Here is a 72,089-nt window from a genome sequence, read left to right as displayed (position 1 = left end):
CAATGAAGCATTTTGGGAAATCATGTACACATCGACGTCATGTTTTTTTAAACGATGAGACACCCTGTATATCTCGATAGCAACCATGTTTTTGCTTTGACGCTGGTACCCATGTTTTTTCTTTAATACGATTTTTCATTAATTATTTTTATAATTCAACATCGCCGACGTATTTTGAGACACCCTGTATACATTTACTTTACTAACACAAAAACGAAAAAAACAAACGTATTTTGAAATGTCATTGCTGAATACCCTCAGTGCCCCATTTTCAAACGTTTCCCATTGGGATCGCACGCTAAAACGTTAACCCCCCTTGACTTGTTTTTTCTTAAATGAGATACCCTGTACACATTGAAGAATCACACGTTGAAACGATAGAGCCCCGTTAAAATGTCATGTTTTTTTTAATGACGCATTTTGAGACACCCTGTACACATTGACGTCATCTTTTTTTCTTCAATGCGATTTTTCGTTCATTATTGATATTATACCGTTATTCTCCATGCTGACGTATTTGAGACACCCTGTACATGTTTTTTTTCCTAAACGATGAGTCACCCTGTCTGGCAGCCATGTTTTTTTCTTTAATCCTATTTTTCGTTCATTATCAATATTATACCATTATTTTCCACGCTGACGTATTTGAGGCACCTCGGACATGTTTTTTCTCAAACGATGAGACACCCTGTATGACAGACGTGCATTGCCCCATTTTCAAACTTTTTTCATTGGGATCGCACATTGAAACGCCCCCTGGCATGTTTCTTTCTTGAACGAGACACCCTGTATACATTGAGGAATTATACGTTTAAACGATAGAGCCCCGTTAATCTACCATGTTTTTCAAATGATGTATTTTGGCGCACCCTGTATATTCCGCTCAATGTCCGCCACCACGGTTTTTTTTTTAAATGATGTATTTTGAGACACCCTGTACACACATCGAGGGATCGCGCGTTGAAATATAACAGTCCCGTTAATCTGTCATGTTCCTTAAATTATATATTTTGCCGAGAGTTGAACAGCAAGTTGACATAAAACTGTTTATATATTTTGTGATGAAGAAATCGTTTTAACAAAATAACTAGCGAGTAGAGAAGTTTCAAATACTCAAACTTAATCATTTAGATTTCGAAAGTGTAAAGCATTGCATTACCATCAATTTATATACGTAGGTATACTGAATCGGCATCTCGACATATAAAACTAAGGTTCTTGCAGTGACACTGTTTATTCAACAAATTTCATCGTACTCAAACTGGTTTTCACTGAAGATCAGAAACACGACATAAAACTAATTATTAGTGAGTGTTTCAAAGATGAGAAGTTTATGGACATCCTTTCTGATAAGTTTTCAGAATTAGTTTCAACCAAACTGTCCGAAAAAATTGGTACCTATGTTGGAAACCAATCTTGATAACATTGACATTATGCATTCAATTCCAGATCATTCCCAAGAAGTGCTCTCTTCCAGAAAAACATGAATTTCTAGGGACCACGTTGTTTCCTCAAAAGGGGTTGATTTTTCAGAGTGAATCAAGTCAGTGCAAGAATGGCTAACACCGAAGAGAAATCACGACGTAAGAAGTTTCTCTGGACTCTAGTTATTAGCGGCGTTTTGCATAGTTCGACTGAGAGAAGTAGTTTAGTCGCGAGACTACCAACAAGCATGTATTGCCCTGAAGTGACATTTGACCAGTGCCTCAGTCCCGGCATCCTCAATTTCAAAACCCGAGGGCAAGTAACCAGATGGCTTGAAAAGTTACGATTTTGAAATTCGACTTCGGAAAGAGTCACCGAAATGCAGATAGCCTTTGAAGAAGACCATATGCCTGACATCCGGATCCAAATTTTGTCCACGTCAGGAGGACAAGGATATTCAGTTGAAAGAACTTTCCACCAGACGTGACAAGGTAGTAGGCAGATACTTCTTCATGGACAGCTCTGATAAGGAAATATGTTCCCCTCCTCCTGTTACTTCAGGTTCCTTCTAACCCGGAGGGTAGCAATCTGTAAGAGCTTCTTGTCCAGGGATACGGATAGAAACTGTGAGGAATCATCAAATAATCCTCTCAAAAAGATGTGTCCCGAAAATACTCAAACAGCTCCGCGACGGTCTCACTGTAGGACATTTCGGAGTAAATAGAACTCTAGCGAGAATACGTGTGGAAGGCACTATTGAATCAATTGCCGGCGAGACGTGAATGAGTGGTGCAAATGCTGTGACCTGTGCACCTTGAGGAAGGGTCCACAGTCAAGGCTAACAGTACCTCAGTGGGTGCCCTTTCGAGAGAAACAGTGGCAGAAGAGCTGATGCAGAACGGTAATGCTAGACACAGAGTACTCCAGGAGTTACACTCGGATCAGCCCAGCAATTTCGAATACGATTTATGGAAAGAAATGATGACTTTGTTGGGAATAAAGAAGACAAGCACAACTGCTCTTCACACACAGAACTGTTATTTATAAATTATTAACTATATTATAGGTTTTGATAATTGTCGTGTTATAGATCACAGGTTTCCAAAATACCAACAATTCATAATATTGTGAAGACTTAACGGAAGGCGTGCCAGTTATAGTAGCTATTTCGAAATTGTCATGGAAGTAACTTCTGGAGAGGATGGAAAACAACTCGTAAACTATTAATGAAAGAGGACATAGATACAGAAACTTCCAGAAATGTTGATCTGTTTATTTAAACACGACCAGTTCGAGAAGTATCAATGTGAAATACAATACAAAAGAGAAATGAAACTTTCTATATATGATGGAATCGGCCGATACTTGATGAAAATCTATAACTAACGTATTCTAAAAACACTTTATTGTGTGATTTTCACTAGATAGTTTTACAAAAACGCAACACGTGTTTCGCCATACAATGGCTTCCTCGGGCGTGTCTTAATAATTATTATTAAGACATATTTCTCTCGAGAGAATATATCTGGTTGAAACTGGGATGATTCTGCAACCGTATTAGGAATCACACGTTAAAAGGTAAGACCTCGTTTTCTTAGCTAGCTATTTTAAACCTCTGTGGGTAAGAGCGCAAGAGCATTATCCACAGGCATGAGACTGAGTACATGAGACATGTATTAGGATATATTAACTTTTCTCTCTCTCTCTTTCAGTTTGATCATATCAATTAGTTAATAATATTTTTTTAAATCAGGTAAAAATTAAAAAATCAGGTAAATAATTGAAAATTTCCTTGTAAAAAAATGCTCATTTGAATACAATAATTTAATCCTGCAAGCTGTTTTGATAATTTGTTTCAAGAAATGTCAAGAACTCGATAGTGTTAACAAATTTATTGAATAACAGCATTTTTTTTATTAATTATTTATTGGGAATTAATGATAAAAAAAATACAGAATAGAAAAATATTAATCTCTCAACATTTCTGAGTAGTGCCTCTAATCTTCATTATCATCGTCATTGAAATTAGACAATTCATCATCCAGCCAATCTTGATATTGAATATCTAAATCAGCATTATCCTGATTTCCTTCCACTTCCACTGTAGAATAGATGGGCTTGGTATTGTTATAGGGTCAGGTATAAGAGTGGTTGTTGAATTAAAATCTTGAGAAGTTGATGCTTCTGGCTCAATAATTCGAATGTCTGATTCAACTGTCGTTGAAGATTCAACAGATGAATTTTTAGCAATATTTAATGATTTTTCTGTTGAGGTAGATTTCTCGATTGATTTGTTTTTTGGTAAATAGTATTTTTATTTAACCCTGTAAATGATTTATAACATTGTCTGTGATAACCACTTTCAAATAAATCACCCGACAAAACAAGGTCTTTGAATTTAAGTTTATGTTCTATTCTATGTTTTAAAATGTTTCTTTCCTGAAAAGTATTAAATTTACATTAGAATATTTACAAAACACATATAATTTGATGGAGAAGCCAATATATTTTTTAAACACTACAAATATTTTTATTTTTGTCACACCTTGTTTCTGAAATCACAGCTGCACTCAATGGCCTAATGGACACTGTTGGTTGTAGGTAGATCACTGAATGAATACCTAATTTTCTTGTGAGCAGTGTTGTCAGATAAGGAAATTAAAAATGGGGATTTCCACCAAAAAAAGCGGAACTTTATATAAAACATTTGTTTACATTGATTTTACATTCTTACTTCATATTTATGTTAACTGATGTTTTTAATTGTTTATCTATAAACGACAAGGGAACTCAAAAGAATACAAACAGTAACATAATTTCCGTTACGTTTATTATACCAGTGAGGTATTTATTATACAAGAATTTTTTTTAATATTCCTATAGAACCAACCAGTACATTTGTTAGTACCTAATTTAGTTAGTTACTAATTTGTTGGTTCGATAGATTATAATCACTCCTCCTACCCACAGACGCATTGAAATTGAATTCAGGGAATGATTTTCTACTTTGTATTTTTTTATCATCAATTCCCAATGAATCATTAATTAAAAAATTGCTGTTATTCAATAAATTTATCAACACTATCGAGTTGACATTTCTTAAAATAAAATTAAAGTTTTTTGAATTTATCAAAACAGCTTGCAAGATAAAATTCTAAAATTATTGTAGTCAAATGAGCATTTTTTACAATATATCCTAATACATGTCTCACTCACTCAGTCCCATGCTCGTGGATAATGTCCTTGCGCTCTTACCCAAAGAGGTTTAAAATTGAATTTAGGGGATGATTGGCCCCTTGGATAGGCCTGTCTTCTTGTAAAAGATTTCAAAATAGTTGTCTGGTGAACATATATGAAAATGGGGCATCAGCATTTACGTAAAGTTAAGTAATAATTTTGGGAGCTTTAATGTGTCTGTAAAGCAATACGGACTACGGAAAGTGTCTGTAAAGCAATACGGACTACGGAAAGTGTCTGTAAAGCAATACGGACTACGGAAAGTGTTTGGGAGTATTGGCGACTTATTTTCAAGGATATCGCCTATAATATACGTAAAAATCAGCTTGGAAAATTTACGTGAGGCCGTCTAAGCAAGTTAGCAGATAGGCATGCGTTCTTAGTACATACTAACACTACTCAATAGTCCACATTTCCTTCGTCAGAAAATACGTGACGTCTGGTGGCCCGGGTATCTTGGACTATTGGACCTGTTATAGACGAGTACAATTGAACATTTCGAAAATTATACGTTTTGAATAAATATGGCTGATTACTTTAGGATTATTTTTATAAGTGTACCTGTTGAAAACACTCATCCCACACCAGAACAAAAATACTACCTCGAAATACTAACCATCAGTTCTAATGAATGTAACATATTTGCTGGGCTCATTGTTAAAACATGTCGAAGATTTGACAGATACATAGTCTCCACAGGTCAAATTTGACTCGCTTTGCGTTACATAAATACAAAACTATAATTTCACCAAGAAATGCATATTTTGGTTTTTATCTATATCTATCTATACTTATAAACTCGAAAGTCACTCACTTATTCATCTCTGTACTGGTAAATCCTAAGAAGCTAAAATTTTATGTACAGGTGCTTCTTAGGTCTTAGATGTGCACTAAGAAAGGATTTACAAATATTCCAACTGGGCTGTCCCCCATGGGAGTAGAAGCGGCGCGATTACATATGAAAATTACCTTTTCATATTTTCCGCTATATTTTCGGAGGCTGAAATTTTGAATGTAGGTTTTTTTATGTTGTAAATGTGCAATAAGAAATGATTTTAAAACATTCCAACTGGGGAGCCGGCCGCGGGGGAAAAAGGCGCGTCCATAAAACAAAATCATCTTTTCATAACTGTTTCTCCATGCCCTTAAATTTCCGCACCCGTGCGGAGCCGGGGCGAGTCGCTATTTTTACTATATACAGGCTGATTCACGGTGGATGGCACATTAGACGTTTCTGGTGAACCAGACAACGGATCACTTTGAAAATTTAATGGAGGGCATATTCGGACATTCTCTAGCCAACTAAAATATTTTCGACAATGCGGTGTTGCCGCTTCTATTGGAAAGCAGTAGCAACTTTGATTTTTCAAATGGAACACTCTGTATATAATATTATTTTTGGAATCTCCAACGATTGCCCGACAACTTTTCTTGATATTTCCCTATACCTATCTGTTACCGTTTTCGAAACAAAAATTAATTTCAATTTTTTTCTTCGAAAATCATGACTTCTAAAAATGCCGATATCTTTTAGTTAAGAAGTACTATGATATCGAAATTTGGTTTGGAGTTAGGTGATACTTGGACACTTCCCACACGTCAGCCTAATCTCCGTTACTTCAATACAAGGTGGTAAAAAAATACAGTTTTTTTCGTTTGCTTGAAAAAGTTGCTGAAATTTGATTATTTTAAATGGAACACCCTGTATATTATTGAAAATTCGGAAAGCTGCTGAAATTTGCTTTCTTTCTATGTATATCATTCCTATACCTAACTAGTCAAGTTTCGGACTTATGAACATTTATTTGTGAAAATGTCCCTTCAGAATGGTATTTCCATTCGGTATTTGGTAAGCAGGCCATGATTACTATTTGACAGTAGCGTTGTGACATTCTCCTAATAATATCGACATTTTCGTCACTTCAGAAGTTGTAAATACCTTCAAAACGATGGAACAAAACTATTCAAACGAAGTTCTTATGAATTTGCTTATTATTTTTGGACAGTGTGACAAAATTATCAGCAGAACATGTAGAAAGTTCAATGAAATGTATCCAAATCTACCGCCAATGAACCTCAAGAAATTTATACGAATTCAGAACAATTTCAATATGTTTGGATAAACTTTAAAAAAGCACCAAGAAACTTGAAATTGGAAATATTGATATGAATAATTATAAAAAAGTAAAACAATCATGTGGAATATTTCAAAATATGTTCGAATCGCTGGCCGTTCACTTCCAAGCACTTTAAAATGCGGGTGTTGACTGCTTTCGTGGTGGCAGATCTGATTTCATTGGGATCCAAATCTTCAAATGTTTGGGCAATGCTTTCTAACAATTCATCTCTCGAACGCACGGGTATTTTGTAAACTTTTTCTTTAAACATTCCCCACAAATAAAAATCTAATGGATTAAGATCGGGTGATCTCGCTGGCCAATTCCATGGTCCCAAGCGCCTCATCCACCGATCGTCAAATAGTCTATCCAGTTCTGCGCTCACTTCTCTTGTGCAATGTGCAGGAGCTCCGTCTAGTTGGTACCAACAGTTTCGATAATCTTCGAGTGGCAGATTATCCACGAAACTGTCTACAGTATTCTCCAAAATATTCAGGTAGCTTCTGGATGTTAATGACTCCTCGTATATCACGTACCTCAATTTGTTGTCCATCAACATGCAGAAGACATTAAAACTAAATTTTTCTTGAAATCCGGCTTCTTTTGTGACGTGAGGATTTTCACTGGACCAATAATGACGATTTTTTCTATTGAAAATCCCTTCTCTCGAAAATTTCGATTCATCAGTCCAAATAATTTTACTTTAAAAAAGTGGATCTTCTTGAATGCGTGTCAACAACATTTCACAAAATTCTACTCTCTGTTGAGGATCTTGAGGCTTCATTGCTTGAATTTTGGTGAATTTATAATCATGCATTTTATGTCTTCGCAAGATTCTTTGAACCGATGAATATTTTATACCCAAATCTTCTTCAGCACTTCTTATCGATGACTCGGGAAATGCGTGAAAATATGCTAAGACATTAATCTGGTTGTCTTCGAAAGTTACGGGTCGAGGCAAGTTTCTTGGTGCTTTTAAAGTTGATCCAAATGCATTGAAATTGTTCTGAATTCGTATAAATTTCTTGAGGTTCATTGGCGGTAGGTTTGGATACATTTCATTGAACTTTCTACATGTTCTGCTGATAATTTTGTCACACTGTCCAAAAATAATAAACAAATTCATAAGAACTTCGTTTGAATAGTTTTGTTCCATCGTTTTGAAGGTATTTGCAACTTCTGAAGTGACGAAAATGTCGATATTATTAGGAGAATGTCACAACGCTACTGTCAAATAGTAATCATGGCCTGCTTACCAAATACCGAATGGAAATACCATTCTGAAGGGACATTTTCACAAATAAATGTTCATAAGTCCGAAACTTGACTAGTTAGGTATAGGTATGATATACATAGAAAGAAAGCAAATTTCAGCAGCTTTCCGAATTTTCAATAATATACAGGGTGTTCCATTTGAAATAATCAAATTTCAGCAACTTTTTCAAGCAAACGAAAAAACTGTATTTTTTTACCACCCTGTATTGAAGTAACGAAGATTAGGCTGACGTGTGGGAAGTGTCCAAGTATCACCTAACTCCAAACCAAATTTCGATATCATAGTACTTCTTAACTAAAAGATATCGGCATTTTTAGAAGTCATGATTTTCGAAGAAAAAAATTGAAATTAATTTTTGTTTCGAAAACGGTAACAGATAGGTATAGAGAAATATCAAGAAAAGTTGTCGGGCAATTGTTGGCAATTGTTCCAAAAATAATATTATATACAGAGTGTTCCATTTGAAAAATCAAAGTTGCTACTGCTTTCTAATAGAAGCGGCAACACCGCATTGTCGAAAATATTTTAGTTGGCTAGAGAATGTCCGAATATGCCCTCCATTAAATTTTCAAAGTGATCCGTTGTCTGGTTCACGAGAAACGTCTAATGTGCCATCCACCGTGAATCAGCCTGTAGAGTGGCGAATTTTATTGCTTAAACAGAATAACGTAAATTATGTTTTTCAAGTTAATTCAAAAACAAGATACAGTTAACGGTTCATTTTACTCAAATCAAGTATATTTTACCTTTAGTCAAGTCCTTCAAACGACCACTTTATTCTTTGATTTATTCATTTCGTCTGGGTAATTCGCTATCATTAAAAATGGCTTGGTTTCATTATCTGGAAAAGATGATTTTTTTTGTTGAAAGTCTACAAAAGGGTCCTGTGTCAGTGACCTCACTAGTAGACGTGTACGACTTCAGATTCTGTTGCATTGCTGTCCAATACCAAAAAGGTTCTGTAACCCCTGACACCCCTTTCAACCCCTTCCTAAACATACTTATCTCTATCACGTTTTTGCAATGGCGTGAAAATTGTTTCATTTCTAGAAAACATATCATTTACCAAGTTTTGATGATTGCATGATGAATGGTTTGCAACCTCACATCTTTCCAAATTACTGTGCCTTTAGTTACGAAAACGTATACCGCCAGATGGCAGTGCGATTTCGCCATTCTAACTTGACCAGGCCGGGGCATTCCAGGGCCGAACTTTATTCGCCTGTTCGTTCTTCCAAATTACATTTTAGATTGAAACATGTTCGTTTTCGTGTTGATCTCAAAGTTTGCACGAAAATTGCAGATTATTTGAAAATTATGAATCTTTTATCAAAATTGATAAATTCAAGATGCGGACGAGATTTGTGATCAGGGCCCGATTTGACTTGCTATAAGGAAATTTTCGGGGTCAGAGATTATGAATCTTTTGTCAAACTTAACGAATTCAAGATGACGGTTCCAAGATATCGAACGAGATATGTGATTATGGTCCGAATCGATTTGAAATTAGTATGTGGATTTTTTTGGGCTCGTAGAGTATAAATGTATTGTCAAAATTAATGAATTCAAGGTGACGGACAAGTTGTGTTATCCGATTCATATTTGGTACAATGGGGTTTTCTGGGTCGCACATTATGAATCTTTAGTTAAAATTAATGAATTCAAAATGGCGGCTTCAAGATGTCTGACGAGTATTGTGATTATGGACCGATTCGATTTAAAATTGGTATTTTGTAGTCTGTAGGCGTGATTTTTTTCTATTGAATTTCGGAAATTCAAGAGGGCGCACTAGTTTCGTGATATCTGGTCGGGCTCTATGGAAGACTGGCTTTAAGGTTCAAAGATAGTTGATAGTTATTTTTCTGTTGGAATTCGGAAATTCGAGATGGCAATCGAGTTTTGTTATTAATTGTCAAATTATATATAACACTGGTATTTTGAGGTTGAAAATAATGAGTTTTTCATCAAATTTATGATTTATAGTCGTGTTCTGTTCAAAATTTATTTTTTCGAAAACATGAGCAGGGTGTTCAGAAAATCAGATGATACTTATGAATAAAAAATTGAGAAATCAAGTTTCAGAAAAGATTTTATGATTCATAGTCGGATCCTCAAAAATAATTCATCTAGGGCTCTCCGGGGTAAATTACTCATATTTTTCCTCAAAATTAATTCATACTGCCAGATATATTTTTAAAATTGAATGATTTTAATATAATATTTTGCAGGAAAGGTCCACAGTTCAAATAATATGTCTGATTCCATATAAAGGGTTAGACAATATAAGTCAATACCAATCGTGAATAATTCAATTCCGCTGATGTGTATGCAACTGTTGAAAATAAATGAAATCCAACAATGTTTTTGCTACCAATTTTGATTGTAATCAAATCAAAAATAACGAAATTCGTCCAACATTCTAGAGCCTCCATCTTAGTATTTCTTAATATGAAAATATGATGAAGTTTTATCCCTAGTAATGAATACCTGTAAAATTTCAAGCCAATCGGAAGATATTAGACTTGCAAGATTTGATACAAACGTGTACACACGCAAACATACAGATAGGTAAGTTGAAAACTATCTGGTTATTGTAGAAATTTTAATATTTCAATCTTTCGTTCGGTCAGAATAACTTATATCTTTTCCTATTCCCAATCCGACTCTGTGCTATATTTTACAATGGCTCTATGATACTCTCTCTCTCCCTCACCAGACGTGTGGGAGGAGCTACCTGACGGGCGTGTCATTCAAAAGAAATTCATCTACTATTCTGACTCCACATTCAAAAGTAATAATTAGTTTTCACTAGTCGACGGCTGAAGCAAAACTTTATTAGTTGACTTTGATAAAATTTGATATTTCCCATTTCGAAAGGCATAATGCAAGGAAATCAAATTCGTATAAATAACACATTCTTATTAAATTAATAACAAAATAAAGGAAACATTAAAAAGAAAAATGAGAAAGTCGTTTAACTGAGAAAATGATAGGCTTCAATACCGAAATGGAATAACACCAAAATATTCGTTAGTTTTGATGGTGGAATTGAAGAAAAATGCCCAAAAATGAGAGAGAAGATACTTTTTATTCATCTAATATTCGAAAAATATTTTTTTAATTATTTTTCCTTTATACACTCATACAATCTTTCCTCAATCAGAATAAGAAAAATCGTTTCTAACTCCTTTTTTTTCAGGGATGAAGACCCTTAATATCTCATACACCTGAGGAATATGTTTACGAATGTTAAGCAGGTATAGGAATAATCAGATCTTACGTCTAGTACACTCTGGGTTGAGTACAAGAAGTTAATAAAATGCTTATCAATTTTTTCAAATCTCTTTAGATCTGCTGAAAAGTGCATATTATTTTTTTTAATACGGTGAAATTAATATATTGAATTCAAAAATTAAATTACGAGATAAACGGTATATTCAGAAAAAAAAAAGTTTGCTACCAATAATTGTCAATTTGATGATGTGTATCACATGGAACGTTCAAGTATAGAATATTAAAAAATTGTGCCCAAAAGTGTACAATTTCAGTCGTGTTAACTATTTTTGGAAACATTTTACTTTCCAACAAGACAGAAATGTTTTTCATCAATCCCTAAAATCGTGTGAGTGACTGGCAGGGATTCAAAACAACATCACTATCATAAAAAATACATTACTTAGATTATGTATATGTAATCAAATTTTTGGGTAGTTGTGCAAAGTTTCTAAACTCATATATCAATAGCATTTGCAATTGAAGCAATGTAAATAAACAAAGTAAACCATATAAATTCCATTTATTTCAAGACATACTATGATCAAATCCACAAGTATCATCTGAATTAAAACAGCCATCAGGATGATTCTTATAAAACCAACATATCTTTTTTTTATACTTCAGTCCATCAGTTTCCAATGTTGCAGGCATCCTCAATTGCACATTTCCTTTTTCAACAACAAATATATATCTATGATTCCTGAACAGTGTTTGGAGTCCACCACACTGGTTTTTTAATTTCTGCAAGTCATCAGCAGATATTTTTTTCGATAGACATGATATTGACAGTGCTGATCCTTTGTTCCAATCATCTCCATTTGGTTTTAATAGGTAAGTTCCTTCAACTAATAAAATATTTACACAAGTTTTCACAAATTCTGCTATGAACTGTCTATCCAACTGAGTGCAATTTCGCACGGGCTCAACACTACTTCTAAGTTTGAAGACTGTAGACATTCGAGAATCGATAAACTTATCGACTTCACAGTGTATTTTACTTAAAGTTTCAAAGTTCAAGTCTTTAGCTAATCCGATCAGACAATTTTTTCTAGTTGAAGGAATTCTCAGATTATCCAAACGCGTTTCAAAAGAACATTTTTGACAGATTTGCTCAATGTATAGAAGATATTCGGAGTAAGTACTGAGGGAAGTGTTGGTTCGGGTATATTTTTGACCACTGAAATCAAATGGGCAGCATGGCAGAAGAAAAAAGTTGGTTATTGGAGAACTTCTAAGAGCTATCACAGGTATCCAGGGAGTGAGTTCATCTGAGTGATTTCCTATAAGCCAGGTACAGTCGGGAAATAATGAAGAGGGTAATACTGTACCAACCTAAAAAATAATGAAATGTGTACAAGTTGCTTATTATTGATTATAAATAAGAATCAAATATAATGCAATTAGGCGAAAATGGAGGTTTACAATTGTGTTGACTACGGATTGTAACTGGGTTGGATGATATTCTGAGGTGTGAAGTATCTGTTGTTATGTATGGGTTTCCGGTGAAGAATCTTGCCCAGACTTCCGGTTAGTTTTCCTGTTATCAACAGGTCTAGGAACGCAAGCTGCCTGTTCTCTATTTTAGTAGTGAATTGAATGAGAGAGTGGGTGTTTTTAGGTGAGTCACAAATGGGTCTAGTCTTTGTTGTCCAAGAGGTCAGGTGATGAAAATATAGTTTACATATCTTCTCCTCAGCATCGGTTTGACAGAAGCTTTGTTTGCCTCTTTCTCGTAATTTATCAAACAATTTGTCAAAAAAAAAAATCTGATGACACAGAGGAACCCTTTGAAACTCTCTCAACCTTTTTGTAGATTTGTTTGTTGGAAGTAAGTGCTCTGCTAGATCTGTGACATGTTGCAGAAACCTATAATGCTTCTCATTAATAGCCATTGCTTCATCAGTGGGTATTCTAGAGTAGGGAGCTTTTATATCTGGACTAGCAAAAATGTTAGTTTCATTCGTTTCTGTTTTTAATTATGTCCACTAGGTGTTCGGAGTTTCCTAAATACAACTCTGTTGGCCCCATTTCTGATTGAATGATTTTAGACTAGTATTTCTCTTGATTTCTTTTTTTATGGATGAAATAGGTGTACCTGAGACACTTATTATCATAATATCTCTCAAGTCAACAAAAATGGAACTAAACTAGTATTTTAACCAGAATTTGGGCATACCATACTGTATGCCCTGGAATATATTTAGTATTCAGTCTCCCACCCTAGAGAAATGTTTGGTGAAGTTGCTTGCGGACTTTGTCTGCAGGTGGCTCGATGGCCACTCTACCTTACCGAACCAACCGGAGGGGAATTTGATGACTAGTTGGAAGGAATTTTGTTTGTCTAAGACGATTCATTCCATCTGAACTAGTCCCCCCGGCACTGACAAGGAGTTATTACTCTGAAACCAGTCTGTCGCTGATCATACTGATCAAATGCTATTATATTAATTTCAGCTTTTTATGTATAGAAAGTTACTTGCAATGGAAGACAGTGCACAGGTGGCCGTCAGTTTTACTTCAACTCTCTGTGCGGCATAACCTGGGTTAAGTTGTTATTTTTCCGTTGGGGTTTGCTACACATACCTACCAAATTGTAGGTCTTGGGCATATTGTATGCAACTCTCAGAAATATATTTACTATTCAGACTCCCAGCTCACAGGTATGTATTTTTGGAGTTGGCACTTGTTTGCAGTTGGTGCGGTGGCCAGCCTTCAGAATGAACTGAAGGTGAAGCTTATGACTGACTGTAAGGAATTTTATTTGGTCTGAACTGACCCACCCAGCATTGACAAGAAGCTAATGCTCCAAAATCCGTCTGTCTATGGTCACTGTGTCCAAATGAAGTTTGGAACAAATGTATATTTTGATAAAGAAATGAGAATTAAAACTTTCTATGTTTTTTATCACTTTTATGTGTAACTAACGTTACTGCAGTTTCATCTTATATGGACATTTTCAAATTTATACATTAAACTAAAAATGATTGATTACATTAGCCCTTATATAACACCACTGTAGGTAATAATAGAGGTACTTAACTTAATTGAGTACCTGAATTTTGTTTACTTGTGACAATGTGGATATGACAATTTGAAAAACGGTGAGTAAACTAGATATATTTTATAATTTAACAGGTTGCACCTGCAATGTTTATGCTTGTGAATTTCCAATAATTGAGTTTGCAACCCTTCCTTGCGTAGTGAAAAATTTCCGTATCGTTTAGATTCCGGATATTGTGGTTGCATGCCAAGGAATGGTTTGAAAACGTCGAACCATTTTTACGTAGTCTGAAGGACTTTTCATGTTCAGCATACCATTTTGTGAAATTTCGACCAGATTGTCCCACATAAACACTATTACACTTTGGACACTTAAGCTTATAAACTCCAGATTTCTTCAACTTGTCCACTTTATCTTTGGCATTGAAAGGAAAAGGAATAAAAAGTTGAATAAACCAAGAGTTACCACTAGTAAAATATTAATAGTTCAATAAAAATAAAATACTTTACAGGCAATTTTTTAAATTACTTAAAACATAACTCACTTGTAGTTTCGTGTCAGGTGGATATATATCCCAAAGTGCTCTCCTTCTTATATCAATACCGTATCCTTCGTAGCCCTCTTGGTTCAGAACATGGACCAAAAGACCATTTCCACAGCCTAAATCAATAAACTTCACTGATTTTTCAGGATACAGTTTCCATAAACATATAAGATAACTAGCTATAGCTAAATCTTCGAAAATATACTTTTGGGGGTTAGTTTTTGTCTTCGTCAGCCAATCCTTAAAACATAATATCGTTTGATACACTTTTCAACGCTAATAATAGAGTATACAAAACAGTGACAGATTTAATGTAAAGTATTCAAAAATGTTGTCAAGTCTATCATATATTTTTCAATGTATACTTTCATAGTTGATTTTCGATTATGTTTCAGAGTTAAATTAGCAAATCGAACGATGTTCTAGTGCATTAAAATGCTGACATAATGTATAGAATTCCATGGATGATTATATTATACTAGAAACGTCAAAAATAACATTGAAATTTAATTTCTTGTTTTCCCAGTACTTCATTAAAAATATTCCGTTGATTGGGACGGAATGAAAAGTAGCAAATGGAAGAAGAACCAATGAGTATAAAAAATTACAGGAATGGACATTCATTGGAATCGAAGCAAAGAAACGCAGCTAGTAAGTCAATTCAGAGCAACCGAGACAAATGATACTGTACAATGCTAGCAGAGCTTATTATTAAATTTTAAAAGTAAATATAGTAAGTAAAAGTAGAGAGAAACTGTTGGGTTTGGTTGCAATTGGAGGAACTTCCCTAAGTGGCAAAAAATGTCTTTCAACTTGACTTACAATTCAATGAAGAAAAAAAGTTTATTATCCAATGAACAATACAATCTTGTTGGCAAAGTTGGTTTGAAATTACAATAGCCAAGTTTGTCAGTATAGAAGAAAGTCTGGAAAAGAAAGTTTTTGGCTTTCTACTACTCCATCTCGATACAAAAAAATGTGGGAACCTTCCAAAGAAAGGAAGGAAGTAATCAATTTTAAAATAAGTAACTTTATACATGGATGTGTAGATCATGCAAAGAAGTAACTTTTAGACACCAACTAGAAGAAAAAGCCCTTCTGAAACAGCTACTTTCATATAAACATTAAAGTACTTTAACATAGTGTACTTTATTTATATTTTCGAGGCAGGACCGGCTTTAAAAACTCACCATGAATTGTTGCAAATGCAAATTGGTTATTGGTGACGAGGATTATTTGGAATGTGACTTGTGCAAGAGAGTAATACATAGTCAGTTTGCCTGCTCCGAACTAACAGCATCAGAAATGAAATGTATGTCACTCAAAAAGCGTACACTTCGGTTTTTATGCAAGGACTGCTGTAGCGGATTACTTCAAATTCCATCTATTGTTCAATCAATTGAAGCACTGAAATCTGAAATTGAAACGTTGAAGCATCACAAGTCCGAACCCCCAAGTCTACCCTCGCATGAGACAGCTATCAACTTCAACGACATAATTGCAGAAATGACGCAACGTGAAATTCGGAAAAAGAATGTAATGATTTTTGGCCTCAGAAATATTAAATGCTGCTGATCGTGATATAGACCAAAAAGGAAATTTTAATATGAAAGTATTTAGGGTAGGACACCTGAACGTAAACGCAAATACACCAAGGCCTCTTTAATTAATTTTGCAATCGCCTGAAGATGCAATGTCAATTATTCGTAAAGCCAAAGTCGTTAAGGGAATAGCCGAGTTCAGTAACCTTATTATCACATCGGACAAAACCCCGCTTCAAGTCAAGCAATACAAATCTGTGAAACAAAAGTTACCTAACCGATCGGCAAAGGGCGAGCTAAACATAAGCATCAAATACGTGAATGGGAAACCAAAAATAACAAAAAACCGTTAACTGTGTCTAACCAGGAGCAACACTAACTTCTTCATAGCTATTATCAGAATACCCGAGGCTTAAATACCAAAACCCAAAAATTTTATGAAGCTGCATCAGCTGCTGAGTATCATCTCATGGGAATCTCTGAAACCTGGATACAATCCAACTTAAATAACTCCGAACTATTTGGTGAGCAATATCAAGTTTTTAGATCAGATAGAAACCTCAATGCGAACTCGGTGTCAAGAAGCGGTGTTTTACTGGCGGTTAGAAACGTCTGTGGTGTTACGGAAATAGACATATCGGATCACAGAAAACAGTTCATTATTGATATTGTCGGTTGTAAAATATCATATCATTATATTCTATTGGTATTTGTTATATACATATCACCAACTGCTAATAATGTACACGTGCAAAATTTATTTGAAACACTAGAATCACTTGAATTACTATATGATCAAAATCTACTAATACTTGGTGATTTCAACCAACCATTTTTTATAAATAAGGTATCAGCGGAAAAAATCTCAACTTGCAAAATCTTCAACAATTTATCAGTTTTTATGACCTGAAACAACACAACAATGTACTCAATAAATCATATCGACTCCTAGGTCTCGTACTTTCTAACAATTATAGCTGTAATGTCATTCATGATGACCTACCATTCATCCCTGAAGATGACTATCATCTGGCTTTGAATATTTCTCTAGTATTTAAGAAACAGGAAAGTGGAATTCCGTATGATGACAAAGCGTTTTTTTTTAATTTTCGTAAAGCGAATTTTCCTCTACTCTATTCTTTGTTTATGAATACAGATTGGTCTATTATTGAAAACTGTACCGAAGTAAACTTGGCAATAGACACATTCTATGCAATAATTTATTCAATAATGGACCAATATGTTCCTCTTAGACCGAATTTTACCAGTAAATATCCACCCTGGTTCAACAGGGATATCATAAACGAGATCAAACTTAAAGATAAATTATTCAAAAGACTAAAATTAAACTATTCAGAAACTTTACGTGATCAATTTAGTATCTGTATCTGTAGAGTAGGGAGGGTGAGTGTAAGCCCACGCACTTAGGCCACATGTGACCCATTGTACATCCTCCCGAGGAGTTGTCCTCCTAGGTCGTCGTCCATCCTGTCCTTTCCAGGAAGGTGGACAGGTCGCTGGGAGACATCTCCTTTATATCGGCAGGTGTAGGCCAAGACTCGCCGAACACACACTCTCTTATTGACGATAACTCCGGGCACTCGCACAGGACATGCCTGACAGTCTCATCTTCCTGTTCACACATCCTGCATAGAGGTGTGTCCACTAGCCCCATATTATGTAGGTGTTTCCTTAGCTGACAGTGGCCAGTCAGAAATCCTACTGTAAGGCGTAGATTTTTCCTGGTCATCGCCAGATATTTCTTCGGCGCCAGCTTCCCAGGGTCGCCCAAGGTGATCCTGGCAAGATTACATCCTTTGATTTCATCCCATCTCTTTAGAGATTGAGCATGGGTGTAACTTTTGACTAGTTCCGCAATTGTCGAAGTCATCAGGCCGTGGGTGCCACTTGGTCCTAAAATTCTTAGTCCAGCCGCTTCCTTGGCTAAAGAGTCGGCAATGCGATTACCTTTACTCCTGTTGTGCCCTTTAACCCACCTCAGGATAATGTTATTATCTATCGAGGCTTTGGCTAAATCTTCGTGGCACTCTAGTGCTAGCCCTGAAGTAACACGGTGTCTGTTCAAGGCTAATAGTGCTTGTCTGCTATCAGTGCAGATTGTAATGTTTTTGCCAGAAATTCTTTTCTTGGTTATTTCTTTTGTGGCGATTGAGATACCAGCCAGTTCTGTTTGGACCACGCTGGTATTTCTTCCCATTCCCCACTTAATCCTTAGGCTTAGTGATCTGGAGTACACTCCACATCCTGAGCCTTCTTTGGTTTTTGAGCCATCTGTATAAATCCGTATTGCATTTGTAACATCTGACTCTGTGTTCTGCTTGATTTGTATTTTGTAGGATTTATTAAACACAAACCTGGGTTCAATTGCATCACTTGTTGCCTGCAGCAGAGGTTGCGCAGTAAGCGCTTTCTGCCATAGGCCCAACCTCAATCGACCCATTCCTACTTCTAGGTTTACACCAGCCGTGTGCAATCGTACCATGGCCATTAACGCAATTTAGTAATCTTCGTAGGTTAATAAAAACCCAGATATTACAAGCCTACAAGGAGTACAAACAGAAAGCAGAAAATTTGATCAGAACTGATCCCTCCTCATTTTGGACCTATATGCATAGTAAAATAGGCACTTCAAGAATTCCAAATGTTTTATTCTTAAATGATAGAGAACTGAAAAACCCTACTTCAATAGTGAATGTATTTGCTGAATTCTTTAAAAGTGTGTATATTCCTTCTGATAGTATTAATAATAATAACCCCTCAAGAAAAACAACAAATTTTCCCATAATATCAATAAATGCATTCTCCGAAGAAGAGATTTTGCAAACTCTCAGAAAATTGAAACCAAAATTCGCAGCGGGAGATGACAAAATTCCGAGCTTTCTTGTAAAAGACTGTGCATACATTTTTGCAAAGCCACTTCAATTAATTTTTAACATGGCCTTAAAAACTGCGAGTTTTCCCGATAGATGGAAAGTATCTAAAATATGTCCAATACTGAAATCAGGGGCTCCAAATAACATTCTGAACTATCGACCCATAACAATTCTGTCCAACTATGCAAAGGTCTTTGAGATGTGTCTGTATAACAACATTTTTCCGAAAGTGAGAAATAGTATAACTTTATATCAGCATGGTTTCATCAATAAACATTCAACAATAACTAATCTTATGTGTTTTACACAAACTGTCAGCACCGCGTTAGATAAACAGCTACAGGTGGATACAATCTATACATACTTCTCAAAGGCCTTTGTTAAATTGTACCATCAAATTCTACTGAATAAACTTTTTTCTGTTGGTTTCGATAGTCAACTGTTGAATTTACTACAGTCTTATCTTCAGAATCATACGCTATTTGTAGAATACAAAGGACACAAATCTAAAGTATTCACTTCAATTAGTGGTGCTCCTCAAGGAAGTAATCTAGTGCCTCTTCCTATTTTCTTTGTTTATAAATGATATTGTTTCAAATATATCTAGTAACATATTACTCTTTGCTGATGGCTTGAAAATTTTCAGACCCATTGAATCAACCGAGGACTGTCTTATTCTGCAAAAGGAAGTTAATTCGATACATGAATGGTGCATACTAAACAAGCGATAAGAAACTTAGCTTCACGTCACAAATTAATCAAATCACATCTTCTGCAAAAAAATGCTTGGCCTTATCTTCAGGACGTGTAGAGACTTTCGAAACGAAGAATGTTTTATAACACTTTTTAATGCATATGTCCGATCTCGTCTGGAATATGGCTCCCTAATCTGGTCACCTATATACAATGTGCATATACAGCAACTCGAATCTTGTCAAAGAATCTTTATGAAATACATGGCTTACAAAATGGATGGAGCTTACCCATCCCAAGGAATTGATAATAGAGTGTTACTGAATAGATTTGCCCTCTTATCCTTAGAAAACAGAAGAACATATTATGCCTGTATCTTCATATATAAATTTATTCATAATCTAATTGACTGCCCTGATTTGTTATCTCAACTAGATTTTCACGTACCGAGACGAACTAGTTGAAACGAATTTTTTTTCTATTTGCCTTTGCCTAGGATCAACGTGTTAATAAAATCTCTAGTTTATAACATCTGTAAAATTTATAATAATTTTTATTCAGAATGTGATATTTTTGTTGTTCCATTGGGACGCTTCAAGTATATAATTCATAACAAGCTATTTTCTATGCAAGTCGAACTAGAATCTGATTTCAACCCATAAGTGAAATACTGTGTTTCAACTCTCTGCACACTGCCAATTCTATTAGAATTCTACAGTATATGTTTTTTTTAATATTATTATTATATGAATGTATCACTGTTTGTATAATATCTTTACTACTCTATTACTCTGCTGATTTTATATGCTATTCGTTATATTCCATTGTACTCATACTTAGTCATAGCTGTGAATAAACCTTTTTTTTTTAATTACACAAAAGAACAATTCTTTCGAAACAAATACTTTCATATGAACACTGAATTATACAGAAGACACTTTTCTCTACTCCTTTCTTTGGAAGGTTCCCACATTGTTTTGTATCAAGATGGAGTAGTAAAAAGCCAAAAACTTTCTTTTCCAAAAATTAGTCACTCCTAAAAATATAACACTTTCAATTTAAACAAGATTCCTCCTGGCTGGGATTTAATCAAATAGGTGAATAAATGTCATTACGATGTCATTGATGACATTAGATCAAACTTATTCCGTGACATAAAAATAGTAATTCATGAATGGATTGTGTATTTTTTCTTAGAACGTTATCCAGAATGGTACTGAAGAGCCCCAACGCAAGTGTCTTACGGGCGAAACATCGATGTATAAAGTTATTTATTTTAAAATTGATTACTTTCTTTCTTTGGAAGGTTCCCACATTTTTTTGTATCAATCAATCAATAAAAAATGTACTTTATTGTCAAAGAAAAAATTCTTATTAACAAAGCTGAAATAAAAACAATCAAATTCACAGTAACAATGGAACAATTTAGATTCTTCAAATTCACAGTAACAATGGAACAATTTAGATTCAAACACTACATGTAGACAGGACATAAGATTCTACAAAGCAGTTAAGAATTGATTTTCATGTATAGATAAAATAAATAAATAAGTCAGTTCGACCTCAAGGATTCAGGTACTCAAAATCTGTCTTCAAGATATTCTTCCAAGTTATAATATGCTTTCGTGAGTAAAAGTTCCTTCACACGTTTTCGTAATGTTTTTGACTCTATTATACTTTTCATTTCAAATGGTAGATGATTGAATATCTATGCCATCTGTCCCAGAAAGAAGTCCGTTATCCTGGCCACGTTGTCTCTGGCGAAGGAGTGGCGGTAGACGAATAAAAGATCAAAGCAGTTAAGGATTGGCCCATTCCAAAAGACATACATCAGCTTCGGAGCTTCCATGGTTTATGCACCTACTACCGCCGATATGTGCTGGGGTTTGCCAACATCGCCAAATCATTGACCCGACCAGTTCCAGTGGTCTGAGGAATGCCAAGATTCATTCAAGAAGTTGAAAAGAGCTTCATTCAACGCTCCTGTTTTGAGCTATCCCCTACCCGACGGAAAGTTCATTTTAGATACGGACGCTAGCAACGTGGGACTTGGAGCAGTCCTTTCTCAGATCCAGGATGGACAGGAGAAAGTTATTAGCTACTTCAGCAAAACGCTCAGTAAACCAGAGCGCAATTATTGTGTCACCAGGCGAGAGCTGTTGGCCGCTGTCAAAGGTGTAGAACATTTCTACAAATACATGTATGGAAGAAGATTTCTGTTGAGAACGGACCATGCAGCTCTCAAATGGCTTCTGTAGTTCAAAAATCCAGAGGGCCAAGTAGCACGCTGGATTGAGAGACTTCAAGAATTTGACTTCGAAATAGAACATCGAGCTGGGACTAGCCATAAAAACTCAGATGCCCTGTCACGGAGACCATGCCCCGATGACTGCTAACATTGCCGACGAGCAGAAGAGAAGGAAACAGCTATTTATAGAACTACAGCTGTAGACGACAACTGGGAGGATAATAGGATCAAGGAAGACCAAGAGAAAGACCCAGATCTTGGTTTAGTCATCGGATGGAAGAAAAGTAATCAAAGACCATCGTGGCAGGAGGCTACAGGTTATTCGCCAGCGGGTTAAGTTCTACTGGGCCCAATGGAACTCCCTCACCTTGGAAAACGGGGTTCTGAAGCGGGTGTTGGAGTCTGAAGACTGTGGAGAAGAAAGGCGCCAGACAGTGGTACCCAGGAGCAGACGACGGGAGGTGCTCAAAGAAATCCATGATGGAGTCACTGGAGGACATCTAGGAGTAACGAAGACCCTCCAGAAAGTAAGACAACGGTACGCCGCCAGAACAAGACACTGCGGGGGAAGACTATGTCAGCAAGCTTGGCTGTACAATCCTAAGCGACGCCGTGGTTTATCACCGAAGTTGAGGAACTCGTGGGAATTATGAAAAAGATTAATGACCACGTCTATCGAATCCATAAGCCACCTCGAGGAAAGCCTAGGGTAGTCCATTTTAATAGATTGGCTCCTTATGCTGGAAATCACGACCAAGTTCGCGTCCTCAGACCACCAGAGGATGAAATGACGTTCCAGCAATGCATGTCCTTATACTTGAACGGACAGAAGGTCGTACATGGGGTAACTCAAGAAGAGCCACGAGACGTTTAAGATTCCAGTTGATTACGCACTAGCTCACTGCGTGGCAGAAGATCTCCAAATGTCCAAGGGTATCGCTGTGGTATTCAACAAGAAATTCGGTCAGCTCCAAACATTACGAGAACAGAATCCTGAAGTCGGAGGAGGGCTACAGTTGAAGAAGGGTCAGAGAAACATTTTTTATTTGGTGACCAAAAAGCAACCTCGAGACAAACCGTCATATGAAGATGTCTGGAGGAGTCTTACTAGACTGCTCGACCAGAATAATCTCGTGGACTTGGCAATCCCAAAATTATCCTCTGGGCTCGACAGGCTGGACTGGAGAATTGTGAGAAGCATGTTGGAAACGATCTTCAGATCGGCATCAAGATTTTAGTGTGCGGTAACCATCTTCCACGACCGAGCATGAATACTGTGGAGTGTTACTTCCATCAAACTTCACAGTGCAGATATGGGGAGTCCTGCAGGTATCGACACACGCCAAGGATGACATTTCGGGACGAAATGTCTCTAAGAAGGGGGCAATGTAATGAATCTGAAGCCTGCCCTGACCGATATCTCAGCCAGCAAATAAACACATGACTCACCGCGAAAGGAATGAATTCGACAAGTCGTCGCGAAAAGTCTAGGCCACTACCGAAACATATAGAGAAATCTAGCACGGTCGTTACCGATTTATAAGGCCCGCTTCTCGTCCCGAGATGGCAGTCTGTATTCAGAAAGCGAATCGAACGGTTAACAAAGAATTCGAACAGTGAAGATAAATTAAGTTGCTAAGTGTTGTATATAAATTAGTTGTCATAGTGAAATATTGATTTTGTTACAACAAATTTGTTTAAGACAGTTAATTCTTTAATTTGTTACAATATCTTATCGCCCTTTTTTGTAGAACAAACACTGATTGCATCAACTGCTTGCTACATAAACCCCAGAAAGCGATACCATACCTCAGATGAGACTCGACTAATGAAAAGTAAGATGTTTTTAATGCTACTATTCCTTGGTGATGACCCTGATAGTGTAGCAGCCAGATGCAAGTTTATTGTTGAGATGTTTTACGTGTTCATCAAACTTCAGGATATTATCAATCCATAATCCCAAGAATTTGGTGCACGTCTTAGTTTCGATGACATGCTTCTGGAGGCTTAGGTTTCGCGAAACAAATTTAAACGAAATTATGTTAGTTTTATTCACATTGAAACAAAGAATTGGAACCACACCAAGATTTGACTTTCTCTAAATTAGTTTCAATTATATTTCTCAGAGCGTCTGTATTATTTCCATGCCATAGTAAAGTTGTATCGTCTGCAAACATTGTAAACTTTCCGTCTATGTCGATATTAGATAGGTCATTCACATAGATAAAGAACAAAATGGGACCGATAATCCTTGGAGGACTCCACAGGAGATTTTCGAAAGACTAGAATTTTTCTTCTGCAGCTTTACCATTTGAATTCTATTTGAAAGATAAGATCGAAACCAATTAAGGGTTGTTCCTTTGATCCCATAAAGGAACAATTTTTCCAACAGCACTCTGTGATCAACGCAATCGAAGGCTTCAGAAAAGTCGCAGAATATTGCCGCAGCCACTTCACCTTTATTGAGCCCTACATGTAACTCTTCTAGGAAGACATTTGTACTTTTGGATCTTTGAAAACCAAACTGTGAGCTACTCAGTATATTGTACGTCTCCAGAAATTTTAGCAACCTTTTTTTTTACAAGCTTCTCTATCACTTTTGACAAAGTAGATATTAGTGAAATAGGACGAGAATTGGATGGCTCATTCAGTTCACCACCCTTGTGAATTGGAATCACTATAGCAGTTTTCAGTACATTTTTAAATACACTAATTGAAAATGATACATTAATTGATTCTGCCAGGGCAAAAAGGGCATGATCTGGCAGTTTTTCTAATAAATTTACTGATTGTTTTACCTAATTGTTTACTCAAGTTCTTCAATATTTGTATGATCTAAAATGAATTCTTCTGAAATGATTACGTTACTCAGGTAGTCTGAAGGTTTTTTTTTTTGTATAGATATGTTGAGTTTAAGTTTTTCTGCTATTATACAGTAATACACATCAGTAATACACATTGAGGCTATCAGGGTTGATGTCAATTTGCACTGGAAGCTTGTTTGTTTTACCTCTCAGATCATTGAAAATATCCCAGTTCTCTTTAGGTTTATTGGACGCTTTGGAAAGTCTCTCATTATAATATTTATCTTTTGCACATCTTATAATTCTTCTATAGATCTTTTGGTACTCATTGAAAAAGCTCTGGAAGAAATCACTTGTAGTGTATTTCCTAATCACGTGAGGGCCCTCATTTTACTTGAAGAGGTTCTGGAGTAGTAGAAAGCCTAAAACTTTCTTTCCTAAAAATTAGTCACTCCTAAAAATATAACCCTTTCAATTTAAAGAAGAAAGTCGTAAATGAAATTTAAAAAAATGTTTCTTAAAAGATAAACCCTACTTAAATATGAATGAAACGTTATTTCTAATCTAGTCTAATTTTTCATCAAAGAATTCATCTTACAGCCGTTTTGAAATGTAGATGTACAAACATGTAGGTACTGAAAAGTACAAAATATTTTTAAGTATTGCATATAATTGACTCAATGGTCAGAGTACTTTTGGTTTAGATATTTTTAACAGTAATGAAATAAAAAAAGGAGAATTGTCGGTTTCCACGAACTGAGCTAAGGACTAACGAGGTCTTACCTTTTAACATGTGATTCCTAACACGGGTTGGACGATAGCAAGTGAAAATCAATCGTTCAGACTGGGGCTTGAACCACCGACCAACACGGCAGTCAATTCGAGTGAGTGAACAAAGCACCCACGTCGAACCGCCTGGCTTGAACTTTTCACTATACTGCTTTCTGACTCGAGAACTATCGTAGGACAAATTTAAAATAATGGAAACATCGCAAGTTTGACCCAAACCACCGGCACCTGTTGTCGATAGTCAAAATCTGAAAGGTTTGTACTCACTTCATGATGACCACAAGACGTTCTTATGACTTGCTATTTCTTCTCAAGCATTTTCAATTTTCTTGCTGTACTATATAAGACCTTGGAATCTCCAGTTTTTGCGAAACTGTTGCTTGCTGCCAAGTTTTTACTACCTGAATAACCACATTTTTTGAACTGTGGTATGTTAGCAAGTCGTGGCATTCCTGCCGTATACTTCGGCAGGAATGTCACGACTTGAAAATACTTCTCTAATTGCTGCAATAATAGCTTGCAAGATTGCTGCAATAATGGTTCACAAGGTTTTCATTTCAAGCGCAAGGACTTCTAGCCACATTGTATAATGATAGATTATGACTAAAAAGGAGCATCTACCATATTCCAGAATAACGCTTCATATCTTTTCGAATGATAAATTTGGAAACTTTCTTAGTATCATTGGCTCCTTGATATTGCCTTTCAAGTACTTTTCACAAATCTCTTTGTCGGTGTCCTCTATATCACCATCAAGTCCTGACCAACATAATATCTGCTTTGCCCTTTTTTGTGTTTTTGTTTTAGCATCTTACCAAGAAGTGATTTTGGCACAATGACTATCATTGTGAAAGACCAGACCATTAAAGACATATGTCATTACGAATTTGAAAATATGTTTTTACCTCAAAAGGCGCTTTTAATATTTCCGGAGGACAGCCATTGGTACAATATGACAAAACTTTTCCTTTCCAAGTATCTGGTCTTGTGAAGACTCGTGTTGAATTTTTTTTCTCCAGATTAATGGAATGAATCACCTCAATAATCAACTGATCATCTTTTTCAATTTCATTTAGGTAATTTCTCGACAAAAGATCAGCCATGTACATCTCTTTAGCTGGTTTATAACGCACAATAAGGTTGTACTTCAAAAGCCTAACCTGTCTCCATCAAAGCCTCGAGAGGTCTGTGATCTGAGTGATTCGTGACTTTCCTACCATAGATGAAACCACAAAATACCTGTAAATTCATTTTCAATCTAGCTAAACTGAGACTCAGAATCAGTTTCACGAAATTGTAAAGGAATCCTGTGAATGATATCTGATTCGATTCCATTACGAATGTTTGGCATACAAACGGAATAGAGAAAATTGTTTTTCATATAATTCAGCGTTCATATAAAAGCATTTGTTTTAAAAGTATTTTTCTTCCATACAATTCAATGTTTATTTGAAAATAGCTTATTTTGAGAGAGCTTTTTCTTCGAGTTTTTGTCTGAAACTTACTTATTTGCATGATCTACACATCTTTGTATATAGTTAATTTTTGAAATTGATTGCTCCCTTCCTTTCCTTGCAAGACTCCAACATTTTTTGTATCAAGATGGAGAAGTATACTTTTCGTATATCATCTTCCTCACTTTTTTAGAGCAGATGATTTTGTGTTAAATTCTTTACTTTTATTGCTTTTTTTTATTGCTACAGGTTGTAAATTTCTTTTTTCTGCTTATAATCACACTGTGATAATGAATTCATTTGAGGTAGGAAATTCCAAGATTTTATAAAAAACTGATCACTTTTTGGGATTTGGCGTTAATTCAGTTAGTTTTTACTGAGTGGTGAAACATTTCGTAAGATTCGGAAGTATTCAATGATCTTTTTACTGTGTTTATGTGAGAAGCCAACTGTCTTGATTGTAACATTACAGGAAATTCAATGAATATTTAAAAAAAACGTGTAGCAACAGAATTCAATAGATAACTAGCTAGTGTGATAATTTCAAGTTTATATCATTTAAATTTTATATATTTAAATTTACATTGATGTATATCTACATTTATACATGCATTAAAGTTAAATTAGTTTTTGGTAATGATCCATTAGTATTATTTTTCTCTCATGGGGATAACCGTATACATAAGTAAATAAACAATAGATTTTCTGAAATATTTTACTATTAGTAAAACTTTAATTGCCATTACTTTGTATATAGCCACGAATCAAATAAAATATTGAAATGTGGCACTTGTTGATAGCTTGGTATGTGATTTGTTTGAAAACTTATACAAAGGAAGAGTTAATTGAAATGTTGTATGCTTCCCGTGTTTATGCCGCAAAACATCCTTACAGATTGTATCCACAGGTGAAATATTTTGAATGATTAAAAGAAAACAGGCCATATTGAAAACAAAAAAGAGAGCCGTGTTTGAACTGTATTGACTGATGAAAACCATTTGGAAGAAAATTAGGTTGTCGGACAAAATGTTTTCGAAAGAAAATTGAACTTCGATTCCTCAGAGAACACATTCCTAGATTGATCGAAAACCTACCTTATCAAAGATGGAATATTGGTTCAGTAAGATAGGGCACCAACATTTTTTGGGGGAAGTACGAGAAGAGTTGGATGTAATGTTTCTTGACAAGTAGATTGAATGAGAAGGACCACTTTCTTAGCCGCCATGGTCGCCAGACCTAATATCAATGGAATTTCATTTATGTGAAACAGTTAAGTTGAAGGTTTAGCGTACTGCCACTACTAGACAGAACATGAAATTAAGGAATCGTGAGGTATTTCAACAAATTATGCCCTTTCATCTGAGCGACGTGACAAGAAAATTTTAGAAGAGATTCAGGAATAGTAAAGAACAAGGTGGTAGACATTTTGAATGTAATACAAGTGGGATTCCTTTTGTTTCTTTTGATTTTAATTTAAAATGAAAGGATGGCTAGGAATAATATATAACATGTTGGTATCTGTAGATACTTAATTTCATGTAGAACATGAAGACAGGCTAATATACAGGATATTGCATCTGAAAAAATCGCATAAACTATAACTGAAGTTGTTCCTCAGATCATTACATGCCATTTTGGTGTTCTCCCACCTCACCTTACCAAACAACTTTCAGATCTTTGATAAAACAACTTAATCAAATTTATTTCATTGTGAGCGGACTTCACATCCAACTTCTAGTAAAAAATCAAATACTTGCTAACATGAATTGAGGCTGAGCACAAATTTAGAGCTTAGAAAACAATGGGACAATTTTATTCACAGAAAAATAAAATGATCAATCCATTTGAAAAATTTATATTATTTATTGTCATGAAAAATTACTACACCCTGTACATCTGAAACTGATTTTAAAATGTGGCCTTCCTGGTACCATATAACAATTATTTGAAACTTTTTTTTATCTGTTACCATTATCGACATATAGACCAAATATGTACTATAGGGACACTCTGGGTACTCTAATATATTTATTACCGATATATATTTTCTAAAAGGTGGAAAAAAAGCTGTTTCGCTTACCTTCAGTAAATTTTCAGAATATTTCTTCTTCAGTTCGCTATACAAAAAACAATATTCATCAATAGAAATTAGTGACAGTGGGTTTACTTTATTTGTTGGTACAAAGTTAGATTTGGACCATTTCAAAAGTTTTGGGAACAATTTGTCAGCTAACCAATCTGCATGAGTACTATCCGCATCTTCAAAATTGCTCAAGTTCATTCTAAAACTTGATGAATTCAATTCTAATTCATATGGAAAAGGTGGTGCTATACGAGATTCACCTGGTTCAGCCACAGAAATGAATACTGCAGAGTTTTTGTCTTTATCTAGTACCACTACTTCTAAGCACTTGTGAGCTATGTTAATCTTGGATAGCAGAATTCGTACTGAAATGAATACACCATCAGGTTCATCTATGAATGAAGCTTCATTTGATGGAGTTAATACCATATTTTTATCATAACACTGTAAAATGTTTGTGATAAATTCTTCAGATATCGCTGTCTTTGAAAAAATCTTCATTTGTCTCATTTCACTTAAAATTGCAGAGGTGGTGAATAATTCACTAACATGCTCAACAGATGAACTTTTGAAAAGCACCTTGTGAAATAGCGCTGGAGATGTAGCAGTTACTAATCGATTAATCAAGAATGGACGATTGTGAAACAGCATCACGATTTCCCAAAAAGTGGAACGTGGAATGCTGTCAGCGATGGTTAACGGAACAGGCAACATTCTTATTTGCTAGATTCCCCAAGATACTGTAAAAAATAAATGAAATTATTCTGAGTATGAGTTACATCGATAAAATGTTCAGAAATATTTACATTCTCAATTTTCATATCATATTTCAATATCAATGTATAGCTAGTGTTTTAGATTCTGATGAACTTATTATTGTTATCTACTCATTATAATCGTATAATTAAGAAACTAGAATCACATATCTTTCAAACCTTTTTCAAAATCCAGTCTGCATCCTCATATGCTCTCTTGATAATCTGAGTTATTCTCTCTTGGTCCTTTTCTTCAATGTGTTGCTTGAAACTCTAAAAAAAAATATAAAATATGGTAGTTGAATATGATCATGTTTTATTCAATCTAAATAAATTACATATCAATATCAGTTCGAAGTAACAAATGACAGTGTTGAAATAGAAAAATTTGAATAATGCTTGTGAAACATTAAATAGACAATTCCAATAGGTATACATAAAATGATTGTTCAAAGAATTGAGATATTAAACATTAAATTTTATGCAGAGAAAATATACATATATATCCACTTAACAAAGGTAAAACTGGAACCTCTGGCGTAGAATAAAACCAAGAACAAGCACTTTTCCCAATCACCAGTAATACAGCACTCTTTTCAATATATGAAACCTCAAAATTTCTGCAATTGAAGAATTTGGAATTATACACAGGGCAATAATTAAAAAAAATCTGAATTTAAAATTAATATGAATAGAATTGATAAATAAGTTACTATGAATTATTAATACTGAAAAATGCACAAATTATAAATTCACTTTCAGCAGAAAAAACTTTCTCAGTGACTTTCTCCATGAAAAGCTGATTAAAAGCCTATCAATCATCCTCTATTCACATCACTGAAGCAACACATATTTTCAATCTTTTTTTGATCAGACGAAGCTATGAAGATGAATGTAGTCAATGCTGCTGATTAATTATTCGACATTATAGATACTATCAAATCACCATTTTTATATTCTTAAACATAATGCAGCATAAATGATTTTTTTTGGTTGAATAGTAGAAAAAAGTGGTACTTAATTGCATTCGATGGCCTCATTTAACAATTTTACTTTGCCTGCAATGAACACTTATTACATAAATACCTATTATTGGACTATTGGACTATTATTGTGACGAGTCATGGTCATATATAACTATAGTTCTTTTCCAGGTTTGTTGGTTGTGGCTGTGGTACCATGTAGGTTTTTATACGTTTCACCTATGATTGTGGTAGACATTATATTAAAGGCAGTGAGGCAACATATGAAATGCTCTAGCTGTCCTCACAGCAGATACGTAAAGGCAGACAGTGTGGACAAAATGAAAGGTCATAGAAACCTGCAGGCCAAGGCTGTACTGAGTAACAGTAGTCACAACACTTGTTTAGCTAAATAAATAGCTAAATTTGTCAAATATTTTCAATACCATTGTTGTTTGAATGAGTAAAATTATATTATTTAACGAAATTATTGTAATTGTCACCAGTCACTGATATATTATAGGATAACCAAACAAAAACAAACTGTCCATCAACAGCAGACTAGTTTTTTTGTCCTCTACGAACCTGCCTAACCATAAAAGGGTAATGTTCTCGAGGTCCCTTAGGTAGTTTCTGACATTGTCTAAGCAAATATTTGTAGAGAATTCTTGACTTATTCGCTGAATCGTAAGTTACTGTGAATTTTTCGTTTAAATTCCGCAACAACCTCATATCTTCTATAATGTCAAATTGGAAACATCTACCACAAAAGAAATAAAATTTACTGTTCTATGCCATGGACTACATTCAATCGGACGCAAAAAAGAGTTGAAGTTACTGTTCGGTAATTAATTAAAGTGTCAGGGGTCTGAGATTTCTCATACTTCAAATTTATATGCCATCGAAACTATTACTTTAGAATGTTTTTCAATAATTCAAGTTCAAAATGTCGAATTTGGCAGGGAAACATTTACGTCATTTTCATAATCAAGCAAATACGCTATTGTTTGAATATGATAAATGACATTTTTCAGCCAATAATTTGGCTAAAATTAGGTTCCTTAGTGCAACATATATCGAGATATATACATATCCACTTTTGCCAAACTCTAAAAATATTTTTTAGTTTTGAATATGGCAAAGGCACTCTCAGGTTACACAGACTTTCTGAATCTGTCGAAAATTCTAACGCTATAGTTTCTGCATAAAACAATTATGAGAGATATTCTGTGAAGCCTAAAATACTATCTCATAAGGGTTTGGAAATATAATATTATTTTCCATTTACATCTTTTAGGAAACCTTTTTTCTAATATTGAATTTTTTAAGGGTTTCATTGTTGATTTTTGTAGTTTTACAGAACCTGAAAACATCAACAAGCATCAACAACTCCTTCTTTCGAAATGGAGATTCGTCAGAAGATTGTTTATTTTGATCAATGGGTAGTTCGAGAACAACCCAAGATGTTTCTGCGAACCAGTGACGGCTCGTGCATTGGAGAACAGGGCAAGCTTAAGTCATTTAGACTATATACACACAGAAAAGCCCGCCGGAGGCGCGAACATTTATATGTTGTTGCACGCTTTGCTTAATACTAAAGTTAGGGCATGGGCATGACAATGCCTAAAAAGTGCATGAGGAGTTATGGACTTTATTTTAGTTTGTAAACCATTTAAATGGCCGGCCATGACTGCATTCCCATCATAGGTTTGCGCAATTAACTTTTGCCTAAAATTATAGCTTTCACACGTACGAATTAAAAAATTAAACAAATCGTCAGCTGTGCGCCCAGATGAAACATCATGAAAACCCATAAAACGTTCTACCACATTACCATCTTTGACATATCTATAAACGATTGAAAGTTGTGATGTACAGGTAATATCGGTAGTTTCATCATGCAAAAAAAGAAACACTTTCAATCTCCTTGCTTATATTTTCCTTGATAATATATGCCACACAGTCTATAATGAACTCATTTTGGATGGTTTTTGAGGTGCCCGAAAAAACGCTACCGTTTAAAAAAGTGACAAATTGTGAATTATATTTGCCCCATAACAGGAGGTAAATTTTTTAAATCGGAGTATCCTATTTTAGACCATGTTTGGTATTCGGTTTGTACGGAAAATAAAAAACAGGGCCAATAAAAAAGTTTTTCTCGTTTAAAGGAGCCGGTTAACCAATCGCATTTATCGTACCAACTAAAATTAAATCCTCGATTTTGTCGATTATCTGACGACTTAAATGAAATCAAATTTGGTTGAGGCCTTCCCAGAGTTTTAATAATGTAAAATTTATTATCATAAGATAAAGACTTAAAATTATTTGTCAGCAACCAATCGACTATATCGTCAGATTTTTTAATTTCGTCCAACTTATCCATAATAAATGAAAAAAACAACTTACCAAAAAGTGAAAACCTGAAAACACCTTGAAATTGAAAAAAAAACAATTTAAAAACACATTAAAAATATTACCAAAAAGCACTGCTATAAAATAATACTGCCTGTTTCATACACAAATAACAAATATAACGAATACTTAAATAAAAAACAAACGCAGTCGTACACTAACGGAGACCAACTGGAGGCTAGCCTCTTCTGGTGCTATAATTTCTGCAACTGAAATTACAAATCGGGACGTATGTTGCTGGTTGGATCGGTCTCGTGGAGCCCTTTGTTTTTTAAAGCGGTCGGAGGTTTGGCTCCCTTGCAACGTATGTCATTTATTATTTCGGGTTGATAGTTTATTTGTTATTCGTTCATGGGCGGTGCGTTTGAGTTTTTTTGATGCAGGATATAGTGTTATACGTACTACGTAGTGAGTGATAGTGTTTTTTCGGGCATATTATGCATTTATATTAAAATTTAATGGTAAAGTAATGATACCCAAGCATTTTTAGAAAAAAATAATAAAAATTATTTGTCAATATTTTTAAATTTATTGCGATGAAAAGCCTCAAATTTTCTGACGAGCCGCCGCTGCTACGGACATCCCTAGAAAAGGTAAACTAAGATCACGGCGTGAAATCAAAAACTGAAATACAAACTATATAACAAAGATGACTTTGCAAAGAAACTGGATAACGTAAGTGAAAATATATTCAAAGAATTAGCAGATGTTCAATTACCAGATTTTTTACGTAACTCTGACAAAATAAAAATAAAAATATAATATAATATAATATAATGAAATATAATAAAATATGATATAATATAATATAATATAATATAATATAATATAATATAATATAATATAATATAATATAATATAATATAATATAATATAATATAATATAATATAATATAATATAATATAATATAATATAATATAATATAATATGATATAATATGATATAATATGATATAATATGATATAATATGATATAATATGATATAATATGATATAATATGATATAATATGATATAATATGATATAATATGATATAATATGATATAATATAATATAATATAATATAATATAATATAATATAATATAATATAATATAATATAATATAATATAATATAATATAATATAATATAATATAATATAATATAATATAATATAATATAATATAATATAATATAAATATAATATAATATAATATAATATAATAATAACATAAATATAATATAACTCGAGAAAATATGGTGCCCAAAAAAAAAATATTTTAAATTACTTGAAATTCAAAAATTTCGTTACTTCGCATTGAAACTAGGGGTAGTACTGCTCATTTTGAATGGAATATTTGAGTATCATTATTCATTATTTATAAATTATAATTACATACTTTATAATTTTATTCTTGTAAATATCCGTTATGGTCATTGTGAAACGTACGTGATATATGTCAATATTGTCAACTGTCAAAGTTTGTCACACTGATTTTGGTTTGGTAAATTGACAGATTGGCCGATTGACGTGTACAAAAATGGATTAGGAAATTGAAACCGAAAATCTTCAATTAGTAAATTTATAACTCAACTAGGTTAGTAATCGGTTTTTCCTCTTGATCTGAATTAAGGTTCATCCAGTAAATATTATTATTTGAAAATGTACCCAGTTTCTTTATTTGACTACTTGTTACTAATCAGTTTTAGGTCTGTTTTTCCTGTGATCTATCATGGAGGAGGAACTACTCTCTTCTGGAAGCAAAAAAGGTTTCTTTTACCAATTTTGTGCCAGGATTTCACAGGTAAATACTCTATTAGAACCTGAAAGCTCAAGTACCCCATTTTGATACTTTTTTGTTTACCTTTTGTATGAAACTAGATTCATCAAAGTACTCTGGATAAATGGACACCACACAATCGTGCCCGATGGGTAGGCACGATAGTGCTCCTCTTTCTTTTTGGTCTACAAATCATCACCAAACAGGTATAAAAAATAGTCTTATGTTTTAGTGGTACCAGGGAGTGGTGGACAGGACAGTACCTTGGCGAAAAGTTCGATGGTTGTCTGCAATCCTACTGGTCGTTGGTTTTTTGGTCAGAGTGCTTTTAGCACAGGTATAACAAATTATACGAAATTCACCTTTAAATCATGCTTTTGGGTTGATGGATATAAATTTCCTTTGGCAAAACAGTTTAATTTTGTGAAAGTTTTAGTTTTTTAATTCAGATTTTCCAAAACAAAAATATTTATCTAACTTCATTATTCATCATACTATTCCATACTTAATATATCTGAAAGATTTGAAAATTATTTGTTGAAATCATCATCAAAGACAATGGAAACATTTTGGATGTAGTTGATGTTTTTAAGTTTGTTGCAATTCAGTATACCGTCTTTCTGTTAATAAAATAATGTTGAACTTTGTGATTACCTAACAGGTCAGAATTTATGAAGAACTTTGGGGTTCATTTAACCTTTACTTGCTAAAAAAATGTTGGAATTTGAAAGGCTTTTCAGATCGGGAATTCAAAATTTTGTATGATCCAGATTGAAAAGGAAGTCAATAGTTTGGATCTTTGTTCTTTATAGAACAAAGATAATGAAACGTGCTTCGAACATATGGTGAATGTCTTTCATCATAGTTAAGATAAAAGATATAAAAATCAAAAGAGTTGTTCATTGGCCATTATTTTCAATTTTGATCAAAAATTATGTATAGATAATGTCAAAGATTTTCCCGATTTGTTGAGTCAAATAGACTTTGTGGTTCTTAGGCTCAGTAGAAGGTATAATACCACATTCAAACTTTCAGTCTCTATAACGAACTCTTCTTGTTCAGTTGAATAATATAATGTGTTTCTGTTATTGATTAATAATGCATGACAACAATTTTTGGATATTTTTGTAATACAGTTTTTGCAGTTTTCACCAAATTTATGTGAGGTATCATTATTTTTATAAAATTTGCACAACTAATCCTATCATTGGTATTCTGTCATGTAGTATATATACATATTACTGAATAATTATTGTTCTGTTCCATGGAAATTTATATTGCATCTTACAGGTTGTGGTTCCCTGCCTTTTCCACCACTTCAACATTGCATTTTTTATTATACAGGTTGGAACCTTTTCCAGTTCACATCATTGGTATTTGGTAAAATGTAGGAGGATAAAAACAACTCGGTGATATGAAAAACCTGAAAGATTTTTGAAAACAATAGAGGAAATCATAATGATGAAGTTATAATTATTTTCATCAATCAAATGAAAGGGATAAATGACTATTTGATTTGTTATAGTTTATGTGGTAATTATAATTTTATCATAAATAAAACAGAGCTCATACATTTGTTTGAAGGTGATTGACAATGTTTCGTGATGAATTTCACTAGTTCGGACTTCCATTGTCTATTATATAAAATGATTTGAAATCCCTGAAACAAGTAAAAAAGAATAATTAAAAAAGAATAGTTGAAAATAACAATTATATTAAGCAACAATAAACCTGAAATGAAATGATAGTAAAATAACCTACAAGTAAAAATATAATAATTGAATAAATAAAAATTAAAGGAATGCAAAAAGAAATTAATAAAAATAAAAATAAAATAAAAATAAAAATAAAAAGGTGTAGAGATTCCAAGTCACGTTAGTTCACGACGTTTCGATTGTTGGTATCTACAATCGTCTTCGGGTGATGACTGTCATCACCCGAAGACGATTGTAGATACCAACAATCGAAACGTCGTGAACTAACGTGACTTGGAATCTCTACACCTTTTTATTTTTATTTTTATTTTATTTATTTTTATTAATTTCTTTTTGCATTCCTTTAATTTTTTATTTATTCAATTATTATATTTTTACTTGTAGGTTATTTTACTATCATTTCATTTCAGGTTTATTGTTGCTTAATATAATTGTTATTTTCAACTATTCTTTTTTAATTATTCTTTTTTACTTGTTTCAGGGATTTCAAATCATTTTATATAATAGACAATGGAAGTCCGAACTAGTGAAAGAGCTCATACATTCCCCTTCTTTGCTAGTTAAACAAGCCAATTGAAGCTGTCAATTTCAAAATCTAATTCAATTCAGGGTTCATTGATATGAAGTCAAGATATAATATAAAATAAATTCTGCTTAAACAAATTTTAAAAAATATCCACAAGTAGTCACTCACGCCAGCAAAACGTCAGGAAGAAATTCAAAAAGTCGACGGCCTTCAAACTTGAAAAATAGTGTCACTGATCAGTGGTTGATTTTGAAATATTCGCCTAAAACTGTCAAATTTCGTTTTTTTGACTCCACCGTCTCTATTTCCAATGTAAAGAAATGCAGTGAATCTCTCAATACTGTTCCATGTTTGTTATAATCTGATATAAACCAATTTGCAATGAGATTTTTTTCATACGAACCTGTTATGTGATACATAGATGAATTAATTATTACAGTAGCTACAAAAATCTATGGAAAAAAACTTCGAGGTACGTATTTAAAAATGAAGTTGATGATGAAATCTAATGAACAAAACGTCGTATTACAAATTGGTTTATATCAGATTATAACTAATATGAAACAGTATTGAAAGTTCATCTGCCTCTTTTTATATAATTTGAAATGGAAGTGGTGGAACCATAAAACGTGATTTGACAATTCTAGTTTTTGTCGAATATTTAAAAAACAACCTCCGTTTCCGAGGTAGCAACAGTTAGATCGGTTAAAAAAAAACCTCTGTAGGATCCCCATCATTCTCAATTACAGCAAAACCTTTCAAGATTTACAAAATAGACAAACCACTATTGAATAGACAATTCTGATACACGACCATATTGCAAACAAAATTTTAAAATGTTAATCTTAAATTGACAACAAAATAGAGTTGCATTGTTTTCAATAGACATGCATTGTTCTTGTTATTTGTTTTAATTAAAATCAAATTCATCATTTCCCTGCTACCCTTGATTTTCAAATTATGTATCTTACCTCCATATTACTACTATCCTACAGTTTACAAGAACCCAATGATGAAAAATCAAGAACCTGCCATGCTTGGTTTTGTATGGTCACAAATGTATAATTCATTAATAAATATTTTTTGTAGGGATGGTACATAGTAACATATGCATTAGGTATTTATCACTTGAACCTATTTATAGCATTTTTAACACCAAAAATAGATCCGGCCATGGATTTTGATGGTAAGCTTCATTATTATTTATTTTGTCATATCTGATATAGAAAAAAAAATGAATACATTCAGAAAACGAATTTGTGTAGAAATTCACTCCTCAGTTACAAATGTCAACTTGGGAACAATTGAGAAAAATAATATAATTAGAAAATTAATATTATTAGTGTAACTAATTTTTTTTATCAAGAGTTCAATGGAAAGGTGAAAAAGGGCTTAACTCTTGTATTCATAAGAAGAAACTGAATGAAACTACAATTTTCTGCAGAATTTGTTTTTCTAAGAGGAAGTGTTTGAAACTTCTTCAATATTCAATAAGAAACTTCTCAAAAATAAGGGATATAACATTTCACTTTCAACATACTGTTGTGAATGTGGCAAGCATATGGGTCACAGATGTGTTTCAAGTAATTACAGTTGGGATTTTAAGAAAATAGATTTTCCCCATTATGTGAATAGTATAATATACAGTGAGTTTCAAAAAGTTTACACCATATGGGAAACGTTTTTATTATTTGTCAGAAAATTGTATTCCTGATAAAAATTGGTGTATTACGGGAAACTTGGATTTGAGTTGTTTAACAGTGGAAGGAAGACAGTTGGAAATTGAAGGATTTAGTGATTTATTATTCAGATTTTTGAACGTTTTTGTAATTTGGTTTTTATTTATGTTTGATGCATATGTAAATTAGGCCTACCCTTTGAGGTAACACTACGATTAAAGTGATCGTAAACTTACAGATTTGTATTATTCAATTGTTTAGCATTAATTAATTTCGACAATTATTTCTTGTCATCAAATCATACTAATATTTATTAAGGACGTACATATAGAGTGAAATATCAGTTTTGCACCAAAAAAATACTAAAAATTCAAACCATTTTCAACTAAAAACGATATACTAGTTCAAATAATAAATTGGACTAAATTTTGGATTGAAATATTATTATAGTAATTTGAGGGAGGCCCCTAAGGTGCGTATGAGATACTAGTACTCTTTATGAGGTTAGAACCATAAAATAATAGATTTTTTTTGTTTTGTTACGTAGGTGGGAGTGATTTCAAATCTGAATATTGTTTTCAAATTTAAACCGCTTTTCTAAAAAAAAAACTTTTTTAATAATTTCGAAAATAAGGGTAGTTTACTCATGATCAACATTTCTATTTTTTGTTCTCCCCTGTACACCGTTCGGAAAATTAGAGTTTTGACAACTCAAATCCAAGTTTCCTGCAATGCACCATTTTTATCAACAATAAAATTTTCTGAAAAATGGATAATAAAATAGTTTCCCATATGGTGCAAACTTTTTGAAGCTCACTGTATATAAGATATTTAATACTGTGAAATATCAAATTGGTTTACTTCAAGTTACAGTATTTGATTTCACAACAATCATTATGTCATGTTTGAGTGATATCTTTAGAGTTGATAGAAATTAGTAAATTGGTTATAATAATCTCTTGATGTCAACTTCAGAGATAAAAGTTATCACTACAAATGGAATTTGCTGTCAGAAATGTTTATATATTTAGTCACATGTTTCATTACAAAAATTAAATGTTTCATGCACATTGAATTATTTTGTTTCTAGCTGAAGACAATGGCCCTGAACTGCCAACAAGAGCAAATGAAGAATTTAGACCTTTCATTAGGAGGTTACCTGAATTTAAATTCTGGTATTCAGTTACTAAGAGTACAGTAATTGGAATTATCTGTACATTCTTCGAATGTTTCAATATACCAGTTTTCTGGCCAATTCTGGTGATGTACTTCATCACTTTGTTTTGTATCACAATGAAAAGGCAAATCAGGGTGAGTTCATTACATTGCTATTTGACAGAAAACATAAACATTAGAAACCAATAATTGAGAAAGTTGTTCAATTCTATCAGTAACAAAATTTACTGCTATTAACATACTAATATTTCAAGAGTTTTTCCACTCTTGGTAATGTTTCTGTTACTACTGCTTACTTGATTTTACTTTACAAATTCACTAAACATAATATAATATCTTCGCAAATTAAAGCGTTCTCTTTAGGTAAGTAGAAGATGACATCTTTTGAACAAATAAAATATCTACCAGATGCATTCTCGCCCATTTTAATTTGGGGAAAAGATATTATGTCACAAGTTTATGTCGAAACATTGACCATATTTGAATATATTTAATATCCATAAGTATATATTAGTATTTATTGATGTTGAAATTATAGTATGGAAACGCGAAAAAGTCCACACGTTTTTCATTTATGGTGAGTGTAGAAAAAAAAATTACATCAGTTGTTGATCAGCATTATTCTGGGAAGGTGCTAACTGACAAGACACTATTTGACAGGGCCAGGCGAAGATGATAATTTCATTTCATGTGTATGTGATTTCATTAGTTGAACTGATAATACTACCTTATAGTGAAACATGTAATGAATAACATTTATGGTGTGTAAATTGTATAATTATTATCATGGATAGTGTTTTGAATTTTCATCAAGTATCTGTTCATGGTATAACAGTATCATTACCTGACGTTTAGCTTTCAAATGCAGAGAGAACTCTTGAATCTTCATTTTGGTTTAAAGTTCTTTGTATTAAGAGATTTTGTTTCTTTCATTTGATGTATCTGGCGTTGAGTGTCGCTACTGGGATAGAATCATTTTTTGATTTTTTTTCACCTAGAAACTTGAAGAGTCTTCTGCGACCGTTGACACTATTTGATGTCTGATGATCTGGCCTCAGGAAAAAAAAAACACAATTTAATTCATGTTACCTCATTCCACCTAAGGTCAATATCGTCTTTTTTTATTTTTGTACCATTTCATATTTTATATTCTTTTTTGCCACAGTAGGTACATGATTTTTCATCATTTGATATCAATGTTTGCAGGGAAGTTTCTTGATGTTTTGTAGGATTAAAATTGAGTCAACTCGTCGTTTTTGAAACTTTTGTTTTTTATACATGAGATGCAACTATAGCGATTTGTTCAAGCAACTTGAAAAAATTTCGAAGGACAACCTGTCTCTTTTTTCTACGATTTGTTTGCTCCAATGTGACTGCAGAGCTTCTGGTAATTTTTCAGTAAGTTCTCTCAAAAGTTTAGGATTTTTGAGGTGGCAGTTTTAATTCAAGGTATAGTAGTGATAACAAAACTTCAATTATCATATCTGGTCTTTCAAAGTGTATCTGAAGTGTTTCTAAACCATATCTACATTTTCACATTCCTGCTGCAACATATTTAGCCTTCTCCTTGTATACATTTATTGAGCTTGAAAATGTTTTCCTCTCAGTATTGTCACTAAGCTTTATTACAGTGTGATAAGACTTCGCACGTAAAGATGTTTTGATCAGTTACTTTAAAAATGTCGTTTGGTATAGAGAGCAGGGCAGAGGTAGTTCTATGCTATGTTGAGAACGAAAGCCAGATTTGAATGCTAGATATTATATTGTGATTACTTATAAATTCAAATCATTTGATATTTGAGAATCAATTCAAGTACCTTAGGTAAGATGCTAATAGGTCTGAGAACGGAGTAACTATATCACAACTGCATGTTTCCGTAGGGAAGGGAAGCTCAAATATGTAATACACAAATTTATTATAAAAGTGATATATTTCAAAAACTACACCTCACGATTTGATATCCATAAACTTTAATTGAAAAAATTAATCACAACATGTTTCGCTAGCACAGTAGCTTTTTCATTCATACACTTGAAAAAGCTACTGTGCTAGGGAAATATGTGGTGATTATATTTTTTCAAATAAATTTTGTGGAGATCAAATCGTGAGGTGTAGTTTTATGAAATTACTATGGATCTTCATCAGAAAAAAAAAGTGATATATGTCAGCAGTTGGTTTTTCTAGCATTCGGATCATATGAAGGAAGATATGGTTCGAACCTACAACATTACTTTTTACTCTATCAAGAAATTTCTGTACAGTTTGTTTATCAACGGGAAAGAATTTGAAGAAATGTTTGTTCTTTGAGTGATACTTTTCAAGAAGTAATAATTGATGTTTGGTTTAGTGGAGTTGTGATTTATTACAAAAAAAATTAATAATTTCATCAATATTTTTCAATGTTTGGGGGTGGTACCACGTTGGGTTTTTGACACAAAATATTTAGATTTCATAATGTGTTGCACATGAATTGAAGGTAAGCTTTTTTCTCCCTATGAATAGCAGATGTCGTGAAGTTCCTCAATTCTCTGTAATATTCCCATGCTGGCGAATATTGTTAGCCAAGAAGCAGGGAGTTTTACAGAAAGAAGTGTTGTGATCAACTAGTGCAATGTGTTTATTATTGAATGTAGTAATCATATAGTCAACAGTATTTAACCCGTGAATTTCATCCCAGCCTATGCATATCAGATCAGCTAAGAAGTAATCTTGATGAAACTCAGAAAAGTCACAATACGAAATCCACTTACAGTTATTATTATTACTTTTGTGAATTTGTGGGAAACAATCAGGAGATTAAGTAAGGTTTGACTTCGAGTGGTGGAAATGTAATCAACTGGGTGAAGTTGAAGGTAGAAAGAAATTGATAGAATTGTTTGAATCGGTTGAAAGATTGATATTCAAGTTACCCGTTATGAATGAGAAATTGTTTCTTCCAATTCTTTGAGGCATAATAAAATATTAACGCTGGGTGGACGATATAATATTCCAAAGAAGATGTATTTTCCAGAAGAGTTTACTGAAGTTGAGTTGCTCCAGCTCTAGACTTATTTTGCTAAAAAAAAACAATATGATCAAAATTACTTATTGATAACAATGGATTTATTAACATGAACTTGCCGGGTTGTGCGTTCTTCAGGTTCTTTATTTTCGTCTCCACTCTTAGTGGAGACGATTTTTTCTTCAATTTTGTTTTTCACTGAAAGCTTTCAATAACCTTTTATGGTCCTTTGATTTTTAAATTCCTCTATGGTTAGATCGTTGCTAATGTGCCCAATGCGAAAAATATTCCTGACCTGAGATTCCTTGATTTCGATATTGAGTTTATCTTGAAAATAATCAGTTATGATTTCGAAAATATTTTCTAATATATAGCGTTCTGGGTAGAATAAAGAGAACTTTCAGTGAAACACATATCTATTAATATTTTGGGAAGCAGAGAAAATAAAAATTGAAACAGTAATGTTTTTCATTGAGGATACTGCGGACACTAAAATCTTCGAAACTTAGAAGTAAATCTTCAAAATTTTTCATTTTCTTGAACAATCCCGACTGAATAAGACTTCTGATTAACTAGCCCTCAAATACTGATGGAGTTTTATAATTTCATTATGTAAGTTCAAGCATGTTGTCTTGAGTTAAGTGCCCTTCATCATTCGTATCACAAAAAATATTATTTCAATAGTAGAGATCTTACTAGGGAATAATCATTTGGCCTGTCATGAATTTTAACCTTGGTGAGAGGCGTAGTTCCTAGGAAAACATAAACATGGGCTGACAGAAACTCGAAAGATGAACTGTGGTTTGAAGCTTTGATCTAGTTCTTAAGTGGGAAATTATTTTCTGTCTTCCAAATAAACAAGATATTCCTGAAATTTCATGAATTAATAATTTTTATCTTTGGAACTTTGTTTTTACCACAACATCTAGTAAACATATTATCTTATTTTTCAGCATATGATTAAATACCGTTACTTACCATTCACCCATGGGAAACCTAAGTATCAAGGACATGAAGAAACAACAGGAAAAGTTATCACCACCCCAAAGTGACAGAATAATGAAATAAAATGTAAAGGAGGCATAACCAAAAACATGTCAACTTTTGTACAGGAAAGGCGTGCTTACACTCTAAAAGGACAGTATAGAAATAGAATCTTTTCCACGAAAGAAACAAAATTATTGTTTTTTTGTTATTTGTATATTTTACTGTGAATATCTCTTCAGGTATTTTCTTTGTGAATTATTTTTAAGTATTACAAGCTAAATTGTTTGATGAAAAGTGTAATGAGTTGATGGGCGTTTATTTCTATTTCACTAATATTTTGTCTCTTCTGGTAAGAAATAAATTATTTACCACCCTGCTCTCACCTACCTAATGAGTGAAAATTTCAATGTACAAAGTTGCAGTCTCATAAATTATGTACCTAGCTAAGCTGTTTATTATAATACATTTCAAAATTATTTATGTTTTTGTTATATATTTTGTATTATTGAGTGTGTGAAAAAAAATTAGGACCACTTTTTTGGAAACAGCTGCTCAGAAGTTCATTTAGTTTCATTAATTCCTGAACAATTGGGGTATAAAAAGCAGACATGAAAAGTATAAAAAGCAGACATGAAAAACACAATCTCCATTGTTTCTTCTCCCAGAAAAGAAAAGCATTACATAATGGAATGGTTTAGGTTATGAAAGGTTTTATATAACCCCTAGTTATATTTATTTATGTAACCTTAAACAATAACAGTAAATTTTACATTTGAGACTTTTATTGTATGACTCAATCGACCATTGTGTGAGTTGGTGGTTTAAGCTGCAGGCTGAACGATCGATTTTTACTTGCTATCGTCCAACCCGTGTTAGGAATCACACGTTAAAAGGTATGACCTCGTTAGTCCTTAACTCGCACAAGTTTCGACTTTAGAGGGTTGTTGCTCGTAGGGGTGCGACAGCTGGTTAACTAAACATATTTTGAATATGTGTATGATTTTTGTAATTTTTCTTAGCACATATAGGTTGGAAATTATTTTTATTTTTAGTTGGAAAGGTTAACAAGCAGTTTTGCATAGATTTTTTTGTAAAAATGTTTCATATATTGATCAGTTAATAACAATAGTACATTGAATATTTATATATTTATATGCTTCTAAAAAAACGTTTTCAGAAAACAGCTGCGGGTAATGTCATTTTGTTTTATTTTAAGTGGTTCTTTTTACCAATCCCATTCTTCGGGAAGTATTGGAAATTCATTTTTGTACTCTTGAATGAATTCTTTTATTATGATATTTTGCCATATTCTCAGTCGTAAACAAAAAATTGAGTTGTACAGAGTGGGTCAAATTTAACACTTTTGAATGGAAACTCCTATTTTCAAGCCAGAAAGATGAAAACTTATACATTTCTATGTTTAATGTATAAGTTTGAAAATGTCTTTATAGGACGAAACTGCAGTAACGTTAGTTACAAATGAAAGTGGTAAAAAACATAGAAAGTTTCAATTATCTTTTCTACATTATGCAATTTAGGCTCTATTGATATGTACAGGATTATACAGGATGTCTCAGCACACCATTGAATTCTACGTAAAAAAGTGCTTTGGAAATATTTTCATGGCGATGTATTGAATCAATTGGAGTCTCTGGAGACACCCTACATTTTGTTTTATGAGTGAGAGGACATTGGCAGATCAAGATCTTCAGATGATGTAGTGCTGCAAGTTTTTCCGGGTTTTCCTGCAGCTGAAAAAGCAAATGAAGTCGCCCCAGAACGCCAATTAATTTTTATTGTTGTTTTCATTTTTATCGTTTTTTTATAATTTCATAAATATATTTTTGCAACTTCTTTTCGTAGAAATTAAAAATTTTTGACAGGAAAAAGTTACAGCAACTTTTCGAAAATGCACATTTTCGAAAAACATGCCGTAACTCAGAAACAATGATAGATATCATATACGGTTTTCACCATTAAGTTTATTATAAAATTTGACTCTCAGAAACAACCATCAGTTTTCATCTATCTAGTTCAAAAAAAGGAGTTTCCCTTTGAAAGTGTCCAGTTTGGCCCATTCTGTACAGTGTTTTTAGAGATAAACCAAATTGACAATTCCGAATGCAAACTAACGCTATGAAACATTAGTGTTCTAGTTCATTCAACTTTTTGGCACCATACGTTGTGAGAATACTAATACTGTTTTAAAAAAATGTTCATTGTTCTTCAATCATGAAAATTTCAGCCACTGCATGTAACTTCTGAACATTATTGAAAATTTTAATGAAATTATTTTTCTTTTTTGTGAAAAGTGGTCATACTCACATGCATGAATGAAAAGGAGATAATTGCTAATACCATTTGGATAATTCATTAAAAGGTATTATTTTTTATGAATAAACTTGTAAGGCATTATGTTTGACTGGTTTGAAAACGCATTTCTTTATTGTCAAGTGCTAATTATATGAACCTTCACCTTGAAAAAATATTTAATTGAGAAAAATAATTAGGAAAATTACGATAACATTTTTTGCTGGCGGATTACTGTTGATTCTACTTTTCACCAAGCAATGGGTTGGGTTGAAATTACAAAAAAAATAACCCCCCCGAAACGGGTGCGCAAGCCGATCATCTCGTTTTTACTCAATTTTCACCGCTCAATTGAAATTAAAAATAATGATTGCGAGATCGATTATCAAATGTGAATATATGCAATGGTTTTTGGGATATCCACAAAAAACTGCGATAGAAATGTGTAACAGCGGAAAATAAATAAAACGATGTTTACTGTTCAAAAGTATGCTTTATTCTGTCTTCAAATATATTTTCTAGTCACTAGTTCAATTACTCAGGTTTACATAAAAAACCAAACACAAAGAAACAAAACGTGTGTCTGACTCAACCCTAAAATGACTGATTAACTGGAGTAGAATAAAATATATAGGATTTTCCATTGTTCTAAATAACAAAAATAGTGATAATAATGTTCACTGCCAGAATGAAGGTAGTATCTCGAAGTCTCAAGCCGTATTTTCATTGGCAGCAATCACAAACTACTTAGTGGTTTGTGGCAGCAATACAGCAGAGGCAATGAAATTTGACAGATTCCATTGCTGGCACAGCATTGCTATAAAGTTCGAAATTTTATGAGTAGAACTACTTTTGTTATATTGATATTGTGAATTTCGAAATGAAGGCTAAATCTGACCCGTTTTTACACTGAGAGCTTAATTGTTATATCCGATATTCGATAAGTTTGTTTTTGTGTTATTTGAGATTTTTTTACAGTTGAATATATTAATGATTTGAAAACAAAGAATGAAGAATAGAGGAACGATCAGAAAGATATGAAAAGCTTGCATTATGTCTCGTAATTAACCATAAACTTGTCTGCGGCAATTTCCAAATATTTCCACATTTTATTGCAGCAAAAAGAATGACTGACTAAATTACGCTCTAACAATAAACAAATACTGTATTATAATAAAATAAAAAGGATATAAAACTATATAACAAATATTGTAAATAATTACATTAAAATAGAACACAACAATAAATCGCCTGGCAATTTGGAGTCAACAATATGGTGCCAACCTCATAATTCAAGACTGTCATTGAATAATTGAATATCTTGATGAGGGGGAATTTCAACCGATTGATTAGTGATATTGATCCAATTCAATTCAGCATCACTTTGCCAATTAATTCTCCAGAATATAATAATGAACCAAACTATGACGATGTAATGAATACTCGATAAAACCTTTTCATTACAGATGTTGATAAACAATAAATTCACAATCCAAGGGTATATCACATTTGATATTTTTATAGCGTTTAATTTGAAATACCTACCATCAAGATGGCGGATTGCTCAGACTGTGTTGGTGACTACTCCATCAAAAATGATGAATATTTCTTTAAATGCTGCAAAAACAAACCAAATACCAGTTATCTCGTGTGTATAAAGTGCCATAGTGATACCCATAGAAGTTGTTTAGCCCGTCAAAAGCACAAAACGAGGCCATGATAGACAAAAACAAAATCATATGTAATTACTGCAAAAACGAAGAGAATCAGAAGACGTCAACACAAAGTGAGTGCGTAATAGGTATATGAGCAAATAATTGAAGAATTGAAATCAGCTAACATTCAAAAAGATGAACATATAAACAAATTAAACAGAAAATATGAGGCATATTGCAATGAATCACTAGAAATGGAAAATAATTTAAATATCATCATACAAACCCATGAAAAAACAATAGTCGTATTAAAAAATGAAATAAGTAATCAAGCTAAATCCTTATCTAAATTAGAATCAGCCAAAAAAGAAGCAAATGAATCGGGTATACAAACCATCGCAGACGATAGTATAAAAAAGGTAAACATTTCACAAAAGGAGACACAGACGGAAATGGGCTTCCAAAATATTGATGAATCAACATTGGGTACTGATAAATGTACAAGTACACTTGAAACAGTGAAGGACACCAACGCAAAACCTGCTAATAATAACAAATCTACGGCAAAGAATAAGAAAAAGCAAAATAGTAACTCCTCTTTAATGAAAGTACAATTAAATACTAAATGCCCAAAGGCTAAAACACACTTGCCCGAAAAGTGCATACAGTCATCAAAGACAGGGAATAATATTGATAAATCAACTCAGAATAAAGCAATCAAAAAAATGCAGAGGAAAGTCCGTGCTACCGATAGGCTACATAACCAACCTCAAAAGCGACCTACAGTCAGGGATAATGAACCAAAACAATTAAAAACAATAGTAAACGGCTTCTGGGTTGAGAAAGTAGAAGGAAATCACGATCTTAATTACCAAGAAAAGGAAAATGAGCAGACACGTGTAGCAAAACAAAAACAAGATAGAAGCTTAAGAGATGAATTGGAAGAAGCTACGAAAAATCAAGGTACATTTATGTTCATAGACAATGCAAGCTCAGCGAATGGAACCACAGAAAGTTGGAAAGGAGACTCAAACAATCCTGAAGTAAATACAACAAAGAAAACGAAATCAACGATAGAGAAGCTGAACTAGGTGAGAACAAGATACTAGTTATAGGTGATCAGTATGCTGAAAGTTTCCCCAAAGTACTAATGTGTCTCGAAGGTGTCCAGGATAGTTATATCGTAAATCAAATAATCAAACCAAATACCGAACTAGCCGAGCTAAAAAAATATATCTTTCACCAAACGCTTTTATATGGGTCTAAGGATTATGTATTTGTCATGTTTAATACTAAGAACATTAGCAACAGAAAAACCTTGAACTTATCACTCAAAAATATTATTGGCCTGAGCAAATACACCAATTTGATAAATTTTTCCCCTCACCATCATTATCACTCCTAGAAGCGCATTTCGAAAACCAAGTAATCTTCGTAACTATAGGGATACTGAAATAACAGTGATCGTTATCAAATTTCGTATCTAGGAGTGAAAATACTTCTGTGGTAGAGGAACAAATAATACTTGTTGTAATTGATTGATAACAAAGGCGTCAAGTCTCCTAATTTCGGTAATGATTTTTGCTTGTTCTGTACAAGCATTCGATTCAGAAGTGACTTTCTGATGAGCTGAGAACTTTAAATTCTAAACGAAGTTAAGATGACAATGCAATATCATTGTACAATATGTTGAATTGATAATGATAATAGTGTTTGTTTGTTTGCTACAAATTTTGCAATTTCAAATAACTTAGAACGTAAATCCTCAGAACTGTATGACAACTCAATTTTATTGTATATGCTAATAATTTGATGAAAATAATATTTTTGACATATAAGCAAATCTACGGGTACAACTCTACTCATTTTGTAGCTAATTCGATTTTTCAACTACTCTAGATTCTTGAGTCTATCTAAATGATTATTGATTTCAAATGACCCCATAAAAATCAACAGATGAAATATCTGAGAAACTTGAAACCCAGTGTTACCTTTGTCCATCAGTCCACCTGCCAGGAAATTTGTATGAAAATTTGTAAATGCACGTGAAAAGCGTGTTCACTTTTTGTGGGTGCGACTTTTTTAAATTGAAAAATCTGTTTAATGATTCACCTGCTTACTATATTGAAAACCAATCATATTGGAAATATGATTGGTTTTCAATTGAAATGTGAAGCATATAAATCTGGTATTCCATTATTCGCAGATTATAAATTCCGTTATTTTTTTTTCTGTTTCAAGGAACACATAAAAAACATGATGGGGATATTATGCATGCAGACGGAAGTTTTGATCCCATATCAAATTGGGTAATCGAAGTAGATGCGGAAATTTTGAAAAATGACGGATATCACAATAAGGAGCAGTCATTGAATGATGTACACTTCGTTCGAAGTATCGTATCAGTTGAAGAAACTGAAAACTCGGTAAAATCGGAAACGGGATTTTTGAAAAAGCTAAACGAGAACAAAAGTTCACATGTTGAAAGTGATCTTCAGAATAAACTTTCCTCAGATGTCAGAAAGGAGGATGAATTTACACAAATGAAAATAACTAAACATCATGCAAAAATAAACAATAACCCTGGAAAAATTAATATTATTTCGCAATGGATATTGAATTCAAGTGAACCTACATTTGTTAACCCTCCCCATACATCTGATGAAAATAATATCAAGAGATGTGTATTGCGGAACAGAATTATGTGAATAATTTTGAGTTTGACACTCCAAAATTTGATATGTCAATAACTGAGGTTGCCTTTTCAGAAGCAAAACAATATTCACATCTAGAAGATGAGTCTTTGATAAAAACTATTGAAACCTCTGAAAGAAGTGACAATGAAGTTCAAATGATTCGCGACAATTCTAAAAATAGTAGTGGGGAGGTTTGTATCTTTAATTTATTTTTTCACAAACCAAAAATGGCCATGAAATTACTTATACACAAAATAATCTTATTGGACATGAGCAAAGGTTGATTTTTGTTAACGATATTCGTATTTATTAAGAAAAAAACAAATTCAAAGATTGAAGTGGTCATAACTCATATTGTTGAACACATACTTGGAATAAGTACAAATAAAATGGAATATTATTTTAATGAAAATATTATTATTTTTGATAAATAAATCATCTATTTTCAGATAATTTTAATCGAGGTACCGTCAAAAGAAGCTGTAGAAAAAATGATTTTTCGATAATAATAGAAGACATTCCCTTTGTCACTGACTATGAAAGGGGTATTGCGCTGTTCAGTGAGGATGTTTCACGAAATTGTTCTTATTCATATCATAATGATTCTGGGAATTCAAGTGAGGTAGGTATTTTTTGTATTAATTTATCAAATATTATGGTTGAACTACAAGGCGCCAATGAAGGATAATACAATACAATAGAGTCCGAGATTTTATTGGTAAGATCTTTTTCTATTCAGAATACCCAACGTTTTTCTTGGGTCCCAAAGGATCAACGTGCAAATAGGCCATTTTGGTACAAGACTGACTACGTGAATACAATATGATCAAAATAAACGAACACCATAAGGAACATATTTGGTGAAATCCTTTTTATTGTGCCATGTTTGAGAAACATATATAATAAAATCATTATAAGAACTCATCATATGAATGAATGAATCCAAAAAATATTGATTCAAAATTGTTTACTCTTTATTCGAATCAAATATTTTTCACAGAATATTATTTTTTTTGCGCAACTCAGAATAACAGTATAACAGAACCGAATGATTTGCACACTTTCAGCTATACAAATGAGCTGCCATTAAGCCATTTGGTATTTCCAGAATATTGACTATTGTGGGCTTCCACGTATTCAATAACGGAATCTAAAAAATATTTATTGAAGCCAGGATGCCATGTATTGTATCTATTGTCTTATTAATGATGAGTCAGTCGAATATAGTGACTGAAATAAATGAATCAAAATTATTTGTAACAAACTACATGTTGAAAATTCGATGTTTTCAGGTTAATTCAACTGATATTACTAGTTATTCATACAAGGATTTGAGTTCTGATCAAATACCGGAATCTGAAAGAATACTCCAGTGTTCCAAGGTTAGTGTTTTCTTAAAATTTTAAATTAATATAATATTGAAATAATCAAACACTTTCCAGGGTTCAATTAGTACTTCTGTAGGAACAAATGGAACTGTGGATTCATCACAGTTGACACAAAAGGAGGTGAAAATTGTTATTTCAAAAAGAGTTCATAATGCACTTTCATTATGTTTTTTTTTGTAGGAGACTGTTGAAAAAACCAAAAAAGGGCATTATAAAGATAAACGAGCATTCTGCTTCTATTGCGAAAAAGATGTTTACCATTTTCCGAGGCATCTATCTACATGGCATGAAAATGAAATAGAAGTACAGCGTATCTTTTCATATGAAAGTAGGTCGAAAGAAAGAAGAGGCGCACTAAGTGCTTTGGCAAAAGGGGTAACTTTCTCAAGAATAGAACAAGTACGCAGTTAAGACCAGTCAAAAGAGTCTCTGGATTCCAAGCTTCTACAGTAGACTTTCTTCCATGTCCCCATTGCTTGGGATTTTACAAAAAGAACAGTTTATATAGGCATACCAAACAATGTAATAGTACAACATCAGTAGTAAATGTGAAACGACAAAGCTCCCAAAGTGACGGACAAACTGCTTTACTCATGGGAATATACTTTCAACATGAGGAATTATTAAAAAAAGAACTATTTCCACGGATGAGAGCCGATGATATTACGTTGACGGCAAAAAAGGATATTCTGATTTGTAATTATGCGTACTCCTACATGAAAGGTAGACGAAGTAAAGGAAACTTGGATCTCGTGAGACAGAATATGAGAAGACTGGCCAAATTGTTGCAATATGCTGAAGAAATCAATGGTGAAATAAATGAATTGATTGATTTATTGAGACCCACATTATTTCGAGTCATCGTCAATGGAGTCAATAGAATAGGAGGTTATAACAAGGAAACTGACGTATATGAATCTCCCACTGTCGCTAGGAATTTTGGAACTTTAATAAAAAAATGTTGTGATTTAGCCTACATACTTCTACTTCAAAAACCCAATACGGAAAATCGAAGAGAAGAATTGAAAGTTCTGAAGACTCTTGTTGAATCGCAGTGGGCCAACGAAGTGTCAGCTCAAGCTGGAGACAATTTGAATTCAAACAAATGGAATGAAGAGGAACTATTACCTCTTACGACGGATCTTCCAAAACTAAGGGACTATTGGAAGCAAATGCTCAAAAAAGTTATGAAGAACTATCTAGAGATGAAAACAATCAGTATGCTTATAAATCACTGAAAGAAATACTATATACATAGATTATACTCATGAACAGAAGGAGGCCAGCAGAAGTATCACAAATAAAATTACATACTTATAGATCAATAAATCTTGATTTGCAAGAAAAAGAAAATGAATTTGAAAGCATCCTCACTGAAACAGAAAAAATCTTCTCAAATCTTGTACTAGAATTGTTATTTTATTTTCTCAAAAAATGAGACAACACCTCGATTTTCTAGTAAAAATGAGGGAGAGATTTGTGAAAGACAATGATTACATATTTCACACTGATGGAAAATCATTTTTAGACAAAACAAAAGTTTTGTACAAATATGCTGAAAAATGTGGCGTCAAAAATCCCAAAAGCATCAGTGCTACTGAGTTACGTAAGCATTTGGCAACTGTCACACAGTTATTGCAATTTTCGAAAAGTGACTTAGAGCAACTGTCCAGGTTTATGGGGCATACCCTCAAAACACATTGTGATTTCTATAGGCTCCCTGATAGTACTTATCAGACAGCCAAAATACCCAAACTTCTGCTCCTCGCAACAGAAGGAAGTTTGGAAAAATATAAGGGATTATCATTGGATGAAATTTACATTGATATGAACCCGATCGTTGAGGAATGTGACTTTGAAGAAAGAACATCTTCAATACTTGATGAAATGCCGAATAATGTCACATCACCCACTGAAAAGAAAGAGTTCATACCACATGACCAAGAACAAACAAGAAAAAAGTGTGTTCATCCAAAAATGTCATGGTCCGCAGAACACAAAAAAAATTATTGCAAAATATTTTGAAAAACACATTGAAAGCAAAAGGACTCCAAAAGAACACGAGATCACTAGGTTTAGGGAAGAATATCCTGGTATGTTTGATGATCGGAAGTGGACATCTGTGAAAGCTGTTGTTTACAATATTTATACTGGCAAACTAATTATTTCAGATTGAAGTTGTCGGCAGTCAATTCATAGGTTTTTGAACTCTCACTTCTCTGAGTAATCTAAAAAAGAGTTGACCATAGCATAACTTGGTTGCCGCCGATCAAGCAGAATACATTTTTTCTCTTTTAGTTCTCATCTTAACTTTCAACAATGTTTCATTTCGAATTCAGTGAAATAAAATACGAAATATAAAATTATTAGTTTGCATTCATATGTACATTCTCCCCGATTTCCCATTTATTTTCTAGCCCCTCTAGAAAAAAATATTAGGTTGCGCTTTACTGAAAAATATTTTTATTCATAGAATGTTTGGGCTATCATCCATTTGTCGTCAGTTTCAATACATGCCGAACATCTGTCTCGAAGGTTTGGTTTTTCAACAAACAGCAAAGCCATTGCACTTGCTGCCTCAGGAGGTTTTCTCTGAGACAGACAGCCTGGAGAAATTCAAGAATATCAACTCTTATCAACTCTTTTCTACTCTCCAGCAGTACCCACGATGTTCTCTGAACAACAGAATTTTCCTTTTCGTCAGAAACAATCTGTTTAAAAAACGATCTGTTCAAAATATGTTTTCCGTTAACCAGCTGTCACACCCCTACGAACGACAACCCTCAGAAGTCGAAACTCGTGCGAGCTAAGGATTAACGAGGTCTTACCTTTTAACGTGTGATTCCTAACACGGGTTGGACGATAGCAAGTGAAAATCGATCGTTCAGACTAGGCCTTGACTAACACGGCGGTCAATTCGAGTGAGTGAACAAAGCACCCACGTCGAACCGACCGGCTACCGACCGACCAGAAACAATATATAAGAGAATATATAGATCGTAAAGCTTCACTTTATTTTTCATCTTTATGAATCATATTATTTAATATTGCATGGACAAATTATTTTTCGTTGTCAACATGACGATAAAACTTGATTATTAATCTAAAAACATAATGTCGGTATTGCCAGAATTTTTCGAAAGTCAATCTGAATTGCTATTTCATTGAAAATAAAGTGGAAATAAATAAAAAATAAGCCAACAATAAAAACTTTATTTTTCATATTATACAATGAATGAAAATACTTGCAGAATTAAGTAAAAGAGACTGAACATATCTATCTATCTTTTTTCAACATAAAAAACTGGAATTAGAGTAGGCAACGTTGCTGGGCTCAGGATTGTGAGCTCAGATCAATAAATATGTATATTCCGGTTCAACTTGGATAGAAATATGTGTTTGGCTCAAAAAAGTAGGGAAGTTACTTTTGTATATAATCGTGACAATTAATTATCAAAAATTCAAATTGAAAGATAATTATAAAGTATATGTAACAAAAGAGCAATAGTTCGACCCATCTAGCAAATATATATATATATAATATATATATATATATATATATATATATGGGCTATGGAAACACAATTTTTGTTATTCAAGCTTTCGGAAAGTATATTTTCTCCTTTATCAAGAAATCTACAAAATAAAGATCATGTGAATATTATACAGTGATAGATATGTTACAAAAACTCACCAAAGTTAGTATAAAATATGAAAAAAGGCATATAAATCCAAACATAAAAACGAAAAGTCAAATGCAAAATTTGACGTTGAAATTTTGTTACAGCACCATAGAAAATGTGATTATTAAATATTTACACATACAGTGAGATTTAAATGTAAGTGTAAGTGATATTGAAATTATTTGTTCAATTTATTATTTAACAAAGTTAAAAAAAATTGAAATTGACTTAAATTTTGTTTATTTTTTTTTTCTGATTTTTTTTTGATTAAATTATATTATACTTATGTGAATCATTTCTAGAAAAAGCCTTTTGAATTTATTATTTTCAACTGATAAAATTTTAGTATTTTGATAATCCATAACATGATCTGAAGAGATAACATAACTTTTCCAACTCTTTCAATCCACATCTTCAATTTACTTGGAAAAAGAAGTTAATGATTCTTTACCTTTTCTTGACATGAAAATCGCCAGGTTTGAAGGAAACATTCTTAAGACTACGTGGCACAGAAAAACTATATGTAGCAATAGGTCATTAGTTTTCACAGCAATCCTTCAAGGATGAAAACCAACTTAATTTTATCTCTTAAAGAAAGAGTCGCCAGATTGTCCCATCCAGATTTTGTTAAAAATGATTTAAAATTTTAAAAAAGTATTCTAAGGAAAATTCGTATCCTCCTAAGCTCTTAATAAATATTTATCAACTTACCCAAATTCAATCTTAATCAAGTTACCAAATTCATTACCCTAACCCACGTAGTATTAGTATGACATTTCCGAAACAGATAACTTCTTCTAATGAGAAATAAAAATTATATATTATAAATTATAAATTTAACCCCTAAATTATCTAATATATATCGTGACATAAAAAGTATTAGAATTTCTACCAAGATTTAAAAACAATTTCAACCCTATATCTAAAATCAAAACCTCCAGCAACAAAGGAAAATCTAATGTTATATATAGTATTCCATGTTCTTATGTAATTAATTTACTTTTTTGGTCAGTCGTAATCTATCTGGAAGAATCACTTCACATATAAAAGTGACTGCAGACTAAACAAACGTTCCTGTGGACTAGCTGAAAACATATCTCTTCAGATCATGTTATGGAATCAAAATACCAAAAAACCAGATGAATTTCCAAAGAATTTTTTTTTGAATCAATCGAAAATTTCATTATTGTCACTAGAAATGGATTTTTCGTCTTCTATCTAATTTTTTTGGTCAAAAAACCCAGAATTAACAATCGAATTTAGTATTTTTTTCGGTAATCAATCAAAAATTTCAATTTTGTCTTTAGAAATAGATTTTGTCGTTTCTTTCTCGTTTTTTCGTCAAAAAAACCCAGAATTACAATCGATTTCAGTATTTTTTTCGGTTATCAATCAAAAATTTCAATTTTGTCTTTAGAAATAGACTTTTGTCGTTTTTAACTCGATTTTATCGGCTATAAACCCAGAATTACATTCTAGCAATCGAATTTAGTATTATTTCGGTTATGAATCAAAAAATTCAATTTTGTCAATAGAAATAGAGTTTTGTCGTTTCTAACTCGATTTTTCGTAAAAAACCCAGAAAATACATTCTAGCAATCTAATTCAGTATTGATTCGGTTTGAATCAAAATTTTAATTTTGTCATAGAAATAGATTTTTTTTGTTTCTATCTCGTTTTGTCGTCAAGAAACCAGAATTACAATCGAATTTAGTATTATTTCGGTTATGAATCAAAAATTTCAATTTTGTCACTAGATATAGATTTTATCGTTTCTATCTCGTTTTTCCGTTAAAAAAACCCAGAATTACAATCGAATTTAGTATTTTTTCGTTTATCAATCAAAAATTTCAATTTTGTCAATAGAAATAGGGTTTTGTCGTTTCTAACTCGATTTTTTCGGTAAAAAACCCAGAATGACATTCTAGCAATCTAATTTAGTATTGATTCGGTTTTGAATCAAAAATTTAAATTTTGTCACTAGAAATAGATTTTTTTGTTTCTATCTCGTTTTTTTCGACAGAAAACTCACAATTACAATCGAATTTAGTATTTTTTCGGTTATCAATCAAAAATTTTAAATTTTGTCAATAGAAAAAGAGTTTTGTCGTTTCTATCTCGTTTTTTTCGTCATAAAACCCAGAATAACATCTGGGTTGATAACCAAAAAAATACTAAATTCGATTGTAATTCTGGGTTTTTTAACGAAAAAATGAGATAGAAACAAAAAAAAATCTATTTCTAGTGACAAAATTCAAATTTTTATTCAAAACCGAAATAATAGTAAATTGGATTGCTAGAATGTAATTCTGGGTTTTATAACGAAAAAAATGAGATAGAAACGACAAAACTCTATTTCTATTGACAAAATGAAAATTTTGATTGATAAAAGGAAAAAATACTAATTCGATTGAAATTCTGGGTTTTTGACCAAAAAACGAGATAGAAACGACAAAAAACCATTTCTAGTGACAAAATTGAAATTTTCGATTGATAATCAAAAAAATACTAAATTCGATTGAAAATTCTGGGTTTTTTGACGAAAAAACGAGATAGAAACGACAAAAATCTATTTCTAGTGGAAAAATCGAAATTTCTAATTCATAACTGAAAATATACTAAATTCGATTGTAATTCTGGGTTTTTTGACGAAAAAAACGAAATAGAAACAAAAAAATCTATTTCTAGTGAGAAAATTGAAATTTTTGATTCATAACCGAAATAATACTAAATTCGATTGCTAGAATGTAATTCTGGGTTTTATAACGAAAAAATGAGATAGAAACGAAAAAACTCTATTGACAAAATTGAAATTTTTGATTGATAAAAGGAAAAAATACTAAATTCGATTGAAATTCTGGGTTTTTTGACCAAAAAACGAGATAGAAACGACAAAAAACCATTTCTAGTGACAAAATTGAAATTTTCGATTGATAATCAAAAAAATACTAAATTCGATTGAAATTCTGGGTTTTTTGACGAAAAAACGAGATAGAAACGACAAAAATCTATTTCTAGTGGAAAAATCGAAATTTTCTAATTCATAACTGAAAATATACTAAATTCGATTGTAATTCTGGGTTTTTTGACGAAAAAAACGAAATAGAAACAAAAAAATATATTCTAGTTAGAAAATTGAAATTTTGATTCATAACCGAAATAATACTAAATTCGATTGCTAGAATGTAATTCTGGGTTTTTAACCGAAAAAAATCGAGTTAGAAACGACAAAACTCTGTTTCTAACGACAAAATTGAAATTTTTGATTGATAACGAAAAAATACTGAATTCGATTGTAATTCTGGGTTTTTTGACGAAAAAACGAGATAGAAACGACAAATATCTATTTCTAGAGACAAAATTGAAATTTTGATTGATAACCAAAAAAATACTAAATTCGATTGTAATTCTGGGTTTTTTAACGAAAAAACGAGATAGAAACAAAAAAAAAATCTATTTCTAGTGACAAAATTTAAATTTTGATTCAAAACCGAAATAATACTAAATTAGAATGCTAGAATGTAATTCTGGGTTTATTGCCGATAAAATCGAGTTAAAAATGACAAAAGTCTATTTCTAAACACAAAATTGAAAGTTTTGATTGATAATCGAAAAAATACTAAATTCGATTGTAATTCTGGGTTTTTTGATCAAAAAACGGGATAGAAACGACAAAAATCCATTTCTAGTGACAAAATTGAAATTTTCGATTGATAATCAAAAAAATACTGAATTCGATTGAAATTCTGGGTTTATTAACGAAAAAACGAGATAGAAACGACAAAAATCTATTTCTAGTGGCAAAATAGAAATTCTAATTCATAACCGAATATACTAAATTAGATTGCTAGAATGTAATTCTGGGTTTATTGCCGATAAAATCGAGTTAAAAACGACAAAAGTCTATTTCTAAAGACAAAATTGAAATTTTTGATTGATAACCGAAAAAATACTAAATTCGATTGTAATTCTGGGTTTTTGACGAAAAAACGAGATAGAAACAAAAAAAATCTATTTCTAGTGACAAAATTTAAATTTTTGATTCAAACCGAAATAATACTAAATTAGATTGCTAGAATGTAATTCTGGGTTTATTGCCGATAAAATCGAGTTAAAAACGACGAAAGTCTATTTCTAAAGACAAAATTGAAATTTTTGATTGATAATCGAAAAAATACTAAATTCGATTGTAATTCCGTTTTTTGACCAAAAAACGAGATAGAAAACGACAAAAATCTATTTGTAAGACAAAATTGAAATTTTCGATTGATAACCAAAAAAATACTGAATTCGATTGTAATTCTGGGTTTTTTGACCATAAAACGAGATAGATACGACAAAATCCATTTCTAGTGACCAATTGAAATTTTTGATTGAAATCGAAAAAATTCTAAATTCGATTGTAATTCTGGGTTTTTAACGAAAAAACGAGAAAGAAACGATAAAAATCTATATCTAGTGACAAAATTGAAATTTTGATTCAAAACGAAAAATACTAAATTAGATTGCTAGAATGTAATTCTGGGTTTATGCCGATAAAATCGAGTTAAAAACGACAAAAGTCTATTTCTAAGACAAAATCGAAATTTTGATTGATAACCGAAAAATACTAAATTCGATTGTAATTCTGTGTTTTTTGACGAAAAAACGAGATAGAAACAAAAAAAATCTATCTTTTTCTAGTGACAAAATTTAAATTTTTGATTCAAAACCGAAATAATACTAAATTCGATTGCTAGAATGTAATTCTGGGTTCATTGCCGATAAAATCGAGTTAGAAAACGACAAAAGTCTATTTCTAAAGACAAAATTGAAATTTTTGATTGATAACCGAAAAAATACTGAAATTTGATTGTAATTCTGGGTTTTTTGACGAAAAAACGAGGTAGAGAAACGACAAAAATCTATTTCTGAAGACAAAATTGAAATTTTCGATTGATAACCGAAAAAATACTAAATTCGATTGTAATTCTGGGTTCTTTGACGAAAAAAGAGATAGAAACGACAAAAATCTATTTCTAGAGACAAAATTGAAATTTTCGATTGATAACCAAAAAAATGCTAAATTCGATTGTAATTCTGGGTTTTTTGACCAAAAAATGAGATGGAAACGACAAAAATCCATTTCTAGTGACAAAATTGAAATTTTGATTGATAATCGAAAAAATACCAAATTCGATTGTAATTCTAGGGTTTTTTGACGAAAAAACGAGATAGAAACGACAAAAATCTATTTCTGAAGACAAAATTGAAATTTTGTTTGATAACCAAAAAAATACTAAATTCGATTGTAATTCTGGGTTTTGACCAAAAAATGAGAGAGAGAAACGACAAAAATCCATTTCTAGTGACAAAATTGAATATTTTGATTGATATCGAAAAAATACTAAATTCGATTGTAATTCTGTGTTTATTAACGAAAAAACGAGATAGCAACGATAAAAATCTATATCTAGTGACAAAATTTAAATTTTTGATTCAAAACCGAAAAATACTAAATTAGATTGCTAGAATGTAATTCTGGGTTTATTGCCGATAAAATCGAGTTAAAAACGACGAAAGTCTATTTCTAAAGACAAAATTGAAATTTTGATTGATAATCGAAAAAATACTAAATTCGATTGTAATTCTGGGTTTTTTTGACCAAAAAACGAGATAGAAACGACAAAAATCTATTTGTAAAGACAAAATTGAAATTTTTGATTGATAACCAAAAAAATACTGAATTCGATTGTAATTCTGGGTTTTGACCAAAAAACGAGATAGATACGAAAAATCCATTTCCAGTGACCAAAATTGAAATTTTTGATTGAAAATCGAAAAAATACTTATTCGATTGTAATTCTGGGTTTATAACGAAAAAACGAGATAGAAACGATGAAAATCTATATCTAGTGACAAAATTGAAATTTTTGATTCATATCCGAAATAATAATTCGATTGTAATGCTGGGTTTTTGACGAAAAAACGAGATAGAGACAAAAAAAATCTATTTCTAGTGAGAAAATTAAATTTTTGATTCAAACCGAAAATATACTAAATTAGATTGCTAGAATGTAATCTGGGTTTATTGCCGATAAAATCGAGTTAAAAACGACAAAAGTCTATTTCTAAAGACAAAATGAAATTTTTGATTGATAACCGAAAAAATACTAAATTCGATTGTAATTCTGTGTTTCTTGACGAAAAAACGAGATAGAAACAAAAAAAAATCTATTTCTAGTGACAAAATTTAAATTTTTGATTCAAAACCGAAATAATACTAAATTAGATTGCTAGAATGTAATTCTGGGTTTATGCCGATAGAAATCGAGTTAAAAACAACAGAAGTCTATTTCTAAAGACAAAATTGGAATTTTTGATTGATAATCGAAAAAATACTAAATTCGATTGTAATTCTGGGTTTTTGACCAAAAAACGAGATAGAAACAAAAAAAATCTATTTCTAGTGACAAAATTTAATTTATATTCAAAACCGAAATAATACTAAATTAGAATGCTAGAATGTAATTCTGGGTTTTATAACGAAAAAACGAGAAAGAAACGACAAAACTCTATTTCTATTGACAAAATTTAAATTTTTGATTGATAACCGAAAAAATACTGAATTCGATTGTAATTCTGGGTTTTTTGACGAAAAAAACGAGATAGAAACAAAAAAATCTATTTCTAGTGACAAAATTTAAATTTTTGATTCAAAACCGAATCATTACTAAATTGATTGCTAGAATGCAATTCTGGGTTTTTTACCGAAAAAAATCGAATTAGAAACAACAAAACCCTATTTCTATTGACGAAATTGAAATTTTTGATTCGATAAACGAAAAAATACTAAATTCGATTGTTTTTCTGGGTTTTTTAACGAAAAACGAGATAGAAACGATAAAAATCTATTTCTAAAACAAACTTGAAATTTTCGATTGATAACCAAAAAAATACTAATTCGATTGTAATTCTGGGTTTTTTGACCAAAAAATGACGAGATAGAAACGACAAAAATATTTCTAGTGACAAAATTAAATTTTTGATTGATAATCGAAAAATACTAAATTCGATTGTAATTCTGGGTTTTTAACGAAAAAAACGGGATAGAAACGATAAAAATCTATATCTAGTGACAAAATTGAAATTTTTGATTCATAACCGAAATAATACTAAATTCGATTGCTAGAATGTATTCTGGTTTTTGCCGATAAAATCGAGTTAAAAACGACAAAAGTCTATTTCTAAAGACAAAATTGAAATTTTTGATTGATAACCGAAAAAATACTAAATTCGATTGTAATTCTGGGTTTTTGATGAAAAAACGAGATAGAAACAAAAAAAAATCTATTTCTAGTGACAAAATTAAAATTTTGATTCAAAACCGAAATAATACTAAATTAGATTGCTAGAATGTAATTCTGGGTTTATTGCCGATAGAATCGAGTTAAAAACGACAAAAGTCTATTTCTAAGACAAAATTGAAATTTTTGATTGATAATCGAAAAAACACTAAACTCGATTGTAATTGGTTTTTTGACCAAAAACGAGATAGACACGACAAAAATCCATTTCTAGTACAAAATTGAAATTTTTGATTGATAACCGAAAAAATACTAAATTCGATTGTAATTCTGGGTTATTTGACAAAAAACGAGATAGAAACGACAAAAATCATTTCTAGTGACAAAATTGAAATTTTCGATTGATAATCAAAAAAATACTAAATTCGATTGAAATTCTGGGTTTATTAACGAAAAAACGAGATAGAAACGACAAAAATCTATTTCTAGTGGCAAAATAGAAATTTCTAATTCATAACCGAAATAATACTAAATTAGATTGCTAGAATGTAATCTGGGTTTATTGCCGATGAAAACGAGTTAAAAACGACAAAAGTCTATTTCTAAAGACAAAATTGAAATTTTTGATTGATAACCGAAAAAATACTAAATTCGATTGTAATTCTGTTTTTTTTGACGAAAAAAACGAGATAGAAACAAAAAAAAATCTATTTCTAGTGACAAAATTTAAATTTTTGATTCAAAACCGAAATAATACTAAATTAGATTGCTAGAATGTAATTCTGGGTTTATGCCGATGAAAATCGAGTTAAAAACGACAAAAGTCTATTTCTAAAGTCAAAATTGAAATTTTTGATTGATAATCGAAAAAATACTAAATTCGATTGTAATTCTGGGCTTTTAACGAAAAAAACGAGATAGAAACGATAAAATCTATATCTAGTGACAAAATTGAAATTTTTGATTGATAATCGAAAAAATACTAAATTCGATCGTAATTCTGGGTTTTATTAACGAAAAAAACGAGATAGAAACGATAAAAATCTATATCTAGTGACAAAATTGAAACTTTTGATTCATAACCGAAAATAATACTAAATTCGATTGCTAGAATGTATTCTGGGTTTATTGCCGATAAAGTCGAGTTAAAACGACAAAAGTCTATTTCTAAAGACAAAATTGAAATTTTGATTGATAACCGAAAAAATACTCAATTCAATTGTAATTCTGGATTTTTTGACGAAAAAACGAGATAGAAACGAAAAAAAAACTATTTCTAGTGACAAAATTTAAATTTTGATTCAAAACCGAAATAATACTAAATTAGATTGTTAGAATGTAATTCTGGGTTTATTGCCGATAAAATCGAGTTAAAAACGACAAAAGTCTATTCTAAAGACAAATTGAAATTTTTCATTGATAATCGAAAAAAATACTAAATTCGATTGTAATTCTGGGTTTTTTGACAAAAAACGAGATAGAAACGACAAAAATCATTTCTAGTGACCAATTGAAATTTTGATTCATAACAGAAATAATACTAAATTCGATTGCTAGAATGTAATTCTGGGTTTCTACCGAAAAAATCGAGTTAGAAACGACAAAACTCTGTTTCTAGTGACAAAATTTAAATTTTGATTGATAACCGAAAATAAATACTAAATTACGATTGTAATTCTGGGTTTTTTGACGAAAAAACAAGATAGATAGAAACGACAAAAATCTATTTCTAAACAAAATTGAAATTTTGATTGATAACCGAAAAAAATACTAAATTCGATTGTAATTCTGGTTTTTTGACGAAAAAACGAGATAGAAACGATAAAAATCTATATCTAGTGACAAAATTGAAATTTTTGATTCATAACCGAAATGATACTAAATTCGATTGCTAGAATGTAATTCTGGGTTTTTACCGAAAAAATCGAGATAAAAACGACAAAAGTCTATTTCTATAGACAAAATTGAAATTTTCGATTGATAATCGAAAAAATACTAAATTCGATTGTAATTCTGGGTTTTTTGACCAAAAAACGAAATAAAAACGACAAAAATCCATTTCTAGTGACAAAATTGAAATTTTTGATTGATAACCGAAAAAATACTAAATTCGATTGTAATTCTGGGTATTTTGACCAAAAAAAACGGGATTGAAACGACAAAAATCCATTTCTAGTGACAAAATTGAAATTTTAATTGAAAATCGAAAAAAATTCCAAATTCGATTGTAATTCTGGGTTCATTAACGAAAAAACGAGATAGAAACGATAAAAATCTATATCTAGTGACAAAATTGAAATTTTGATTATAACCGAAATAATAAATTCGATTGTAAATCTGGGTTTTTTGACGAAAAACGAGATAGAAACAAAAAAAATCTATTTCTAGTGACAAAATTGAATTTTTTGATTCAAAACCGAAAAATATACTATATTAGATTGCTAGAATGTAATCTGGGTTTTTGCCGATAAAATCGAGTTAAAAACGACAAAAGTCTATTTCTAAAGACAAAATTGAAATTTTTGATTGATAACCGAAAAAAATACTAAATTCGATTGTAATTCTGTGTTTTTTGACGAAAAAACGAGATAGAAACAAAAAAAATCTATTTCTAGTGACAAAATTAAATTTTTGATTCAAAACCGAATCTATACTAAATTAGATTGCTAGATTGTAATTCTGGGTTTTTTACCGAAAAAAATCGAGTAAGAAACGACAAAACCCTATTTCTATTGACAAAATTGAAATTTTTGATTGATAAACAAAAAAATACTAAATTCGATTGTAATTCTGGGTTTTTTAACGAAAAAACGAGATAGAAACGACAAAAATATATATCTAGTGACAAAATTGAAATTTTTGATTCATAACCGAAAATAATACTAAATTCGATTGTAGAATGTATTTGGGTTTATTGACGATAAAAAACGAGATAGAAACGACAAAAGTCTATTTCTAAAGACAAAATTGAAATTTTTGATTGATAACCGAAAAAATACTCAATTCGATTGTAATTCTGGATTTTGACGAAAAAACGAGATAGAAACGAAAAAAAATCTATTTCTAGTGACAAAATTTAAATTTTTGATTAACCGAAATAATACTAAATTAGATGTGTAGAATGTAATGGTTATTGCGATAAAATCGAGTTAGAAACGACAAAAGTCTATTTCTAAAGACATAATTGAAATTTTTATTGATAATCGAAAAAATACTAAATTCCATTGTAATTCTGGGTTTTTGACCAAAAAACGAGATGGAAACGACAAAAATCCATTTCTAGTGACAAAATTGAAATTTTTGATTCAAAACCGAAATAATACTTAATTAGATTGCTAGAATGTAATTCTGGGTTTTTAACAAAAAAACGAGATAGAAACGACAAAACTCTATTTCTATTGACAAAATTTAAATTTTGATTGATAACCGAAAAAAATACTAAATTCGATTGTAATTCTGGATTTTTGACGAAAAAACGAGATAGAAACGAAAAAAATCTGTTTCTAGTGACAAAATTTAAATTTTGATTCAAACGAAATAATACTGAATTCGATTGTTAGAATGAATTCTGGGTTTATTGCCGATAAAATCGAGTTAAAACCGACAAAAGTCTATTTCTAAAGACAAATTGAAATTTTCATTAATAATCGAAGAAACACTAGATTGATTGTAATTCTGGGTTTTTTGACCAAAAAAACGAGATAGAAACGAAAAAAATCCATTTCTAGTGACCAAATTGAAATTTTTGATTCATAACAGAAAATAATAATAAATTAGATTGCTAGAATGTAATTCTGGGTTTTATAACGAAAAAAACGAGATAGAAACGACAAAACTCTATTCTATTGACAAAATTTAAATTTTGATTGATTACCGAAAAAAATACTAAATTCGATTGTAATTCTGAGTTTTTTGACGAAAAAACGAGATAGAAACAAAAAAATCTATTTCTAGTGACAAAATTCAAATTTTTGATTCAAAACCGAATCATACTGAGTTAGATTGCTAGAATGTAATTCTGGGGTTTTTACCGAAAAAATCGAGTTAGAAACGACAAAAACCCTATTTCTATTGATAAAATTGATATTTTTTTTGATGATAACGAAAAAAAATACTAAATTCGATTGTAATTCTGGGTTTCTTACGAAAAAACGAGATAGAAACGATAAAAATCTATATCTAGTGACAAAATTGAAATTTTTGATTCATAACCGAAATAATACTAAAATCGATTGCTAGAATGTATTTCTGGGTTATGCCGAAAAATTGAGGTTAAAAACGACAAAAGTCTATTTCTAAAGACAAAATTGAAATTTTGATTGATAACCGAAAAAATACTCAATTCGATTGTAATTCTGGATTTTTTGACGAAAAAACGAGATAGAAACGAAAAAAAATCTATTTCTAGTGACAAAATTTAAATTTTTGATTCAAAACCGAAATAATACTGAATTCGATTGTTAGAATGTAATTCTGGGTTTTTGCCGATAAATCGAGTTAAAAACGACAAAAGTCTATTTCTAAAGACAAAATTGAAATTTTTCATTAATAATCGAAGAAATACTAGATTTGATTGTAATTCTGGGTTTTTGACCAAAAAACGAGATAGAAACAAAAAAAATCCATTTCTAGTGACCAAATTGAAATTTTGATTCATAACAGAAATAATACTAAATTCGATTGCTAGAATGTAATTCTGGGTTTTCTACGAAAAAATCGAGTTAGAAACGACGAAACATTTCTAGTGACAAAATTCAAATTTTGATTGATAACCAAATAAATACTAAATTCGATTGTAATTCTGGGTTTTTGACGAAGAAACGAGATAGAAACGACAAAAATCTATTTCTAAAGACAAAATTGAAATTTCCGATTGATAACAAGAAAAATACTGAATTCGATTGTAATTCTGGTTTTTTAACGAAAAAACGAGATAGAAACGACAAAATCTATATCTAGTGACAAAATTGAAATTTTGATTCATAACTGAAATAAATCGATTGCTAGAATGTAATTCTGGGTTTATTGCCGATAAAATCGAGTAAAAAACGACAAAAGTCTATTTCTAAAGACAAAATTGAAATTTTGATTGATATCGAAAAAATACCAAATTCGATTGTAATTCTGGGTTTTTAAAGAGAAAAAACGATATAGAAACGATAAAAATCTATATCTAGTGACGAAATTGAAATTTTGATTCATAACTGAAAATATTTCGATGCTAGAATGTAATTCTGGGTTTTTGCCGATAAAATCGAATAAAAAACGACAAAAGTCTATTTCTAAAGACAAAATTGAAATTTTTGATTGATAACCGAAAAAAAATACTGAATTCGATTGCAATTCTGGGTTTTTTAACGAAAAAACGAGATAGAAACAAAAAAAATCTATTTCTGGAGACAAAATTTAAATTTTGATTCAAAAACCGAATCATTACTAAATTAGATTGCTAGAAGTAATTCTGGGTTTTTTACCGAAAAAATCGAGTAAGAACGACAAACCCTATTTCTATTGACAAAATTGAAATTTTAGATTGATAATCAAAAAAATACTAAATTCGATTGAAACTCTGGGTTTTTTGACGGAAAAAACGAGATAGAAACGACAAAAATCTATTTCTAGTGGCAAAATTGAAATTTTTAATTCATAACCGAAATATACTAAATTCGATTGTGATTCTGGGTTTTTTGACAAAAAAACGAGATAGAAACAAAAAAAAATCTATTTCTAGTGACAAAATTCAAATTTTTATTCAAAACCGAAAAATAGTAAATTAGATTGCTAGTAGAATGTAATTTTGGGTTTTATAACGAAAAAAACGAGACAGAAACGACAAAACTCTTTTTCTATTGACAAATTTTAAATTTTGATTGATAACCAAAAAAATACTGAATTCGATTGTAATTTCTGAGTTTTTGACGAAAACGAGATAGAAACAAAAAAATCTATTTCTAGTGACAAAATTTATATTTTTGATTCATAACCAAAATAATACTAAATTCGATTGCTAGAATGTAATTCTGGGTTTATTGCCGATAAAATCGAGTTAAAAACGCCAGAAGTCTATTTCTAAAGACAAAATCGAAATTTTCGATTGATAATCAAAAAAAATACTAAATTCGATTGAAATTCTGGGTTTTTTTTGACGAAAAAACGAGATATAAACGACAAAAATCTATTTCTAGTGGAAAAATCGAATTTTCTAATTCATAACCGAAAATATACTAAATTTGATTGTAATTCTGGGTTTTTTGACGAAAAAACGAGATAGAAACGACAAAAATCTTATTCAAAAGACAAATTGAAATTTTTGATTGTTAACCAAAAAAATACTGAATTCGATTGTAATTCTGGGTTTATTAAAGATAAAACGAGATAGAAACGATAAAAATCTTTAGCTAGTGACAAAATTGAAATTTTTGATTCATAACCGAAAATAATACTAAATTCGATTGCTAGAATGTAATTCTGGGTTTATTGCCGATAAAATCGAGTAAAAAACGACAAAAGTCTATTTCTAAAGACAAAATTGAAATTTTTGATTGATAATCGAAAAAATACTAAATTCGATTGTAATTCTGGGTTTTTTGATCAAAAACGAGATAGAAACGACAAAATCTCCATTTCTAGTGACAAAATTGAAATTTTCGATTGATAATCAAAAAAATACTAAATACGATTGAAATTCTGGGTTTTTGACGAAAAAAACGAGATAGAAACGACAAAAATCTATTTCTAGTGGCAAAATTGAAATTTTGATTCATAACCGAAAATATACTGTATTCGATTGTAATTCTGGGTTTTTTGACGAAAAAAACGAGATAGAAACAAAAAAAAATCTTTTTCTAGTGACAAAATTCAAATTTTTATTCAAAACCGAAATAATACTAAATTAGAATGCTTGAATGTAATTCGGTTTTATAACAAAAAAAACGAGATGGAAACGACAAAAACTCTTTTTCTATTGACAAAATTTAAATTTTTGATTGATAACCGAAAAAAATACTGAATTCGATTGTATTCTGAGTTTTTTGACGAAAAAATCGAGATAGAAACAAAAAAATCTATTTCTAGTGACAAAATTTATATTTTTGATTCATAACCGAAATAATACTAAATTCGATTGCTAGAATGTAATTCCGGGTTATAGCCGATAAAATCGAGTTGAAACGACAAAAGTCTATTTCTAAGACAAAATTGAAATTTTGATTGATAACCGAAAAAATACTAAATTCGATTGTAATTCTGAGTTTTTGATGAAAAAACGAGATAGAAACGACAAAAATCTATTTCTAAAGACAATATTGAAATTTTCGATTGATAACCAAACAAATACTAAATTCGATTGTATATCTGGGTTTTTTGACGAAAAAAACAAGATAGAAACGACAAAAATCTATTTCCAAAGACAAAATTGAAATTTTCGATTGATAACCAAAAAAATAATAAATTCGATTGTAATTGGGTTTTTTGACGGAAAAACGAGATAGAAACAAAAAAAAATCTATTTCTAGTGACAAAATTTAAATTTTTGATTCAAAATCGAAATAATATGAATTAGATTGCGATAGAATGTAATTCTGGGTTTATTGCCGATGAAATCGAGTTAAAAACGACAAAAGTCTATTCCTAAAGACAAAATTGAAATTTTTGATTGATAATCGAAAAAATACTTAATTCGATTGTAATTCTGGGTTTTTTTACCAAAATACGAGATAGAAACGACAAAAATCCATTCTAGTGACAAAATTGGAATTTTCGATTCATAATCAAAAAAATACTGAATTCGATTGAAATTCTGGGTTTTTGAAGAAAAAACGGGATAGAAACGACAAAAATCTTTCTAGTGGCAAAATTTAAAATTTTGATTGATAACCGAAAAATTACCAAATTCGATTGTGATTCTGGGTTTTTTGACGAAAAAAACGAGATAGAAACGACGAAAATCTATTTCTAAAGATAAAATTGAAATTTACGATTGATAACCAAAAAAATACTGAATTCGATTGTAATTCTGGGTTTTTTAACGAAAAAACGAGATAGAAACGATAAAAATCGATATCTAGTAACAAAATTGAAATTTTTGATTCATAACCGAAATAATACTAAATTCGATTGCTAGAATGTAATCTGGGTTTATTGCCGATAAATCGAGTTAAAACGACAAAAGTCTATTTCTGAAGACAAAATTGAAATTTTCGATTGATAACCAAACAAATACTAAATTCGATTGTAATTCTGGTTTTTTGACGAAAAAACAAGATAGAAACGACAAAAATCTATTTCTGAAGACAAAATTGAAATTTTCGATGAAACTCTTGACAAAATTTAAATTTTTGATTCAAAACGAATCATTACTAAATTAGATTGCTAGAATGTAATTATGGGTTTTTTACCGAAAAAATCGAGGTTAGAAACGACAAAACCCTATTTCTATTGACAAATTGAAATTTTTGATTGATAATCGAAAAAATACTCAATTCGATTGTAATTCTGGGTTTTTGACCAAAATACGAGATAGAAACAAAAAAATCTATTTCGAGTGACAAAATTTAAATTTTTATTCAAAACCGAAATAATTCTGAATTAGATTGCTAGAATGTAATATGGGTTTTAAAACGAAAAAAACGAGATTGAAACGACAAAACTCTATTTCTATGACAAAATTTAAATTTTTGATTGATAAACGAAAAAATACTAAATTCGATTGTAATT

The 72,089-nt window shown here is 31.7% G+C and overlaps 3 protein-coding genes across 12 annotated transcripts; 2 read left to right on the top strand and 1 right to left on the bottom strand.

Moving 5' to 3' along the window:
- Positions 1–11,834: 11,834 nt before the first annotated feature.
- Positions 11,835–31,879, bottom strand: LOC111513711 (probable tRNA (uracil-O(2)-)-methyltransferase). 5 transcript variants are annotated; one of them, XM_074175272.1, is made up of 5 exons: positions 29,809–30,122; positions 29,643–29,747; positions 29,380–29,581; positions 14,877–15,116; positions 11,835–12,663 (listed from the first exon to the last, which is right to left on the bottom strand). In XM_074175272.1, exons 3-5 carry the CDS (start codon positions 29,578–29,580, stop codon positions 11,857–11,859), a joined length of 1,248 nt encoding a protein of 415 aa, XP_074031373.1. In that variant the 5' UTR covers position 29,581; positions 29,643–29,747; positions 29,809–30,122; the 3' UTR covers positions 11,835–11,856. The 5 variants fall into 5 exon arrangements, with proteins under 5 accessions (XP_074031373.1, XP_074031370.1, XP_074031372.1 ...); XM_074175269.1 differs by lacking the exons at positions 29,380–29,581; positions 29,643–29,747; positions 29,809–30,122 and adding exons at positions 30,318–30,410; positions 31,685–31,879; XM_074175271.1 differs by having other exon boundaries at positions 29,643–30,122.
- A 3,051-nt stretch (positions 31,880–34,930) lies between these two features.
- LOC111513712 (protein RER1) lies at positions 34,931–44,832 on the top strand. Of its 4 annotated transcripts, none has more exons than XM_074175264.1 (6): positions 34,931–35,088; positions 35,195–35,295; positions 35,504–35,608; positions 38,602–38,698; positions 40,282–40,502; positions 44,323–44,832. In XM_074175264.1, the coding sequence occupies exons 2-6, from the start codon at positions 35,224–35,226 to the stop codon at positions 44,419–44,421; spliced, it is 594 nt and encodes a 197-aa protein (XP_074031365.1). In that variant the 5' UTR covers positions 34,931–35,088; positions 35,195–35,223; the 3' UTR covers positions 44,422–44,832. The 4 variants fall into 4 exon arrangements, with proteins under 4 accessions (XP_074031365.1, XP_074031366.1, XP_074031367.1 ...); XM_074175265.1 differs by lacking the exon at positions 35,504–35,608 and adding an exon at positions 35,373–35,477; XM_074175266.1 differs by having other exon boundaries at positions 34,962–35,088; positions 35,201–35,295.
- A 145-nt stretch (positions 44,833–44,977) lies between these two features.
- On the top strand, positions 44,978–54,535 carry LOC111513714 (uncharacterized). Of its 3 annotated transcripts, XR_012465428.1 has the most exons (6): positions 44,978–49,412; positions 50,563–51,208; positions 51,467–51,639; positions 52,310–52,399; positions 52,460–52,525; positions 52,586–54,535. XR_012465428.1 is itself a non-coding variant. In XM_074175263.1 (5 exons), the coding sequence occupies exons 3-5, from the start codon at positions 52,193–52,195 to the stop codon at positions 52,814–52,816; spliced, it is 504 nt and encodes a 167-aa protein (XP_074031364.1). In that variant the 5' UTR covers positions 44,978–49,412; positions 50,563–51,208; positions 51,467–52,192; the 3' UTR covers positions 52,817–54,535. The 3 variants fall into 3 exon arrangements, 1 of the variants encoding a protein (XP_074031364.1); XR_012465429.1 differs by having other exon boundaries at positions 44,978–51,208; XM_074175263.1 differs by having other exon boundaries at positions 51,467–52,399.
- Positions 54,536–72,089: the final 17,554 nt, after the last annotated feature.

Source organism: Leptinotarsa decemlineata, unplaced genomic scaffold (genome assembly GCF_025532065.1).
Source record: "Leptinotarsa decemlineata unplaced genomic scaffold, Ldec_3_MD MMD2_tig00001019_RagTag_RagTag, whole genome shotgun sequence".
NCBI classification, from domain to species: domain Eukaryota; kingdom Metazoa; phylum Arthropoda; class Insecta; order Coleoptera; family Chrysomelidae; genus Leptinotarsa; species Leptinotarsa decemlineata.
The sequence above is the reverse complement of the archived record's forward strand: the minus strand, read 5'-3'. Positions and strand labels throughout refer to the sequence as shown.

Excerpts from the sequence above, each read along its gene's own strand:
- LOC111513711 (XM_074175268.1), bottom strand. The coding sequence starts at position 30,096 with ATGTTGCCTGTTCCGTTAACCATCGCTGACAGCATTCCACGTTCCACT. Across the intron at positions 15,117-29,379 it reads ATTCTGAAAATTTACTGAAG|GATTGGCTGACGAAGACAAA; the intron begins GTAAGCGAAACA and ends TTATGTTTTAAG. Across the intron at positions 12,664-14,876 it reads CACCTGACACGAAACTACAA|GTTGGTACAGTATTACCCTC; the intron begins GTGAGTTATGTT and ends ATTATTTTTTAG.
- LOC111513712 (XM_074175264.1), top strand. The coding sequence starts at position 35,224 with ATGGAGGAGGAACTACTCTCTTCTGGAAGCAAAAAAGGTTTCTTTTAC. Across the intron at positions 35,296-35,503 it reads TTTGTGCCAGGATTTCACAG|TGGTACCAGGGAGTGGTGGA; the intron begins GTAAATACTCTA and ends CTTATGTTTTAG. Across the intron at positions 35,609-38,601 it reads TCAGAGTGCTTTTAGCACAG|GGATGGTACATAGTAACATA; the intron begins GTATAACAAATT and ends TATTTTTTGTAG.
- LOC111513714 (XM_074175263.1), top strand. The coding sequence starts at position 52,193 with ATGCCATGTATTGTATCTATTGTCTTATTAATGATGAGTCAGTCGAAT. Across the intron at positions 52,400-52,459 it reads GAATACTCCAGTGTTCCAAG|GGTTCAATTAGTACTTCTGT; the intron begins GTTAGTGTTTTC and ends AACACTTTCCAG. Across the intron at positions 52,526-52,585 it reads CACAGTTGACACAAAAGGAG|GAGACTGTTGAAAAAACCAA; the intron begins GTGAAAATTGTT and ends TTTTTTTTGTAG.